The 70940-nt window shown below is 43.9% G+C and overlaps 4 protein-coding genes, 1 long non-coding RNA gene and 1 pseudogene across 6 annotated transcripts; 3 read left to right on the top strand and 3 right to left on the bottom strand.

The window, feature by feature from the left end:
- Nucleotides 1–11012: 11012 nt before the first annotated feature.
- Nucleotides 11013–12065, bottom strand: LOC136551752 (uncharacterized). The gene is made up of 3 exons (XR_010782666.1): nt 11993–12065; nt 11742–11907; nt 11013–11652 (listed from the first exon to the last, which is right to left on the bottom strand). It is a non-coding gene; the product is annotated as an uncharacterized lncRNA (long non-coding RNA).
- A 4511-nt stretch (nt 12066–16576) lies between these two features.
- On the bottom strand, nt 16577–31585 carry LOC136549830 (uncharacterized). Of its 2 annotated transcripts, XM_066541253.1 has the most exons (15): nt 31342–31585; nt 30298–30388; nt 30120–30210; nt 29939–30023; nt 29423–29492; nt 25593–25662; nt 25260–25305; nt 25120–25171; nt 24925–24993; nt 24292–24497; nt 24112–24186; nt 17894–17963; nt 17741–17821; nt 17382–17461; nt 16577–17277 (listed from the first exon to the last, which is right to left on the bottom strand). In XM_066541253.1, the coding sequence occupies exons 1-15, from the start codon at nt 31539–31541 to the stop codon at nt 17166–17168; spliced, it is 1398 nt and encodes a 465-aa protein (XP_066397350.1). In that variant the 5' UTR covers nt 31542–31585; the 3' UTR covers nt 16577–17165. The 2 variants fall into 2 exon arrangements, with proteins under 2 accessions (XP_066397350.1, XP_066397349.1); XM_066541252.1 differs by lacking the exons at nt 29423–29492; nt 29939–30023; nt 30120–30210; nt 30298–30388; nt 31342–31585 and adding exons at nt 27365–27434; nt 27881–27965; nt 28062–28152; nt 28240–28465.
- A 3163-nt stretch (nt 31586–34748) lies between these two features.
- Nucleotides 34749–53337, bottom strand: LOC136549829 (transcription initiation factor TFIID subunit 2-like). Its single transcript, XM_066541251.1, has 25 exons — nt 52916–53337; nt 50799–51315; nt 50560–50711; nt 50399–50465; nt 49974–50173; nt 49710–49863; nt 48968–49052; nt 48778–48869; nt 45472–45597; nt 45342–45392; nt 44764–44820; nt 44195–44292; nt 43761–44096; nt 43600–43687; nt 41703–41828; nt 41568–41624; nt 40795–40874; nt 40638–40680; nt 40167–40253; nt 39869–39958; nt 37384–37442; nt 37203–37293; nt 36940–37105; nt 36686–36869; nt 34749–35995 (listed from the first exon to the last, which is right to left on the bottom strand). The coding sequence occupies exons 1-25, from the start codon at nt 53026–53028 to the stop codon at nt 34957–34959; spliced, it is 4158 nt and encodes a 1385-aa protein (XP_066397348.1). The 5' UTR covers nt 53029–53337; the 3' UTR covers nt 34749–34956.
- A 141-nt stretch (nt 53338–53478) lies between these two features.
- On the top strand, nt 53479–56337 carry LOC136549828 (pentatricopeptide repeat-containing protein At2g37320-like). Its single transcript, XM_066541250.1, has 2 exons — nt 53479–54117; nt 54502–56337. The coding sequence occupies exon 2, from the start codon at nt 54582–54584 to the stop codon at nt 56220–56222; it is 1641 nt and encodes a 546-aa protein (XP_066397347.1). The 5' UTR covers nt 53479–54117; nt 54502–54581; the 3' UTR covers nt 56223–56337.
- Nucleotides 56338–56492: 155 nt separating this feature from the next.
- LOC136548664 (G-type lectin S-receptor-like serine/threonine-protein kinase At2g19130) lies at nt 56493–60160 on the top strand (annotated as a pseudogene).
- Nucleotides 60161–64116: 3956 nt separating this feature from the next.
- Nucleotides 64117–68312, top strand: LOC136551751 (protein CHLORORESPIRATORY REDUCTION 6, chloroplastic-like). Its single transcript, XM_066543289.1, has 4 exons — nt 64117–64485; nt 67299–67433; nt 67525–67733; nt 67820–68312. Exons 1-4 carry the CDS (start codon nt 64245–64247, stop codon nt 68024–68026), a joined length of 792 nt encoding a protein of 263 aa, XP_066399386.1. The 5' UTR covers nt 64117–64244; the 3' UTR covers nt 68027–68312.
- Nucleotides 68313–70940: the final 2628 nt, after the last annotated feature.

Here is a 70940-nt window from a genome sequence, read left to right as displayed (position 1 = left end):
ACGGCACAAAAAATGGCCCATAGTGCTATGCCTAGGCCGAAGACTAGGCCCATGGCCCTAAGAGGCATGGCCCGAGAGGCCCAGCCCGAGAGGCCCAGCGTGCCGTACCGGCCTGACCCCTATCGGGCTATGCTTTCTTGGGCCCGTGCTAGGCTGGGCCGCCCGTTGGCCATCTATACTTGTGGATGCCAGCAAACTGAAACTAGCAATAAACATTCCGCCAATCGAAAATGGCTGCATCTCGTTATTGCCTATCGACCCAAACAATCCCTAGCAAAGACAATGATAACACTATGCGTGGGACGACATTTCCCAACTGTCCGGATAAGCAATTCCTGAGAAGACATCATCACCTCCTGCTCGTGGCCACTCACATCACATGCGTTGTAGTGCAAGCCCAAATTACATGCGGTGCACCTGAACCATCCTGCGTCGACGCTGGCCGAAGTAGAAGTACTGTGTGCACGATCTCGTATGGATCCTCCTCTCTGCATCTGCCACTACCACATACGGGTGCATCCCATCTAACAAGCCCGTGCTCGATCGTGGCCGTCGGTGTGGGCAAAAGAGGCAACAGCGACGCAGACGTGGCAGTGACTTGACAAGCACCTTGGCGCCGTAGATCTTGGCACCATAGATCTTGGTGCCGAGCTTGGCGCCATGGTTATTGGCGCTAAGCTTGGCGCCGTGGTTATTAGCATCGAGAACGGCGCCAAGATCTATGGCGCTGAGGTAGTGTTTTAACCCGACGCCCAACCTTCCTGCCCTAGCCTTCCTCTTCTTTCTCCTTCCTCTGGTTTTTTTCTCTCCCCACTTCGCCCTACCTCATGAATCGGCATATTGGACCTTGTAAACTTTGATTTGATCCGTAGATCTTTGAGAGCAAGGTATCATCGCTCCCTCCTAGTTTTTTTCAAATCGATTCGGTATATATTTGTTAGATTTTTCAACTTAAGAATCATCATTACTTAGGGTTTCATGCAATTTTAATATTTATATTATACAACCGTAGGATGCCAAGGAGTGGAAAAGCTACCAAACCAAGGTAATCTCAGCGCACGTTGTTATGATATGGGTTCATTGTTGTGGATCAAATGGGAAACCCTAGGTGTAAGGTTTAATGTTAATTACTTTCGGTTCTTAGAACAAAAATGGCTAAATTGTAGTTATGGCTGGATGACCAAAAATGCCTTTGACCCATTGTCTCTACCTAGTGGTGTTCCAGTGCCCATGTGATTTTGCGATGATCCTTGCAAGGTAGCCAAGTTTGATGAAGAGGACACGTATAGGTAGAGGTATTGGATGTGTTCCAATTTTGCGTTTGAGCCTACACTTCATCAGCGCCGCATTAACAAGATGGTGAGCAATTGATGTTTGTGTCATATGACATCTTGCATGATTTTTTTTGTTTTGTAACAATTACATTTTTTGTAGACCCCTCCACTGCTCTGTGATTTTGAGCAGTGGATCGATACTGAGATCAAGCCTGAAGACAAGGAATGGATGCATAAATTGTTGCGGTGGGAGGCAGAGGACAAGGAGATGATGGAGAAGAGACGCGGAGAGGAGGCTGCAAAAAAGGAGCACAAGGAAGAGGAGGAAAGGAGGCGTGTTGCTGCGTACAGGGAGGAGAGGGAGAAGAAGCTTGAGCGTGCACGCCGAGCGAAAGCAGCGATGGAGGAGAATTCCGATGCCCTGAGGAAGGGAAAGTGGCCTCGTTCCACTCAGTAGTCTCCATTAGTTGCTAGTTCTATGGTTTATTCATGAACAATGTTATCTACTGTTGGATTTTTTTTATTGTGTTGTCATGTAATGAACTTTAAGTATGGGCATACTTAGGTCATGTACTGCGTTATTTAGTTTGTCAGCACGTACTTCTAGTATTATTGTGTTGTTTAATGTGTCATAGTATTGGACTTTTCATTATGTAGTTGTTTTCATTATTTGTGGTCATAATATTCAGTTTAATATTGTGGATGTAGTGAAATGTGATCATGTGCTGCAAACAAAACCTAACGAAGTAGGGCATTATATAATTCAACACACAAAACACATGAAATGACATGTGAGAACATATATCGAAATAGGGTACAGAGGTCCTGAACTAAACCTAACATGCCTTAGGTAATTGAAGCGAACAACAAGCACAAGAAATGGAATGTGAGAACATGTACCAAACAAGGGTACATAGTTCCTTCGACTAAACTTAAAATGCCTTAGATAATTAAACCAAACAACAAACACATGAATGTGCCATGTGAATAAGATAGGGTCGTCCTAGTAGTGTGGCCACATAGCAAATTGTGTTGCACCTTCTCCACAGTAGCCTCCCATTATTGGTGGTAGTGGTGGTGCGGTGACAGCAGAGTACTTTTGTTCTTGTGATTAGGGCAGGTGCAATATGGATCATTGCAAAGTGCCTCCTATGAACTTGCACCATTGTTGTTGTCGTCGTCTTCGTCTTCCTTATACCTGCTGCTAACTTCCCTTTGTAGATCGAAGATTTGGTCCTACAGGTAGTAGATGTACTGCTGATGCGGATAAATTAGTCGAAGATCGACCCACCTAGTGAACCCATAGTTTTCTTTAGACTCGTAAGACTACAATAAGTATGTCCTGTGAGTTGTAAGGGTATTCGAGAAACATATTTAACAAATGAAATGTAATAGCAATTACCCATGCTCGCGGGTATTTGAAGAAGCGACAACCTCCGTAGATCCCCTCGGTGAATATTTGCACTAAGCAGTCCTCACCATGCATGCATTTTGGCCAATCTTCCTTCCTGTTATCGTATCCTCTGAGAGGGCACTCTTTAGTGAAATCACTCTTGCTCTCAGGGTGGGGAACTGATACACTGGTTCCTCAAAGAAATCAGGCCCAAGAGACCCCTCCCACACAATGGGAGTTCCCTTCGTCCCCCCTTTCCTCTCCCACTCCCGAAACCCTTTCCTCTAGATGACCCTCCAGACATTTCTACTCCAACGAAACCGAATACTAGTTTGGTTTTCCTTTTGATTAGCAATGCATCCTAGAACGCATATATATAGGCATAGGCAGGTTTGCTAGCCGTTGTATTGTGTTGTAAATGCTCCTGAAAAGTCTACTCAGAATCACTGAAAAGCCAACATCATAGGACACTAGAGAGCCTAGATTCTGTAACACCTCTAGTGTTTTAAACACTAAAATATGCCATGTCATCATATGCATTGCACATCATTCTTGTGTTAGTGAAAACTTTGATATGCATTCACTAAAACAAGTTTACTTTTATGATTATATGTGTTGACTTGTATGGATGAATCAAGTTCATAACCTTAGTATTAAATTTGAATTCCAAAACCCTAATTTCCAGCATTTAAATTCTACCCTGGAAAACCTAATTCAAAATCTAAGCACATTTTGGGGTTGAGCCTAAAAGGAAAAGTGTAGAGCTTGTCAATGTGTACAAAGTTGGTTTTTAGAGTTTTCAAAGTTGTTATATAAAATTTGAAGTAATTTGAAAGGGCATAAATTCTTAAAGTGTCCCCTTTTGATTTCAAACTTGCATTTTCAAATCTAGATAGAATTTGGGTATGGTTATTAAAGCAAAGTTGTAGAACTTTGAATTTGGAACAACTTTTATTTTTGGAGATTTTTGAGTTTCCATACAAATTTGAGAGTAATTTGAGAAATGAAGCGAGTGGCAATTAGGTAATTTGCTTGAACAGTGCAAGCAGGCAGCTCTCGCCACCGACCAGCTTCCACCAGTTTCTACGCGCGTCCACGAGTGCCACCTCCTACTTCGACATGTCAACATTGCCGTAACGTGTCGAGTGCACCTTCTTCCGCTGCCCTCCGCTCGCCTGATAACTCTGGAGCGTCGTCCAGTCGCTCTCTCCCTTCCCTCTGTTTTCCGGTAGCACCGCCCAGCTCCGACGAGCTCATGCCGGAGACGTAGAGCCCTCCTAGCCTCAGCCGAGCATGTCACCATGATCGCCATCACCTAGCACCTCCATATCACCCACTTGCGCAGCTTCTACCCCTCTAGTTTGCCCGACGCAACCTTGTCTTCTCCAACCTCGGCGAGGAGCCGCCGTGATCCATTCCACCGTGGACAGGGGAGTTCGGGTGGGCTTCTTTGTTTCATACTTTGTTGTTTCTTGATCTTCATTCTCTCATGATATTCATGAGCTTCATCGTGGATCATTCGGTCGATTGCTTTCCTTAGAACGGAGCTTTACCGTGAGTTCACGCCGTCGCTGTCGTCTCCAACGCCGATGACCTAGCTCCGCCTCGACTTAGCCATCGTTCTCGAGCGCATCAGCTTTGGGGTGAGCCACTGATCATGTTTGTGTGCTCTATTTTACTTCTACCATGCCATGGCCATAGGACCACGGGTCGCTGGCGAGTTTTGCTCCACCGTGCCGCTGCGCGCGTCGCTGCTTGTGCTGTGAAGCATTGTTGGACTGATTAAGTGCTTGGTTAAGTTCGTTAGGAGATGCTGAGTATGTCGGAGACTTTTGTTTCACCAGCGAGGCCGTAGTTTGCCGTCGCCGTCTTGGCAGGACACTACCGTGCCGCCATCGTCGCCGGCGAGGTCACTACAACCGCCTAGATGCTCAACCAGTACCCTTAGTCAAAGCGTAGCACTGAGGGGGTCATGTTGGTTCATTCCTTACCGTCGGAGACCTCACCGATGGTGAGTAATCATCGGTCAGAGGGTCTCGCCGCCGTGGTCAGCGTTGGCTGACCAATGGGGTCACCCTGTCAGTGACTGCTAAAGTGAAAATGATTTTTTCTATTTTTCAGAAATAGTTAAATAGTGTTGTGATTTGTTTATTTTGTATAGAAATAAATAGAGCTCCAAAAATTCTGAAAATTTTTGTGTGACCTCTCTGAGATGTGAACTAATTAGGAAAAATATTAAATGTTACTTTTCAGTACATTTTGAATGTGATAAAAATTGCTCAAATTAATTAATAAATAGGATTCCATGATTTTTCTAGGCTTAAATAATTATCCAAAATTTATGAAAATTGTTTTTCCACTTAGTTATTATGTGATAAGTCTTCACAAAAATTTGGAGCTCATTTGGAAAAGGTTGATTTATTTCATAATTTTGAATTAATTAATTAATTAATTAAAACAGATAGTAAACCTTCATGACTTAGGTTTTGTTTGAATTTAGGATTGAGTGATGACCTCGGGTCATTAGCATAAAATGATCCTTGGCACTTTAAGTAAGTGTTTGAGTTTATGATCAAGTTGTGATTAAGGAATGTTAATCTAAGTAAACCCTAGAGAATGTTTAGTCACTTGTTAGTTTGTAATTATATCACGAAGGAAAGTTGTATTCAAGTTAATAACTTTTGCATCCATAGTCAAGCATCATGTTTCATATCTTGCATCATATTAAACATGGCATTATTACCACATGTAGTGAACGAAAGTGAGAACTTGATAATCAACCAAGTAGTTGAGGAAGTCAACCCACCGGTTGAGGTCGGGTTTGATATCTGTGGAACATCTCCGGAACCTGACTTTTTCGACAATCAAGGCAAGCCCCAAATGCATTTAAACCTACCTTGTGTTTTATAAATTTACATCACTTTTATTATTAAATTTTGCATTAAGTGATTAGGAGTTGAGTGGGAACCTAATTGGTGCATTACCAACCTTATTTTTCCATATCAACCTTGTTACCAGTTTTAATTCTAAAATGCCTAATTATGCTTAGTCATGCTTAGACCAATAAAAATCGGGTGATTACCTGTCACCTACGAGATATAAATGGATTTTTGGTTACGATTGGTTATTTATGTTATCATGAGATATAATCATACGGAGTAATAAATCTAGACAGGGCGGACTCGGTGTATGAGAGCCACAAGACATCAATGTCTTGTGAGCGGGTTCTTTCCGCCTGTGTCACATACTCCGGTAAGCCTAGACTCGGCTATTCCATTACGAGAATGGCTACTCGCGCACTAGGAGTGGAGAGATGGCGAGAGTAGTGTGTACCCACGTGGCAATGGGCTGGATTGGTGGAGTACTGTGCTCTCGAGTGGCGTGGACCCATTCTTGTTTTAGAGAATCTAAGGGTAGGTTGGTATATGTAGGTCTAGGACCTGCATATGTCGTGTGGTTGGGAATCCCCAGCTGGGTTATAATTGGTTTGAATCGTCATTGTTCCTCGGTTATGGAGACTCAACTCACTGTTCATCATCGTAGTTAACAAATGGAACTTGAGTAGGATTTGAGAAAGAGTTGGATATGAAGTTCATGATCTCATTATGGATCATGTTAGCTTTATATATGATCCGTATGAAGATTTAAATGTTGAAAGAAAGAATCTTGTTAGAGAGCTTTTACGCAAAAGAACTTTGATTCTTACTAAAGCCTTACCTTGAATCCTCGTGCCTGCATTCTTGAGTTTTCTCTATTTTTACGTCGGTTTAGTCTTGTTGAGTACTTTTGTACTCAGGGTTCTTTAACCCTTGTTGCAGGTGAGCCTCATTGGTAGGTCTGCCTTGGACCGTGCTGCATGACGGTTGTTCAAATCAAAGATGACGAGTAAATGTGTGGCCCTTGGGCAGGGCACTTTAATTGCATGTTTTGTTTCATGTTACGTAGGCTACTCTACTACTATGGTTTGTAATAATAATCGTACTTAGTTTGTGAAACAACTGTTTTGTAACTAAGTTAATGTAAGACTTCTGCTATTTTACTCTGATGTATATTAATGAATAAACTATTGTAATACTGCAATGACTCTGTGATGGATCCTGCTCGGAAGAAATCGTGGATGATTCGGGTTTCCCGAGGACACCCGATAGGCTTCTTAAGTTACCGAGAACATATGCATAGTAGTCAGAAGTTATTGGACAATGATAGGTGCATGTGAGCCCTATAATTTAGGAGGTTCTACCACAGATTCCATGGCTAAAAAGCCTATTCGATTTTAGACTTCAATCACTATTTCAAAGGACACTGAAAAGTCTATTCGACGGTGACATGACAAATCACTGTAAAGGCTATTTCCCCTAGATTCCATGACTGAAAATCCTATTCGATTTTAGACTTCAATCACTATTTTGAACCAGAAAAACTAATGTCGCTGATTAATACGTACTTTAGGCAGAAAATTTCGCCATAATTTCCCCTATTTTTTTATGCCATCCATACACAAATATAAGATGAATATTTAACCTCAATACAACATGTACGAACATACAAATATATGCCACATTCATCTAAAACCATATACATGAGCATATTAATAGTCCACATAGTCCATAATTATAGTATATAGTAGTTCATATTCGATAATAATAGTCCATACAGTTAACAATAGTTCATAATGAAAGTCCACAAGTCCATAATACTACATAATAACATCTACCACAAACCCTCACTGTCTCCTAGTCTTACCCTTATCCTTGTGACCAAGAGCGTCGGTGCCTAGAGTGTAAGGGTCAAGTGGACGACGTCGTCTAGTGCCCGAAGGCTGTGTAGGCTAAGTCAAGGGAGCGTCCTGGAGCTGAGATAGGCCAAGCTCCTCATGCCTCTGGTCCACCTCGTCCTCATCCTCATCCTCGTACGTGAAAGGTCCTAATATTGCTAGAGGGGGTGAATAGCCTATTTAAAAATCTACAAATCAACTAGAGCAATTTGATTAGTATGACAAATAGCGAAATGCAAACTTGCTCTAGCTCTACAAGGGTTGCAAGCCACCTATCCAACAATTCTAGTTGCAATGATTACTAGGCACACAACTTGCAATGTTACTACTCACTAAGAGCTCTCAATCTTGCTACTTTAAAGAGTTCCACTAGATGAACTTAAAATAACAAAGCAAGCTCTCAATTCTAATTACACTAAAGAGCTTGCCACAACTAGTTTGCAAGAATATAAATGAGTGAGTAGGGTGATTGTATCGCCGTGTAGAGGAGTGAACCAATCACAAGGTGAATATTAAATCAATCACCGGGAGAATACCAAATGGCAAGAGACAACCAATTTTCTCCCGAGGTTCACGTGCTTGCCAACACGCTACGTCCCCATTGTGTCGATCAACACTTGGTGGTTCGGCGGCTAAGAGGTGTTGCACAAACCTCATCCACACAATTTGGACACTGCAAGAACCTACCCACAAGTGAGGTAACTCAATGACACAAGCAATCCACTAGAGTTACCTTTCAGTGCTCTGCCAGGGAAGGTACAAATCCCCTCACAATCACTGAAGATGGACACGAACAATCACCGACTCGTGCCAATCCTCCTCCGCTGCACCAAGCCATCTAGGTGGTGGCAACCACCAAGAGAAACAAGTAAATCCTGCAACAAAACAAGAACACCAAGTGCCTCTAGATACAATCACTCAAGCAATGCACTTGGATTCTCTCCCAATCTCACAATGATGATGAAACAATGATGGAGATGAGTGGGAGGGCTTTGGCTAAGCTCACAAGGTCACTATGTCAATGCAAATGGCCAAAAGAGTGAGCTTGAGCCAGCCATGGGGCTTAAATATAAGCCCCCACGAAATAGAGTCGTTGTACCCCTTCACTGGGCACAACTCGGGGTGACCGGACGCTCCGGTCAGTTCGATCGGACGCAGGACCCTAGCGTCTGGTCGCCTGATGCTGGCCACGTGTCATCTGCTTCAAACGCCGATCGTCCAATCTCAACGGTCAAGTGATGACCAGACACGTCAGTTAGAAAGTGACCGGACGTAGAACCCCAGCGTCCGGTGGTTTCCAGTAAGGTTACAAACATGAAATTTCACGATCGGACGTGTCCGGTCATGCTGGACCGGACTCACCTGGCGTTCGGCCACTCAATGTTTCCTCTATGTGCCTCACATCAGCGTACATCAGCACTGACTGGATGCACCCTACCAGCATCCGGTCACTCTTCGCGCCAGCGTTCGGTCACAAGACCGAGGCACGTGCTCACATCTGCTACTGATCGGACTTAGGACCCAGTGTCCGGTCACTGCGCCACCAGCGTCCGATCACTCTGTGAACCCCTGTCTTTTCTATATAGGGCGCCGATGGCACCATCGGACTATCCGCACTCTATGGGCAGACACTCCGTCGGTGAAGTTTCTAACCCTTGCTCAAATGTGCCAACCACCAAGTGTATCACCTTGTGCACATGTGTTAGCATATTTTCACAAACATTTTTAAGGGTGTTAGCACTCCACTAGATCCTAAATGCATATGCAATGAGTTAAAGTATCTAATGGCACTTTGATAACCGCATTTTAATATGAGTTTCACCCCTCTTAATAGTACGACTATCGATCCTAAATGTGATCACACTCATTAAGTGTCTCGATCACTTAAAACAAAATGGCTCCTACTATTTATACCTTTGCCTTGAGCCTTTTGTTTTTCTCTTTCTTCTTTTCAAGTTCAAGCATTTGATCATCACCATGCCATGACCATCATCATGATCTTTACCATTGCTTCATCACTTGGAGTGGTGCTACCTATCTCATAATCACTTTGATAAACTAGGTTAGCACTTAGGGTTTCATCAATTAACCAAAACCAAACTAGAGCTTTCAGTATGCAATGCCTATGGACCCTGTAGGTGCTTGGTTAGACGAACCTAAGCCACCTCTGCCTACAGAAGGAACGTGCATGTCATGCGTCATTGCTATCCTACAACCACAACGAGTAGCCACATGGTGTAGCCGACATGATAGTCTCTATTGTACAAAATAATGTTAACTAAAAGAATTTAATGTATTAATAATATATTTCAAAGAATATAATAAATCTTACGTCTAGGAAGCTACGCGTGTCGTCGTCCCTGACTCTCGGATGAAAGCGCTAAATGTCTTCAACCGAGCATTTGAGGGTATTGCCCTGCAACAAAGTTCACAGTAAGATTGTGGTGGACATTGAAAAATGAGGACGCTACGACTCAAAGGTGCCACTAACTAAAACAGAGACCTCAAACGCAGAATGTATTGGTATACAACTTAACATGAAAAATAAGGCAATTGACTTACCACTCTGTCCAAGATTGGTCCTGCCTCTACTGGCCTTCCTACACAAGTAGTTTGGTCGTACGCCGTGTCTTCATCGTCGGAGGACTCGATGTTGGCGTAGTCATCTTCTATCCATTGTAGCCTCAGCCTGCAATGTGTCGCACGTTGGTACCAAGCTTGGTAGCGCCTGTACTTACGGTTCGTGTGCGGCTCATTGTTCTCGCCCACGTTGGCATACAATAGCTCCCATTGTTCAATGTAGTATTGGTGGTGCTTCTTCCAATAAAAAATCTTCCTGTTCTTCTGATGATCCAACCTGCACGTCATGTAAGATGTTAGTTTCTGGTAGGTATGAAATTGATGTTGTAAAACGATAGCGCCTAAGCTATATGACACGACTTTTTGATGTAAGCTTCTCAAGAAAGGTATAGAGTGATTGAAGAAATCATACGTAATAGTATCATCATATGTAAGCTTCACTATGGAAAATGTTACTGTGTGGGTTCCAAAGAAAGAAGAGAAAATAGATCACATGGGTTGAACCCATAGTCCTATAACTAGCCATAATGATGAGAACAAGAAACGCACATACACGCACATTCATCTCAATCCATGTACATGTCACCATATTAAAAGTGCACGTATGTCATCATTACTTCATCTTATATAGGAATTAATGGAAATGGAACATCATGAGACAATTGAAATAGCAAAACACTTACTTGTGTAAGTCAACGCCAGTCGAGAATGGAGCCGTTGGCCAAAGCTGTCTCACTCCAAATTGGCGTGCAACTCTATCTGGTAGGTAAAACTTGATAGCATAGAAACATATTAGAGGGCACCTCATCCTGTAGAAGTCGTCGTCACACCCACACATATTGCTCATCTGAAAAGGAAGTGCCCTCTCTCCATCGTACGGCTCCCACGACACCTGCAACATGTCCAAACAAGATGTTAGATGCTATACTAAACTATTTCAAACCAGCATGGAAAATAAAATTTACTTACACTTGACGCCGTGAGTGTGTCTAGCTCGTTCGTGAATTCAATGTACGCCTGCTCTAACCTCGCATGCGGAACCCTAACCTGGTCCCAAAGGTACGCCCACGTCGGCTGCCGACGTGGAGGCTGACCTAAGAACCACTCATGACTAGCCAGAACCTTGGGATGGCCAACTGGTAGATGAGCCCACATCCACAACTAGAGCAGGTACACGCATCCACCAAGTGATAATGAGGACGAAGTCCGACGACACGCCTCGCAAAGCTACCGGTAAAGAAAACCCAACACTACAGAGCCCTAGCTGTACTGACCCACCTGGTCCCAGTTAGTGAGACAGTGGACCCACATCCACGACACAGTGTCACCCATGGCATCAGGGAAGAGAACACACACAAACAAGTGTAGGATCCATGCCCTACAGTAGTACCCAACTGTCTCCTCATCTGCCTCCTCAGGGCACTGTGTGAACTCTTGCCAGAGCCAGGAGATTAGAACTCTAGAACTACGAGCCCCTTGCTCGTCAACCTCATGCCTAAGAAAGGCCTGACCTGCATGGCCCAGTCACTACATTGCCGTGAATCCTCAGACCTAGCATCTTCTGATAGTCCTAGAGCGTGACTATCATCTCTCCAAAAGGCAAGTGAAAGCTATGAGTCTCCAGCCGCCACCTACATTTTAGACAAAGCAAGATTACATGTCAAAAAGGCAAGCGCATAAACAAATGGCCATGAATGGAGGCAATGATTGAAGATAATACCTGTCAACCAACGTAGTTATGGCCGCTGAGTTCAACTTGAGCAACCCACAATGAACCTAAAAAGAGATGACATCTAGGCCAGCTCTTTGTAGGAAAAGAGTGTACCTATTGTCGTACTGCATATCAAGAACCCATTCTGGGTTCTAGGACAAAGGAGTGGAAGGTCCTGCATAGAATAAAATATAGTCTCCTGTTACTTCATGAACACATGTACGCTCACAAAAATTTGAACAAGACGTATAGATTATTACCTGCCCCTCCGCTATGAGACGTCCTCGGTGGGTCTCCTCGTACGCCGGGTTGAGCAGGTGGAATTGCGCCATCGTACAAAAAAGTCAATGAAATAGAAATTCAATATACAATGAAACATAAACTAAGAAATGTACAAGTAATTGGCACAATTACAAGCATAAATTGAGACATGCATAATTAATTGAATGGATATGACAAGTATGAAATAATGAAAACAACCAATAGTCGCACCTCACTAATCTGCCAATGGCAAGTGCGTGAATTTTGGTCTAGTCTACCGCACTTGCCGCACTCGTACTGCTCGAGGTAAGTAAGAAATAGGGTTCCTCTCCCACGCCTCGTTCTTCTAGGTATCTGATCCATAACCATCTTGTGTCTTGTGCTCTTCCTTGATCCATGCTTGTTCCAACGATAAGCTGCATCCACAATGTACTTTGGCCCATCATATGGAGGTCACTCTCCAGGGTCCTGGAAAGGCACGAAGCAGGGGCTCCATGTGTGCACAAGCGTGTCGACACTGAACTCGTGAGGTTTCCTGCTCTTGATATTAAAGTTGTGATGACTGGCTGCTGCCACCAAATGAGAACATAGAAAGTGGTACTGTCTTGGTTTACCACAAGTGCATGTAAAATCTTGGAGGATTACCACATGCATCCTCGACTCTCGGACCTCACCGTCGGACGTTATACCGCTCCTATGCTCAACCTGATAAGTCCCTGTGGTGTGATCAAAACATGTAACCTCATGTGTGCCAGCCCTTTCATTTGTCTTCTCTAGGTGTGCCTTTGATTTTGGAGCCCATATCTCTCCATCACTCTGTAACTTCAATGCATGGGCGTGTCTATCGTTGAATCAGGCAACAAGCTTGTAGAAGGTGAATTGAATGATTGCATTCACGGGCATACCACGTATCCCTAATAGCAACTTATTGAATGACTCCGCTATGTTGGTACACTAAAACTCGTACCTCCATCCACCGGCATCGTGAGCTCTTGTCCATTTCTCTAAATCCCTCATCAAATATGTGAGTCATTGTCTACCTTATGCATTTGATGCGGTTCTGACCTGCTCTAACTTTTTCTGAAAGTACTTGTCCTCAAGCTATCGAGCAACCTTCTGGAACAGATCAAAGTTATCCTTCACACCATCCTTCCGGAGTTGATTCTCGGCAAGGTGTCGAGTACACCAACGATGGTGCAAAGGTGCATACCCCTCTATCTGCTCTCGCACGGCATTAAGTATGCCCTGGTGCCTATCAGATATGACACCAACCTCCCTGCCAGGCCCAACCACATGTATCCGGACTAGCCTCAAGAACCATCCCCAACTGTCATTATTCTCCTTCTTAACCAAAGCAAATGCCAAAGGAACCAACTTGTTGTTCACGTCACAGGATATGGCTATAAGAAGTGTGCCCTGGTATTTACCAATCAATAATGTATCATCAATGGAGAAGACAGGACAACAGTGCCTAAAGGCCTTGACACACTGAGGGAAGAACCAGAAAGCATGGAAGAATATCTGTCTCCTATCCTTCCATGCATTTAGTTTTGGGATGTACTCATAATGCATGCCTGGATTCACCGCTTTGATTGCATTGAAAAGTACTGGCAGCTGCTCACAATGTTTTCCTAAACGGTAAACGGTAGACAGTCGGCGAGGTCTCGTGTAGCGTTTAGACCGTGTACACGGCGTGTACACGGTTTTACACGGATTACTCGTTTTTACTTTATTTGTAAAAATAACTATAATAACATGTGTATATATTCCTATAACATAGATAATATTTGTATATTCAAATAATTTTATTATGAAAGTATATTCCACAACTAATCTAATGGTACTTATTACACATCATAAACATTTGTAATATTTTGAAAATAACATAGATAAATTATTTTCAAAATATTACCCAGTGTTCGCCTACACGGCCGTGTAGACCGATTACACGACCGTTTTTTACCGTTTACACGGCGATTCCGTGTAACCTACCGTTTATGGCCTAAACTGCACGTTCGGCTACCGAGTAGCGATTACACGCCGAGTAATCGGTCTACACGGCCATGTAGGCGAACACTGGCTGCTCATACCCATCCTCCTAGTCCTCATATATCATCTTCCACGCTCGCTGTTTAGCCCTCTAAGCTTTACCATAAGTTATCACATAACCTCCATACAGCGCCTCATCGGTCCTGATAATTGTCCTAACCTTCATGTTGGGTTCTCCCTGTAATATTCCCATCAACCGCTTGGCAATGAGGGTAGATGTCAACTGTCGATGCTTTAGTCTTAGCACATGGTCAGCACAATTGTGTGGCCCAACAACTTTTGTGATCTTCCACTTTTCGATGACCTTTTGCTTCCTTGCACAAACCCTCCATGGGCAGCGTTCCTTGTCACACACAACTATGTAACGACGCTCCGTATATGAATGCAAGACCTTGTAAGGTCTCTTTTCTATCACTGCAAACGCCTACAACCACCTCTTCAATGCAGGGAGATCCTTGAATACCCTACCCTTCTCAATTACCATGTTAGGGCCGGTCTCAAGAGATTCTAGGAGCTCATCATCACGTCCTTCTGCACACGCCTGATCGGAATGAGCAAGATCGCTAAACTCGTGAACTCTTGGATCACGGTGGCCAGGAAAGATACGCCTCAACATCTCAACATCACTCTCTGTCAGCTCTCCAACAGGACGATCATCATCAGAATCAAGAGCCCTTGCCATCTCATATGGCTCTGAATCATTCATAATTTCAACACTATTGGAGTCACAAAATCCATCTCCATAGTGCAATTGCGCAGCAACAGTGGGCACACCCACGTTGTCAGGAATGTCCCTGCAACATAATTAGAAAATAAAGGAAAGAATGAAAAAATGGATGTAAGGAAGGGAGTAAGCTCCCAATAACCATGCGGATAAAACACTTACTCGGATGATTCTGTGTCAAAGGGATCTCATGAGGATGATCTGCCACAACATCATGAGTCTGACAAACATCTTCAACTAGCTCATTGGAGGCAGATTGAGCATCAAAAACCATAGATGCAATCTCCACATCCATATCAGGTTTTGGGACAGGAGGATCGAAGTGTGCCTACTGACCCATTGGTGGAAAAAAAACCATGTGGGATGGGATCAACTAACACCCGACGCACAACCATGTCCAAACTTTGGAACTGGCACCTCATAGCCGATCTCACAGTTCTCCCACTGTTCTGCACACCCAATTGGGATCTTTTTCCTTAGGATGTTGGGAGGGGAACCTAGGTTAAGTACACCCTCCACTACGATGCTATCATCATCATTAGCTTCATGGCAATGTAGCTCCTCCCGAGCCCTTGCAACCAACTCACTAAATGAAGGCTTCTCATTGAATAACATAGGCACGTTTTGCATCTCAACAAACTCAACATATCCATAGCGATCTCTTTCCACAGTGCCTCCATGATATATGCTTACTAGGTTGTCCATCTAGTAGTTCAAACAAAAATTGAAATACATTTCATTTAGTCCAAAGTAGCTGCTATATAGTACCTCTCTAATAGATACTAACCAACTACACCCTAAATAACTATGTCACTAGCTATCTAACTACATTTATCTAACTATATTTATCTCACTAACTAAATCAACTAGCTATCTAATAACTATATCTATGTACCTATGTCACTAGCTATCTAACTATATTTATCTAACTATATCTATCTCACTAACTAAATCAACTACCTACATCATCAAATTTACTAGAAACTATTAAATAATAAAAGTAGCACTACAATTCAAACTAAGTACCTACGTTGCATATTCAAAAAATTTACATGTCCAAGTCAATGCAACGATGCGACGCGAACGCGGACGTCGGGACCGAAGCAGGACGGGGACGCAGAGGACGGGATCGACGGCGAGGTTGCGGCGCGCTGGAAGCAGGGGCCGTGTCACGGCCAGGGTCGCCAGAGGGAGTGCCTATGCGCGTGGCGGACGCGGCGAGCCGGGACGGACGAGGCGGCGCGCGGCTGGCACAACGGGGGCCAACGCGAGCACGGGACGGCCGGCGCTCCGCGCGGTAAGGCGGCACGAGCGAGCTAGGGCTGCGGGCGACCGGCACGACGCGGGCCGGCGCGGGGGCGGGGGACAGCGCGGGCGCGGCGGTGCGGCAGCACTGGCTCAGGAGCGGTAGAGAGAGGAAGAGAGAAAGGAAGGGAGGGCCCATACATAAAACAGGGCTTGACACCAATAACCACAGCGCCAAACTCGATGCCAAGATCTATGACGCCAAGATGCCTGACAAGTCACCACCACGTCTGTGTGGAGCCCAAGACCTAGGCATCAAAATCTACGGCGCCGAGACATGTAAACTTGACGCCACCAACGATGGTGCCGAGCTAAGGGTTCAGATTTTGAAAGCATACCTCCAGCGGCATATGTATGATAAACTTTTAAAAAAAAGGGCTAAAAACAAAAAATTTGGCCAATTCTCGTACTGCAAAGTGATGTTCTGGTTGTGGTGGAGAAAAGGCACATGAGGTCGACAAACGCATATAATAGATGCTCATGCTATCTCATAATTTGACATGACTAGGAGAAAGCTCAATGCTCTTATGCCTTGGAGATAAAATTGATAGAGACATTATTGTTGCAACTGTACAGATGGTAAGCCGTTTACAGGTAGAGAACTCCACTGGAAAAGGTGGTGCCACTGTTGTGTGAATTCATGGATTCATCATAGTTGAACAGTGGGATATTGCCGCTTTGCTGAACTCCAAAGAACATCTAAAACAATCTGAAGCTCCAGTTACACATGTTTGCAAGGTTTCCCATCCAGCTGTTAACCAGAACTCGCTTGGGAACTAATCGAAACTGGCCAGATGTCATATATGGCTAGAGAACAAACTCAGTTATTTAAGTGGTTATTCGCGCTGACCATATATATGAGCAAGAATCCATATACTTCATCTTCCTCTGTGTCATATCACTGCAGATGGATGTGCATCGTGGCTTTTGTTTTTCTTGTGCTGCAATCTGACAATAGGAGACTTTCCTAGCTTCCTTCCAAATTTCATACCAAGAATTTCACAACCGGTCCGTCACTGCCAGGAATCAGGTGTGGGCCATCTTTGCCAACACCAGAAGTAGGTACCCTACAACTACTGTCAACATGTGAACTTTTAAACTGCGTCACATAATGGATTGGCTGACATCACTGCATCATAAACAGATAACCTGCTCTCAACGGTCAATCGGCAAATTGGGCATGACTGACACTTGTTAGAGCAAGGCCTGCAAGGGAAACAAATGGAGAACTTTAGAATTATCATGCATATATAGATGACAAGAATGTATCCAGAATGTACCAAAATATCAGGATGAACATTCAAGCTTACTCGCAGAGAACATGATGGCGGCAGGGAAGCATAACAATGCATATGTCTCTTTCAAAGCAAATTCGACACAAGATCCTTTCCTGCATTGATGCAAATATTCTGGTAGGATTAGTTCAGGCAAAGTTTGTAGTAAAAATTAGTCGGAAACATTTAGTGTGTATTAACCCTTTGATGATAATAGATGAACAATCTCTGTATGCTGTATGACAATGGTACAGCCTTTTGAATAAACTGTTGAAAACTCTAAAAGGCAAATAATGGCATGCAGATGGAGATAGCTGTTTGGAGATCTGTAAGTGAATACATGAAAATTGTGAAGAATGTTTTGGTGTGATGGAAAAGGGGATAGCAGATAGTACATTTCTTAGCCTATCACACTGCTGTTGGCTATGATTTGCCATTTTAGTTTGCTCTTCCAAGGCCAGTTGAAGTCTCTGTACCTAGAAGAGGACAAATGATTTATTAGCTCCATATAAACAAGGATGCTGTTACAAGAAGTATGAAAAAATAACCTCTTTGACAAGAACTTCCTTTGGCATCTCTTTTACCACCTCTGGTGGATAACTGCAAAAAGTACTATAGCTGCAGATAACAAAACAAGAGATTAGTCATTGAAAGTGTTAAGCTACCCGAAAGTATTTAGAATGCATATGAAGTAACTCCCCCCTTCCCTCCCTCTGATGAAGTATCAAACATGGCTTTACACCAATTTGTAACTTCAAAAGTGTCACTATTAGCTCTACTCAATAAAGCAATTAGCATAAGAAATCTTCTTAGTTATCTTTCTACATCTTGGGCCACCTAACCATAGGCGGGATCTCCCATATGTAATTTACATTTATGTATGGGCTTTAAATTATACAGTACATCTTTCAAACAATGATCTTGTCTTCCTTTTCTTTCTTCTCTCTACAAGTAAAAGATCTGTCTCCTTCCCCCATGAGACCATGATGCTCAATCCTAATCCTGCAACCCCCTCTACCCCCTCTCCAAGCAAACAAAAAATAGTGGAACACATACCAATATGCAACCTTATGTTTAAGCTGAGATGGTGAGCTCCACGCACGCAGCATGTCACAACAAAAAATATGTTGTCTACAAATTTATCCATAGACTGCTGTTTTTAATATATTTAGATTGCAATGACGCATGGCATATACAAAAAGTAGCATCATGATTAGGATCCAACTAAAGTGCTCAGTGATTATTGTTAGATATATATGGTGTATAGCATATTTTCCTCTTTGTATAAGGGCTTAGATGCATATATGCCCAACTTATGTACATGTTTGGGCTGTTGCCCCCAGGAATAGAGTGAGCTTCATTCCCTCTAACATGGTATCAGAGCCTAGTGTCTAGGGTTTTACCTCGCTCCCTCGCGCGCTCTTTCCGTTGCGCTTGCCTGGAGCTCCGTCGCCCGTCGGCTCTCTCCCTCGCGTGCTCTTCCCGTTGCACGCTCCGTAGCTGGGCGTGGCCCCGCCGTCGCGTACTCTCCGCGGCCGGGCGCGGTCCCGCCATCGCGCGCCTTCTGCGGCCGGCGCGGCCCCGTCGTCTGCCCCGTCGTCGAACTTCCTCCGTTCCCGCGCGCGCCCTTGCTCCGCTCTTTCCGCGCGCGCGCTTGTTTTCCCGCGCAGCTCGCGCCCCTCTCGCATCCTCTGCTGTTCTGCTCTGCTCTGCTCGACGCGTGCGAGGGCGCGGCTGCCACGGTGGTGTGCTGCGCCGACGAAGCTGCGCGGTGCGCGCGCTGTGACGTCGAGATCCACGCCGCCAACAAGCTCGCCAGCAAGCACCAGCGCCTCCCGCTCGAGGTGCTCTCCGCCAGGCTGCCAGGAGAAAGCGGCGTTCATCTTCTGCGTGGAGGACCGGGTGCTCTTCTGCCGGGACTGCAACGAGCCCATCCACGTCCCAGGCACGCTCTCCGGGAACCACCAGCGCTACCTGGACACCGGCATCCGCGTCGGCTTCGGCTTCGCCTCCGCCTCCTTCTGCTCTGCTCTGCTGCTCTGCTCTGCTAAATCCACCTCTGCTGCTCTGCTCTGCTCTGTCGTCCATTCAGCTGCTGCTGTTTTTCTGCTTTTCTGGAGAAAGAAAGATGGCATCTCCTCCTGTTCCTCCCTCTGGAGGCGCGCAAATCCCGCGTTGTCCAGTGATTTTCGATGGCACCAATTATCATGACTGGGTTCCACATATGCGGTGGCATATGCGTGGTCTCCGACTCTGGGAGTTTCTTAGTGGTGAGCTACCTTGTCCAGCATTGCCTGATCGTCCAGTGCAGCCGGTGATTCCTCCAGAAAATTCTGAAGAGGAACAAAAGAAGTTGCGCGAAGCTTATGATGATGATATGGCCTCTTACATGTCTCATTTTCGGGCTTATCGGACTTGGTTGGATGAAGATGCTCGTGCTGGGGCTGTTCTTGTTGCTAGTATGGAAAAGCATCTGGCAGGAGAGGTTATTCGGCTTGATCATGCTGCTCAGATGTGGGCTGTTCTTCGTCAGCGCTATGAGCCCTCTGGTCAGTCCACTTATATTGCCGCCCTACGTCAAGAACAACTGTTGCAGCAGGGTGACAGTTCAGTTGAGGATTTCTTTCGACAGCTATCTGCAATATGGCGTGAGCTTGACACTCTTAGTCCCCAGTTGTCCCCGGACACTTGTGACTCCTGCAGGAAGCAACAGAGCCACCTCGAGCTTCGTCGCACCTATGATTTCCTGACTCGTCTGCGTGCTGAGTTTGAGCCCCTTCGTGCTCAATTACTTGCTCGTGAGCCGTGCGTGTCTTTGATGGAGGCTCTTGCTGCTGTTCGTAATGAGGAGACTCGCCTTCGTTCTGCTGGTCTACTTCAGTCGACGTCCTCCTCAGTCTTGGCTGCTCGGTCTGGAATTCTTGGTTCTCCTCCCAAAGTGCCTGCTTCAGCAGCCTCTGGTGCCTCGGGGACTCGCAACTCAGGTGGCCTTCATTGTAAGCACTGTGGCAGAGATGGACATGATGAGGATCATTGTTACAAGAAGAAGAGGCAGGCTCAGTCTCAGTCTCGCCGAGGTGGGCGTTCCTCACATGCTCAGTCTCAGCATCCTGATGCACAGCAGGAGATACTCATGTTACTTCGTCGTCTTGCTGTTCCTCCACCTATTCCTCCACCTACTGGAGCCTCTGGTTCTGTCACTACTGGAGCTGCTGGTTCTGTCACTCCTGCCCCAGTACTCTCTGCTGCTACTTCTCAGTCTTTTATTGAGAGACCACCATCCACTTCAGGTATCTTGCCATGGATTCTTGATTCTGGTGCTTCTTTTCATATGACACCTGATAGTACCTCTCTTTCTTCTATTTGCTCTCCTTCCATTCCTCTCACTGTTCAAACTGCTGATGGCTCATCTCTTTCGGTTGTTGGTCGGGGCACTCTTTCTTCTTCTTCATTTCATGTTCCTAATGTTTCTTATGTTCCTGATTTGACCATGCAACTTATTTCTGCTGGTCAGCTCACTGATCATGGTTGTCGTGTTATTTTTGATTCTGACACTTGTTGTGTACAGGATCTCAGCACGGGTCTCCTAGTTGGTACTGGCCCTCGCCGCCGTGATTCTCCGCATCTCTGGGAACTCGATTGGCTTCGTCTTCCTTCCGCTGCCTCTGCCGGTCTTGTGAGCTCTGCTTCTCCTGCATCGGCTTCTTCCTCTTTTGCTCAGTGGCATCATCGCCTGGGACATCTATGTGGTTCCCGCTTATCCGCTCTTGTCCGTCGTGGTGTTCTAGGAAATGTCTCTGGTGATGTTTCTTTAGATCAGTGTCAGGGCTGTAAGCTTGGCAAACAGATCCAGCTTCCATATCCCTCTAGTGGGTCTATGTCACAACGTCCTTTTGATCTTGTTCATTCAGATGTATGGGGTCCTGCACCTTTTGTTTCAAAAGGGGGTCATCAATATTATGTCATATTTATCGATGATTTCTCTCGCTTCACATGGGTGTATTTCATGAAACATCGTAATGAGGTGTTATCCATATATAAAACTTTTGCTCGGATGATTCGCACTCATTTTGATGTTCCTATTCGTGTTTTTCGGGCTGACTCTGCCGGGGAATATCTTTCGGGTGCTCTTCGCCAATTTCTTTCTGAGCAAGGGACTCTCTCACAATTTTCTTGTCCTGGTGCGCACGCTCAGAATGGTGTTGCTGAGCGTAAACATCGTCACCTTCTTGAAACTGCTCGTGCTCTTATGATTGCTTCCTCGGTCCCACCTCATTTCTGGGCTGAAGCAATCTCCACTGCCAGCTATTTAACCAACATTCAACCCTCATCTGCTCTTAAAGGTGGCATCCCATATGAGCGCCTTTTTGGACATCCACCTGATTACTCTAGTCTTCGCCTTTTTGGATGTCTGTGCTATGTTCTTCTTGCTCCTCGTGAACGCACTAAACTCACACATCAATCTGTTGAGTGTGTTTTCTTAGGCTATAGTGCTGAGCACAAGGGCTATCGCTGTTGGGACCCGACTGCTCGTCGTATGCGGATCTCTCGGGATGTTACTTTTGATGAGTCTCGTTCCTTCTATCCTTGGCCCTCCTCTGATGTTTCTCCTCAGGCCGTTGTTGAGCCTCTGTCCTTCTTGACTTTTCCTGATACACCTATCTCCACTGTGCTTCTTCCTCCGTCACCATCTCCACCTCCTAAACCATCTTCACCTCCTCCACCTTCTCCTCCGCTGCCCTCTGAGTCGTCTTCACATGCTCCTCGGTCCATTTATGATTCCAAACCTCCCGTAATTCACACCTACAGTCGTCGGCTCCTGGATTCCTCGCCTCCTGTTGAGTTGCCTTCTGATGTCTCCTCTCCTGCTGAGCCATCTTCGGTTGACGATTCTTTATCTCAGCCCTCCTCTCATTATAATCTTCGCGATCGTAGCTCGCTGAAGCCTCTTGATAGGTATGGTTTTGCTGGCACTGTCTTTTCTGAGCCGGCCACATACCATGATGCCATTTGTCATCCTGAATGGCAACTAGCCATGGCTGAGGAGATTGCTGCTCTTGAGCGCACTGGCACTTGGGACCTTGTCCCTCTTCCTTCTCATGCTCGTCCCATCACGTGCAAGTGGGTTTATAAGATCAAGACTCGCTCTGATGGCTCTCTCGAGCGTTATAAGGCTCGTCTTGTTGCTCGTGGTTTTCAGCAAGAGTATGGTCGTGATTATGATGAGACATTTGCTCCTGTGGCTCACATGACCACTGTTCGCACTCTCCTTGCTGTGGCCTCTGTTCGTGCTTGGTCCATTTCTCAACTTGATGTCAAAAATGCCTTTCTTAATGGTGAACTCCGTGAGGAGGTCTACATGCGACCACCTCCTGGGTATCTTGTTCCTGAGGGCATGGTTTGTCGTCTTCGTCGCTCTCTTTATGGTCTGAAACAAGCTCCTCGTGCTTGGTTTCAGCGCTTTGCCTCTGTGATCATTGCTGCTGGTTTTTCTCCAAGCAATCATGACCCTGCCTTGTTTATTCACACATCCTCTCGTGGTCGCACTCTTCTTCTTCTTTATGTTGATGATATGATTATCACTGGTGATGATTCTGAGTATATTGCCTTTGTCAAGGCACGCCTCAGCGAGCAGTTTCTTATGTCTGATCTTGGTCCTCTTCGTTATTTCCTTGGGATTGAGGTCTCTTCCACCTCTGATGGCATTTACTTATCCCAAGAAAAATACATTCAGGATCTTCTTGCTCGCTCTTGCCTCACTGATCATCGCACTGTTGAGACTCCCATCGAGCTTAATCTTCAGCTCCGTGCTACTGATGGTAAACCTCTCACCGATCCCACTCGGTATCGTCATATTGTTGGGAGTCTTGTCTATCTAGCTGTGACCCGTCCTGATATCTCATATGCTGTGCACATTCTTAGTCAATTTGTTTCTTCTCCCACCCATGTCCATTATAGCCATCTCCTTCGTGTCTTGCGTTATCTTCGTGGGACCATTACTCGTCGTCTGTTCTTCCCGCGTTCTAGCTCTTTTCAACTCCAAGCCTACTCTGATGCTACTTGGGCTAGTGACTCTGACCGTCACTCTCTTTCTGCCTATTGTATTTTTCTTGGTGGCTCTCTCATTGCTTGGAAGACAAAGAAGCAGACCGCGGTCTCTCGTTCGAGTGCAGAGGCCGAGTTGCGAGCTATAGCTCTTGCGACAGCAGAGGTTACTTGGCTTCGATGGTTACTTGAGGATTTCGGTGTTTCAGTTTCTATGCCCACTCCTCTTCTGTCTGACAGTACCAGTGCTATCAATATAGCTCGTGATCCTGTGAAGCATGAGCTCACCAAGCATATTGGAGTTGATGCATATTACACTCGGGCTCAGGTGCAGGATGATGTCATTGCTCTTCGCTATGTGCCCTCCGAGCTCCAGGTGGCTGATTTCTTCACCAAGTCGCAGACGCGAGTTCAACATCGTTTCTTTCTCTCCAAACTCAGTGTTTTGTGATTCACCCTGAGTTTGAGGGGGGGTGTTAGATATATATGGTGTATAGCATATTTTCCTCTTTGTATAAGGGCTTAGATGCATATATGCCCAACTTATGTACATGTTTGGGCTGTTGCCCCCAGGAATAGAGTGAGCTTCATTCCCTCTAACAATTATAACCCTCATCCAAAATATCCACATACATCATGATTTTTTAAGGCAACAACACATGCCATGAATATGTCTAATGTTTATGCTCTAAACGACTAAGCAGAATTCTGAAATGGATACCCAATATTATTTGCATAGCATAAGTGAGCCTGTTCCTCTTTGCTATCTTCATCAATAGACCACCAGTGAAGGAGCCTGATCAGGAATAAAGATTAATAAACTGAGAATTCCAACTACAACCCCTACAGTAGGTATGCAATTTGAACAGAGGTAATAGAGTAATGCTACATAGCAAATAACCTTGAACCATATTGTATCATCATAAATAGCTCATCAACTTTGGAGGACACAGAAATATTTGCTTGACTGATAGTTCCATCTTTAAGTTTAGTAAGAAGCCTGTTGAAGAATCTCCAAACAGCAAAAGATACAGCAGCCACTTGCAGCAAAATTATGGGTAGAAAAATAGCTCGAATTGGGATAAAACGTGCATTAGATGGAGTGCCCTGCAATCAGATACAAATGGTACTCAGACTAGCAATGCACACAAGCAAGAGTTTCATGGATGTACAGTTTAGCATTCGCAGACATGTGCAGCAAGCTTGTACCGAGACATTCAAAACCATATTTGGGTTAAAAAAGAAGTATGATACTTAGTAATTTAGCACACAATCTTCACTGTAATCTGTGTGGCAGTGATGAAAGGCAGCTCCAAGACTTGACTCAAAATGTTTCTTTCACAGAAAAAGGCAGCTGAAATATGCACAAGACAAGGATATGACAGCTCAAAATTCAAAAGGTACAATGTCTATATACACTACACATACAGCAATAGGTGCAAGTTATCAATGTCCAAATAACAACAGAGAAAAGTAGACAGTCTGTATTTATTAAAAGAAAATAATGCATCTGGAAATGGAGCTGAGAACAGACCTCTAAGCGCATACAAAGAAGAACTTGAAAAACTACTATAGGAATTATCAATACAGGACCTCCAATGTCCTGCAGACCACACAGTTAGCCTATGTCAGCATCCTTTTTGGATAAAAATGGAACACTGCTGTTCCGAATGCACTCTGTCCATGTAAGATTGAATTTATTGTTATAAACAATTGAATGTCTACCGACCATTGGATTTGACCATCTTGTGCATGCTAGAAAAGCAAAGCACTGGGAAATCCTGTAAAGATGTCAAGTAATTAATAAGAACTGTCCAAAGGGATTACAAGTATTACAAGCATGATTTGAAATGGAGAAAAAGTATTTACCCAAAATTAATTAATAAATCCCACCACCCCAGAGTAACTGCATCACCTGGTGCATACAGTTTAACTGTCACTTAAGAAGTCAAAACATACCAGTGTACTAGTTAAGTACTATGAGTCTTGCATGGAACGTTTGTTATTTCTAACAGGGCATAAAATAAAATATAAACAAGTGGATCCTCAAGAATTTTCTGTAGTACTCCAGCAAAAGATAATAAGTAAGCTATATAATTTTCAGGCCATTCAGGCAAAAGAGAAAAGAAAGACCAAGTCACATCATTCACTTTGGAACTTCTGAAAAGCAGCTCTGAACTCAATAGTATTCATATAGCTTACCACATAACTTCAGAAGCATGAGTGAAGTAGCCGCAAGTAGAAATACCATGGAAATTGCAACCCAGAAGTACTATGAAAAGATGAAGTTGTTAGTAATAGCTATAGGTTTAGTCTGCATATAAGGCATCTATTCATCTACATTAATTAAAGGTCTCAAGGAATGCATCATTCATATATAGGCATAGCTATTGCTGGTATCCAATATACACATAGTTATATAATTTCATGTTGAATCATGCAGTAAAAAATTATAAAAACAGATCAAATGGCACATTGTTGCAATTTGCAAATGTGCTACCTCTAACAAGTCATGGGTTAAAAAAAATGCTTGGAGAAAGAAAACTGTAGCCTTACATTCAATGGCAGAGCAATAGATAGATTGATTTTTCCCAAAGCTTTGCTATCTAACAATGTATACATCTAATGGTGTCGACAGAATATCGTCGGCAGTCCTCCGAGGGGTATCCCACGAAGGTAGATTGATCGGCAGAGGTGCGTATAATCAAGAACAAGAAGGCAACAGAGACACAAGAGTTAGACAGGTTAGGGTCGTCAGCGCGACGTAATACCCTACTCCTGTGGCCTGTTGGATTGTATTGGCTATGATATGATGTTGCGTGTGTTTTGAGGGGGTCCCTGCCCGCCTTATATAATCTGGGGGGCAGGGTTACAAGTCGGTTAGATATAGGAGATAACCGGAAAGTAATAACAGAATATAGGAATCATGGGATCGAACGTATCCTAACATATCTCGTAATATCTTCAGGATATCTTCCCGGTGTCTTGCGGGGCACGCCGAGCAGCGCCGTGCTCCGCAAGGCTTCGTCTTGTGGGCTGGGCCACCCCTGGGGGCGCACCCATGTAGTCTGTCGTGGGTATCCGGGGTCGTACCCCCCACAAATGGAGTTTGCAAAAACTGAGGGGGGAAGGACATGGGGCGGCATGGCCCATGCTGGCCTCACTGAAGCTCTGCCGCTGCTTACATTCTCCTAAATTCTGTAGTTGTACTGTATGATATCCATTGACACTTTAGTTCTTTCAAGATTCAACTGCTATGTTTGAATACAATAGTCATTTCATAAATATACTTTTTGGAGCCAGACAGCATGGTGGCACTAGCATTGGTAAGATTCACATAACTAACTAGATTCAAGAAAGTCAAAACAAAACAGGACACAAACTGGTCCTTAATATAAAACATCAATCAAAATAATGCTAATATAAAATGAATGGATGATTAGAGCTCCATATTCCAATGCCACTAAGAGAGACAATCGCAATTATTAGATATTAGTATTTCATAAATTTGGTTGCTAGAACTAAAACGGAAAAAAACTGGAGATAGCAACTTCTGTTATGAAGACTCCTGGATAAGACTTAAGTGAATGGTTTTAGCATCAATTGAAGAAAAGCTTGTCCAAGACTAGTCAAATGGTTTGAACATGTCCAATGGAGACCTCCAAAGGCACTGATGCGTAGTGGAATCCTAAGGTGTGGCAATAATGTAAGAAGACGTAAAGAAGCTATTCACATGCCTGATCATGAAGAGCCTTTAGATCCCCTATAATAATATTACTATTACTGATTACTTATATATTATTTTCTTCTTTCTTTTCCCTTTTTGTTGGTGACTCATGTTGGGTTTCAACTCTAGCCTACCCCAACTTGTTTGGGATTAAAAGGCTTTGTTCTTGTTCTTGTTCTTGTTGGAAGAACAGATTACCACAAACTGAACGTTCAGGGGCTACAGGTGCAAGTCTTAAAAATCTTACAGGAAGCCTCTCCCAAATTGCTTCGTCGGTTATAGTTTCTCCATGTCCAGGCATTAAAGCACCACACATCCTAATGAGAACAAAAAAGAGTAAGGAATAGTAAACAAATTGTGCAAATAAGCATGAACTAATAGGTATGTCTTTTACATTATTCTTTGCAGGACCTGTCAAATGACAAACAATCAATGTTCACCTCAAATGCCTGGTTCATTGTTCACACCATAGCAAAATTTTCTGGTAATTACTCTTGTATACAAAAATCCTAGCAACAAATTTGAACTTACTAGTGAAAAATGATCGCTGACTATTACCATGATCCTTATATATTACGAAAAGGCTATATTTCCAGAATATGAAGAATTTCTTACAGATTGGGATGACACTGTATAGGTTAGATTATTGATGTAGAAAAAGTAAAAGGGGAACTATAAAATGATTATATGACAAAAAGTTGTCATGTAATGCTTATTATTGGTATAAGCAATTTGCACCTTTCCACTTGTTTTATGTGATTACCTGAAGTTGTCAACCAGTGTAATGATTTCTAAAGCCAAGAGGGGAAGAAACACAAGCTTTAAATCTATGAAAGGTTCCACATGACCTGAAAAACGAACAATTGAGCCAGCAAGTGAAAAACAATCAACTCAGAATGAAAACAAACAAACAAGTGATAAATCACAGTACATAATGGATTCACCATTGTGGTTGAGGCCTTCCAGATAAACACAGAGAAGCAGCTCAAAAGCAACTAGCAATGGTGTTGCGACAATGGAATGGAATGGAACCCGCTGCACAATTGAATGATCTAATTAACCTGCTTCTAGCCAACTTCAGAAAGAAGGTATTGACTTTGAAAGCAAAAGTAGAAAACACACTTGACAACTTTCAGGTGATGATGGAGCCGGTAACGAGAATAGACATCGAGCAGCAACAGCATGGAACAACCATACAGGGATGAAAAGCACCCTGCAGTGTTGGTACTTATTTTGAGAATTCCAATATTGAGACATGAAAGACTGACATCAAATGTGTGTTGTACCTGTTTCAGTGTTTCTAGCAATTTTATGACATACCCTGCAACATTCATGTCTGCAGATTCTTCATCAAGTTGCACGCACAAGACTAATGGGGTTGGGGGCGCACCCATGTAGTCTGTCGTGGGTATCCGGGGTCGTACCCCCCACAAATGGAGTTTGCAAAAACTGAGGGGGGAAGGACATGGGGCGGCATGGCCCATGCTGGCCTCACTGAAGCTCTGCCGCTGCTTACATTCTCCTAAATTCTGTAGTTGTACTGTATGATATCCATTGACACTTTAGTTCTTTCAAGATTCAACTGCTATGTTTGAATACAATAGTCATTTCATAAATATACTTTTTGGAGCCAGACAGCATGGTGGCACTAGCATTGGTAAGATTCACATAACTAACTAGATTCAAGAAAGTCAAAACAAAACAGGACACAAACTGGTCCTTAATATAAAACATCAATCAAAATAATGCTAATATAAAATGAATGGATGATTAGAGCTCCATATTCCAATGCCACTAAGAGAGACAATCGCAATTATTAGATATTAGTATTTCATAAATTTGGTTGCTAGAACTAAAACGGAAAAAAACTGGAGATAGCAACTTCTGTTATGAAGACTCCTGGATAAGACTTAAGTGAATGGTTTTAGCATCAATTGAAGAAAAGCTTGTCCAAGACTAGTCAAATGGTTTGAACATGTCCAATGGAGACCTCCAAAGGCACTGATGCGTAGTGGAATCCTAAGGTGTGGCAATAATGTAAGAAGACGTAAAGAAGCTATTCACATGCCTGATCATGAAGAGCCTTTAGATCCCCTATAATAATATTACTATTACTGATTACTTATATATTATTTTCTTCTTTCTTTTCCCTTTTTGTTGGTGACTCATGTTGGGTTTCAACTCTAGCCTACCCCAACTTGTTTGGGATTAAAAGGCTTTGTTCTTGTTCTTGTTCTTGTTGGAAGAACAGATTACCACAAACTGAACGTTCAGGGGCTACAGGTGCAAGTCTTAAAAATCTTACAGGAAGCCTCTCCCAAATTGCTTCGTCGGTTATAGTTTCTCCATGTCCAGGCATTAAAGCACCACACATCCTAATGAGAACAAAAAAGAGTAAGGAATAGTAAACAAATTGTGCAAATAAGCATGAACTAATAGGTATGTCTTTTACATTATTCTTTGCAGGACCTGTCAAATGACAAACAATCAATGTTCACCTCAAATGCCTGGTTCATTGTTCACACCATAGCAAAATTTTCTGGTAATTACTCTTGTATACAAAAATCCTAGCAACAAATTTGAACTTACTAGTGAAAAATGATCGCTGACTATTACCATGATCCTTATATATTACGAAAAGGCTATATTTCCAGAATATGAAGAATTTCTTACAGATTGGGATGACACTGTATAGGTTAGATTATTGATGTAGAAAAAGTAAAAGGGGAACTATAAAATGATTATATGACAAAAAGTTGTCATGTAATGCTTATTATTGGTATAAGCAATTTGCACCTTTCCACTTGTTTTATGTGATTACCTGAAGTTGTCAACCAGTGTAATGATTTCTAAAGCCAAGAGGGGAAGAAACACAAGCTTTAAATCTATGAAAGGTTCCACATGACCTGAAAAACGAACAATTGAGCCAGCAAGTGAAAAACAATCAACTCAGAATGAAAACAAACAAACAAGTGATAAATCACAGTACATAATGGATTCACCATTGTGGTTGAGGCCTTCCAGATAAACACAGAGAAGCAGCTCAAAAGCAACTAGCAATGGTGTTGCGACAATGGAATGGAATGGAACCCGCTGCACAATTGAATGATCTAATTAACCTGCTTCTAGCCAACTTCAGAAAGAAGGTATTGACTTTGAAAGCAAAAGTAGAAAACACACTTGACAACTTTCAGGTGATGATGGAGCCGGTAACGAGAATAGACATCGAGCAGCAACAGCATGGAACAACCATACAGGGATGAAAAGCACCCTGCAGTGTTGGTACTTATTTTGAGAATTCCAATATTGAGACATGAAAGACTGACATCAAATGTGTGTTGTACCTGTTTCAGTGTTTCTAGCAATTTTATGACATACCCTGCAACATTCATGTCTGCAGATTCTTCATCAAGTTGCACGCACAAGACTAATGGGGTGTTTGGTTTGAGGGATGGGGTGATCCATAACCTTCTCACCCCTCACGTTTTCTTTTGGTTTGAGGAAAGTAATGAAACTGTGTCTGCCGAAGTTACTGTCACCTAAAATCTCAGCACCTTAATCGTTAAACCAAATGTACAAAGCAATTCTTGGCTGGTAAACAACTAATTGATTGTTTGGTTTGAGCAATCACTCCATCCTAGATGAGGTGGTGCATCATGAGTCCATTCTTTAAATTTGGTGGAATGACTCCATTCCCCGTACCAATACTAATTATTAGCTTGCGAAGAATGAGATGATGATGCATCAACCCATTCCATTTCACAGACCAAACACAAAAAAAGTCAGGAATGAGTAACTCACTCCTCAAACCAAACAGCCTATAAATTTCCAATCATGGAAGGTCTCTTCATACCCTGACTCAAGACAGGATGCAAGAGCCAATTTCCAATTCATTTACCCAGAAGGAATTTCAGAATCACCTCATTCAGTGACTCAGTTGCACGTGAAATTTGTCAAATCACCAACGCATCATTTCCTATGTCGCAAATGGAAAAAGCTGCGTGATAAATTAGGATGCCCGCACCATCCACCTCCCGTGCCATCTCTAAGTTTCACAACCTCCATGGCTACATGAGACTAGATACCCCAAGCGATACACAATTTCTCCGAGCGAACCGGTACGGCCCTCGGCGCAGCGAAACGCGGGTCGCCGCTAACATTTGCGCTAGCAAAGTCCCACATATGGATTGGATTGCTGGGCAGGAGCACATGATTACAGCTTACCACCAGGAGAGCGAGAGGACGCCGTCGAGCTTGAGCGCGAGGAGCGCGGTGAAGCAGAGAAGTAGCGCGTGCGCCGCCGCCCCCTGCCCGGCCCTCCGCACCCGCTGCCACGTTGCAGACTGCGGCGGCGCGGCTGCCCCACTCCCCCGCTCGGCGGCGGCGCTACTTCCCGCGGCGTCGCCGGTTACTCCCCGTGCCATGAACGTGCGGTGTGCGCGTGTGAGGACTGAGGAGTGCGTGTGATCTGACGGTGGGCCGTTGCCTCGTTTCTCCCCACTCGTTTCGGCTTTTCGGGTGATGTGGTGTCCGTTGGGCTCTCTGTCAGACTGGGCCCACGGCTACAAGATCCTACTGCCCTTCTGTTGGCTGTTTGGAACGACTCCTCTTCTCCATATCCTGTCGTAGGTTTTATTTGGCACGAATTCTTCATCGGCTTCAGAGAGGTTGTTTGAAACCATTTTTGTGTTAAACGGGGTAAAATAAAACGGCTTCATCTAGGAAACCCCATAAATCATATTCTCATAGAGGTTTGAGGTGGGATCGAAGCAAAAAAAAAAAAACAATGGCTTTACCCTGCTTCACCTCATCGTGCATTGGTAGTTTTTTTAAAGAACTCTATTTATAGAGTTGTTTTGTTCTATTTTATATAAGAGCATAGGGTGCAGAAGAGACCGAGATGTGAGTAGAAATAAAAAAAAGAATAAAGGCTATGTGTGGCTCCTAGAAAATGGGGTGCCCTCATTTGGGCTCAAAAATTAAAAGTAGTGGAAGCTCTCAAATCCTAAACAGGGCCCTATTTTCCGAAGTTGATCTAAGATGGTCATTTTTTCTGCCCGTTCTCTTGGTTTTTTACCATAATAGCATGCTTCGTATGCTAGGTGCTTAGAGTGTCTCCAAAAGCTTTTTAAAAATCACTTGATAAACAAATGATTGCTTGAATAAAATAAAATTACAGAACTATATTCTTGCCTTCTTCAATACTACTCTGTTCTATTTTTCTGGCGCACACGCATATCAAGATTTAAACTTTAAAACTTTGACCAATAATTAGGCTAATAATTTTTAACTATTATAATATAAACTTTCTATGAATACAAACTTTATATGATTAGATTTGTAATCTAACGCAAATGATTATAAGTTTATAAGCATAAATAATATAATATAACGCAAATGAATGGTCAAAGTGTAATCTAGGAGATCGTGTCATTCTAACTTACGCCAGATAAAATGGAACGGGGGGAGTAGCTTTTAATAGTTAGCTTGCTAAAACTTGAAAATTGGAAGGGGCTAAAACTTGAAAACCGAGTGGAGGGGAAAAAACCATGTAAAAACCACACGAGAGGTGGTGCTTGGACGAATAGCAAGTGCATATCTAAGAAATAGACAGAGAGATTTAACTTATTTAAAAATTTGTTTTTGGACTCCTTTCTTGTTTTGCAAAAAAAAAAGTGAATTAGAGAGTTTTTAAGAAACTTTTGGAGATTCTCTTAGACGTTGATGACCCATCTGTATTCTTCATTTTCTTCTCTCACATCTCAAGGAGCTCCATAAAATAGACTCGTCAAATCCTAGATTATACAAGTGCAGAGGTTGACTAGGGAGTTAAAAAAAATTCTTTATATGATAGCCTGCATTATTTGGTTCAAACCCACCGCCTAGGTTAGCTTGGAGAGGAATTTGTCAATTAATGATCTTTAAAGAGTTCAAAAACAAAACTATTGGATGGTTATCTTTTTACTAGAAAAAAATTAAAGAGTTATTCTAATTCTAATAAGCTCTTGGAGATGCTCTACCTTTTCATGGCATTGCTCTAAATGAAGAAGCCCTCTCGGTTTGAGAGTTTGAGAGCGTCTCCAACAATTTGGTAAACACACTCTTAATCTTGTTTTTTGCATGATTAAAAGAAATCCACTTCAACAATTACTTATCCTAACTCAATTTTTTTTTAGCATGATCCTAACTCAAAATGAAGACATCCACACACAAGATACGTAGACAACCAATACTATTTATTATTTATTGGTGTTGGTGCCCTCTTCTTTCCCCCTTTGCTTCTTTTTTGCTCATCACTCCCCGTCATCTCCAGGTACCACCACTATCGCCGCTTGGAAGTTCGCTGGAATTAGATCTCCAACCACTGTTTTCATATATGATAATACCGAGAGATAGAACACGTATTATGAAGATTCTACTTTGGAGATTCTTGGTGGGTGTGAGTTACGGTAATGGGGATGCGGCCATGCCCTGATGGTCGCCATTGCCTGGAAGGTGTGCCAAAATTGCAGCCACTATTTTTAGATTAAAAATACACTCAAAGATGGAGCTGGTAATAAAGATTTTGTTTTGAAGGTTTTATGTGCGAGATAGGGTGCCAAAGATGGCCAACCTCAGTTGCAAGTTGTGACGGCTCAACATGTACGGAGAAATGGTCCAAATTCAGGTTTTTAGTACTCAACTTTTTAATATGGTAAGATGTTATAACACCGAACAGCCTAAACACCCCAAGTAAAGCCGAAATGACATGGAATCCTATTGGCATTTGGAAAAGCGGTCCTCTTCGCTTGGTTTATAAACCGTACTTTTTCAGCCAATGAACAATATTTTTCTCTCACAACAAATTAGTCAACCGTACTTTCAGCCATGGCTTATCAAACAAGCGAACAGGGCATATGGCCATGTTCGCTTTGCTGAAAAATCATGGCTGAAAGTACCGTTCGCTGATTTGAGAGAAAAAACCATGTTTGTTCGCTGAAATAATACGACTTATAAGACAAGCGAACATGGTCTATTGCAACTTTGTGTGTCGCATTATAGAGGAACAAATGCTCGGTGGATCGAGGAATATACCAGTGCCTTACAAGTCATCGTCAGTAGCTTTCATTATCCTCTAGCTAGATCAATCTAGAATTCAACCCTCATATCTTGTTCTCAGAATATGCAAAGGATTGTACCTTAATCCTCCGATTATAGGGGCAAACAAGGAGCAAGGCTGGCGCGGCTAGCGTCATCAGACAGTTAGTTTTTTGCAGCTGTAAAGTATATCGTGTGATGTGGACGCTGCAACCAGCATTGATCACCTGTTGCAATGCAGAGCAAAGAGAACATAACAGCTGATCAGCACGCACTCAGTAGTGACCTCATCAGCAAAATCTGCGGAAATGACAAAGAACCAGTGTAACAAGCTTAAACATTAGCACTTGCTATGGGATAGAGCACAGCAAAGAGAAAGAATGTTAGCGCAAACTCAGCAGTTAATTCCATCAAGCCTTCTCAAATCTGAAATGAACACATCAACAGCTACAAATTGAGCACAGTGATCCTTCACTTTCAGTTTTAGACCCAGCAAATCGAACAAACACTACGAACCTGTGAGATAACAAGTGCTGAGATGATAAAGCAACAGCAGCACAGAACATGGACTACCCAAGAACTCAGATTTCAATTACCCCAGAAATTACTAGGGCAGAGCAATGTTTTTTTTACGGGATACATCAGCCATTCACGAAAAAACTGGCTACTCATGGTACAACCTACAACATACCCGCATTTTTTTCCTGCTGTACAGTAATCCTTACAAATGGTGGCAGCCTGGCCACAATTCTACAATCTTTTTTAGTTCCCTTCAGGTTTTCTTACCATGGGCTTGACTCTGATCTTTATCCTTGGTTTGGCTGCTGTACGTGCAGCATCTACAGTTGTTTCCTTGCTTGATACCTGAGGTTCAGAGCTCCGAACAGGAGCTGGTTCAGCACTTAGCACTGGAGCTGGTGGCCTTGCAGGCAAAACTTCCTGTGAACCTGAAGGTTTCACTGTTTTCCGCTGTTCAGGGGTAGCTCTTCCTTCACCTTCTAGCTGCTTTCTGGCTAACTCTTTCTCCATTTTCTTCTTCTCCTTCTTAAGTCGCTTTTTCTCTAGATACTCTGCGTCATCTTTCTTATCTCGTTTTTCATCACGTTTCCGCTTTTTATCTTTCTTGTCTTTTTTCTTTCTCTCTTTCGTTTCCACTCCGTTCACAGATTCTGGAGCTTGGTTTCCATCATAGCTGGTGGAGACACCTTCAAGCTGACTGCCAGGCTTGTCTAAAACTTCTGGCGGATTAATGGCAGGAGAGAACTGATCCTTGGGAAGGGCATCCAGCCTTGAATCAGCAGTACACTGTAGCTCCTTGGAAATCTCATGCCTGTCCATTAGCTTAGCATTGCTAACGCTTGCTGACATCCTTGATTCACGGTCATGACATGAGTTCTGTTCCTCAATGTTATGGTTGCTTACATTTAATGGTTCATTTGCTGCCCCAACCATGGGGGCATCCACTGACATTGAACTACATGGACCCAGTTCATTTTCATTTCTTCCACCATGAGAATGGCCTCTGTGGTCAGCATCAGATGCTTTACTGGAAGACACAGTAAGCTTCACCCTAATTTTGACCACATTCCTTCTTTCGCTGCAGTTAGATATATTATCAGCATCTTTAGTGGGTCCGGAGGTAGGTAAGACCTCCCGGACACTAGGAGTGCTAGTGGAAAGTTCCTGAGGCTTTGATGTTTGAGGAATTGAGGAATCAGCTTTAGTGTGCTGATCACTACATATGTCCTTGACCACCGGAGGGGGTGTGACGACCTTTGGAACACCAAATAATGTTGGGGACCTGAATCAAAATGTCAATATGAGAGCAAAATTAGCACAAAATACCAACATTGACTCATGCTTGGCATGGTGGAAGTAAAAAATGGAGAAAATTTATTTTAGTTGGGTCATACGTAACCCAAAATTGAGACTACCTCCGTCTCAAAAAGAATGCAATTCTAGGTGCATTCTTTATTGAAGTATCTAAAGTTTAACCAAATTAGTCAAACTCAAGGTACTTTAACTTGGTAGTGTGCTAGAATTGCATTATTTTCTGGGCGGAGAGAATACTACTGAAATATGTGATTTTCTATCTCCCAAGTACTTTGAATACATGTGTATTGAGGTGGTGGACATTGTCCTTACAGGGTGTATGCTGGAACTGATAAAATCAGTACGAATGTCAAGGATTCAGTTAGCAGAATGATTCCAATCAGGGGGAATGGTTAGCTCAATGGTGGAATACATGTGCTTAAAAATCTTGAGTAGAAAAGCATGCAAGTTCATGTCCCCGTTTTCAAACTGAAATCATTTTTCATTTTGATGTTTGAAATATTTTAATAAAAAGATTGTTAATCATAGCAGTACAATAGTTGAATTAGAAAAAAAAAGCCATGTGTGTGTGTGTGTGTTGATATGCAAAGGTCAATGCAATAACAAGTGATTGATGAAAGAAAATAATGAATACATGTGCAATAACAAATTCGCTAACCTTCCAGCGGCAACTTGCAATATACAGAACACATGATGACGAAGAAATATGTTATTGTATGCTTTTGTGCCAGCAAGCAGATGAAGAAGACCAATTAGAGTTGTCAAATTTATTTGATCATTGGCGTAAGGAACAATACTTGCTTGACATATACGCAAGACATGAACAGCCAACTTTGTTGCTCCTGCAACAGCTTCCATGTCAAAAGATAACAAAGCATACAAAACAAGCTAAAAGTATTCTAGCAATCCAACCTCGCAAAGACTTTTCTTCATCTACATATTTCAAGAACAACAAAAGAGCTGCATCAAGTCCTTTATGGTGTAACTCAAGATCAATAAGAACCCTGCTAGCTTCAATTCGAACTTTCCATGGTTTGTCCATGTCGCGGAAAGGGGCAATCAATTCACAAATGCGGTCCTGCAGTAACGAGAAGTTATGCATGAATGTGATATGCACAATGCAGAGCACAACAGCTTATGGACAAGATGTGGAGAAGAGTGATGGGACTTCTTACAAGACATACAGAAGATGACACCCTCCTTGCTATTCGTGCAAGGGTTCGAATGCAGCTGACAGTCAAGACCCCATTATAACCAGGCATAAAGCTGCACAAAGGTTTTCAGGCCAATTATTACCAACTTTCAGAACAGGATGACATCTAAATAAATAACACATTGTTGGGAAGCTCCACAGACTTGTCAAATTGCAAGAGCCGATCAATTCGCTTGAGAAGGGAGGATAGGAAGCCCATGCCCTGCAGAAAAGCTCGATCTCATTTTGTGTACAATCATAAATGCCTTAAATGAAATTCACGAATGTTAGAGTAACTAGGAATAGTACCACATTGTCTAACCACGTGAGGTGTTAGTCCTATGTACTCTATATAATCAGCCCATGAGGCCCAATGCAATATAACATAATCTCCACCAATTATATTCTCCTTCATGGTATCATTCGCCTAGGTTTAGATCCTAACCCTAGCCGCCGCCGCTTCCGCACCGCGCGCCCCCGGGGAGAAATCGATCTCCGCCGGGGGCAGCGCCACCTCTTTAGGCGCCGGATCCTATTGATCCCGCGCCCTCTTCGTCGTCGTCAAGCGGCAGATCGGGTCTTCTTGCGGCGCGCGCCGCCCTCTCCGCGCTCGCCGTGGAGGATGCTGGGCGTCACCCCATCCCGCGCCGCCGTGGTGGTGGCCCGGGCAGATCGACCCCAACACCGCGCCGCCATGGTGGCGGCCGGCCAATCTGCGTCATCCTCGTGCGACCTCGCGTGACCGCGACCCGCCGTGCGCCCCGCCCCATTCGACTCCGGCAGCTCGTGCCGCGAGCCGGGACGAGCCGCGCTGAGGTGCACTGTTGCCGGGGTACACCTGATCTGTTGCTGCTGTATCTTTTTTGTTTGCCCGATCACTCATCGGGATTGAGTCGCCCATCGCCAGTCGACCTCGTGCATACCTACTCCGGCATCGGAATCGACTTCAATGACATCTACATCTTCGACTGTGCGGCCTGGCCGGGGCAGGCGATGCCGAGGGGACGCCTTCCCGCGTCGCTTCTCGGTCATTCAGTCCGCATGTCTACATCGTCGGTTCGTCATCACCACCATAGATCGGGACGCCTCCGCCGGCTTCTTCCATCGTCACTCCACCTCGCGCGTACTCGGTCCGTACAACCGATTATGCGCGATCCACCTGGCTCCCATGATGTCCATCGCCGAGTACTATGCGCATCGTCTCCGAGCAACAGGGCTGCTGGCTTGCTGCCGTGTCGCCTCGTCGGGCTGCAGCACCGCCGCCCCGTGTGTCCGCTTCGCCGTTGCATCTACATCACCGTCCCCTTGTGCATCGACGACTGTACTGCGCACTCTTTGCTGCGCCATCCGTCTGCACAAGGTCTTCGTCCTGCTGATTGGGTCTTCGTCATCGAGCTGCCGCTACCCGCGCCGTCGCTGAGCCATGCTCGCCGGTCGCACCCCTCGCATCGTCGCTGAGCCCTGCTCGCCGATGCGTCTGCTCTCGCACTGCTTCTTCTTCAGTCCAGCACAACCACGTCGACAACATCACCGTGGTTGGGGCCCTCTACCTTGTACGCCCGGTATTGGCAACACTGACGCGTGCTTTCGTCCCTGATGCGTTGCTGGGACTGGCAAACCCAGCCCACGCCTCGGTGCACAGGTGGCTTGACTGCATCGACTTCGGCATCGACCCTCCCGTTCCTACCCCGTCTGCCTCGACTGCGTCGTCGCCTTTCTTCTACGTCTACGACGGCCTTGACTGCGTTGACTTCGGCATCGCCCCCTTCCACGACGACTGTCTCGACGCGTCTCCGTCATCATCATGGCGCCCCTCGCGCGCCTGCAGCTCTATCGACATGGCAATCCGACCACAACTACGTCGACCTCGGCCATCTTCAACACGGCTTCTTCGACCACGGCTATTGCGCCCTCACGCTCGGCTACCTCGACATCGGCACAAAGGGCTACCGCCTTGCATGAGGACTCATCGGCTTCTTCTCCAGCCACATCATATGCGCCGCATCGACTGTTATGACTGCAGGGGATGTTAGCTTCAGCTTCTTCTCCAATCTCACCATCCGCGGCGCTCCCGCTGTGACTGCGGGGGGATGTTAGAGTAACTAGGAATAGTACCACATTGTCTAACCACGTGAGGTGTTAGTCCTATATACTCTATATAATCAGCCCATGAGGCCTAATGCCATATAACATAATCTCCAGCAATTATATTCTCCTTCAATGAAGAACACTACAAGAGCATCAGGCAGCATAATATCTAAAAGGACATGGGCAGTAAGAACCCAAAAAATATATATGGTTTTATTTACTCCACTTTGACAAGAAGCATTGGGTCAGGACAGGATCCACTCTTATCAGACCAATTGCCTTAACATCATGCAGGCAAGTCACCACTGTAAATTTCCACATTTTGAATGAATAAAGCACTAGCTTTAGACCAGCAAATAGGTGTACAAAACAATTCAGTCTAGTTAACCCCGGAAACTCTATCTTGCACAGACTAGCTTAATTCCATGAAGGCGACCATGTATGTTCATAACTAATCATATCAAATCATTTTGTTCCCACCAAGCATAAACTGATTTGTTGGAATGCATCTAACAATAAATATAGGTCATATTTTACGAGATAATATGCATCCATACAGACCTGCTGGCCAAATTCCAGTTCGCCTATTGCCAGGACCATTGCAGATAGCCAGTACACATCAGAGTAAATATTCCCGTTGTTATCATTGTACTGAAAAAATGGGGCACAAAATATGCAAAACATATTAGCATAAACATTGTAATTTCTGCCTAGGGAATTAGTAAAGCAATGAGCATATACACTTAATGATCATGAATAAAGGAACAATAATTACTCCATAGTCTATAAAAATAAGTAATATGGTTACAGGACCACAGATGACAAGTAAATAAAATGTAAAACAGAAAGCAGCAGCAACCTTCAGTAGCTGAAGAATAAACTCAATGGCTCCTTTTGGGCTATTCTTGTCTGATGATCTAACAAGAGCTACCGCATGGGGGATTGCCTAACAAAAGGAACATACAAAAAAAACTATATCTCATTAGTGCTTGTATGCTACAAACCATAATGCCTTCAGTAACTGAATTACTAGCTCAATCAACTGCAAGACAATCTGGATATGTAAAGGGCTAGTGGTGTCTTGCTAGAAAGTGTAATAACAGCCATTTTATATTTGAATGTCCAAAGAATTCTATAATGGATTATAGAAATGCATTGTAACATTTCCCACCATTCTTATATTACCCAAAAGAGTTGTACATTGTTTTATTCAAATGTGCATATCACAAACTGACACAAACAATTCCTAATACATGAAATGTTGTAATAGTGCTCTATAGATTATTTGGCCATGCGTACTCACATAACAATTCCTACCTCAAAGCATTACCTCAAGAACAAAGTACTCTGGGACATCATGAAAGTCGTTTGGCCTATAAGTAAAACAGAAGGATACTTGAATTGACCTTATTAAGAACAAAAAAAGAGCAATGATACACAACAGCTTGCAACAAGGAAAACAAGTTATGCACGGTGCAGATCTTGACCTGGGCATTCCAATATCTGCATCAAAGCAGCGGCTTTTATAGAACTTAACCAGATGAAGCAACCCAGCTAAATCAGTTGCCTGAATGAAGCAAAATAAACTCATGTAAGATACTTGTGTAAAATAGAATGCATCCAAGCGAGCTAGAAAAGCGGTAAGAAGTAAGATCTACCAAATATCCCACCTTTGTTGTTGAACGGAGTGAAACAAATGCATACAGCACAACATAAAATTTACAAGGCAATGCATGTTAATATGCTTCAGTAATGTCAATCAATGACTTGCTGGAGCAGCAAAAAAAAAAGGTAACAAAATACAAGAACAAGGAGACTTTCCTGACACATTCTTTTCAATTTTATTTATATTGTTATTTTTTTATTATTTCATTTATTCTGTACCACTTCAGATAGAGCTTTTATGTGAAATACTTTCGCATCTGCTTTGTTTCCCTTTGATTTCTGTCACAATACTAAGAATCCACTAGGAAATGCAAAAATTCTTCAAATGAAGGAGGAGCTACTTTGTTGGACAACTCATACCATGAATCTCCTTAAGTAAAACATTTGTCCCAAGCAAGTTCGGTAGGCCCTTTCCGCAAAAGAATAATTCGATACAGAAGATAGTTAACTATTAACAATGCATAAAGTTTTTTTTTATCGAACTAACAATGTGTAAAGTATTGGTTATTCAGATATCTCGAAACCGAAATCTCTCTGAATACATAAAGCAATAAAATATGGCTGACCAAGAGTAGCAAACATTAAAGAAACATACCTCAGATGATGTAACAGCTAGTGCATATGCTGCTTCAATTCTAACTCTCCAGAAGGCCTGATTTAACTAATCAGTTACTGAATAACCTTGAATTATAAGATTTCAATAAGCATTATTTTTGGAAACTTAAAATACCTTTGTGTCATTTAGGAAATTATTGAGGGCATTAATCACAGCAGAAGACAGCTGAGGTAATTTCTCCAGGACAGATATTGCCTGCGATTGAGATATAACATCTTTGTCTTTCTCCAACTGATTGATCTGGCAGTAAACATAAAAAAAAATGAATGAATCAGACAGGGGGGACAAAATGAAGCTGCATTGAGCCCTGTCACACCAAACACCACTGCAGCCCCGCCAACCATGATTTTTTCCTCTCCCCCCCCACCCCAAATCCAATTTGAGGTCTGCCACCAACCCCTTCCAGTGTGAGGAGGGAGAGATGTGCCAATGACTGTCCCTCAGTCAATTTCTTCTCCTTGGTCCCTCCCCTCCCTTTGGCTAGGCTTCAGGGAAGCCTTGCCCCCGCGAGTGTGCCTCATCACCTAGACGATGACTAGGTAACACCTTAAGAACACTGGATGTGATACGAATCAAAGGCTGTACAAGTGACGCATCAACTCTGAATCTCTAATAGTAGTCATGAGACAAGCTCAGGAATGTATCACAATACTTTCCAGAAGTAGGTATTAAGATTAAGATTCAAGTCTCAAAGAGACTGAGTTAGAGGGTGTTTGGGAGTTACCATGGCATCCTAGATGAGGTGGTGCATCATGAGTTCGTTCCATGAATTTTGGTGGATTTCTCCATTCCTCGTGCTTATACTAATAATAACTGCTTATGAGGGTGAGGTCGGTTGTGGATCAACCCATGCTATTCTACAAACCAAACCAAACCAAAAGGTGAAGAGTGGTGGAGCTGAATGAGAGCATCCCTGACAGACATTTATGGAGGCTTTCCTCTTCAGGCCAGTACACAGCAATGAGCGCCTACAACGCCCTGTTTTATGGAGCCATCTCTTTTGAACCCTTTGAGAGAACTTGGAAAACTTGGGCGCCCCCAAAATGCAGATTTTTTATGTGGTTAGTGGCCCATAACAGGTGCTGGACTGCAGACAGGTTAGCAAAGAGGGGCCTCCCTCATCCAGAAATGTGTCCTGTGTGACCAGCTTGAGGAAGATCTTCATCACCTTCTTGTAGGCTGTGTTTTTTCAAGAATATTTTGGTTCTCCTTCCTCTCTCATTTTGGTGCTGCAACCCTTGCTCCAACACCTGCTGATCAGAATTTTGATGATTGGTGGAGAAAGATTGATGGTGCTGTTCAAGGTGATCTAAGAAGGGGTCTGAATTCTCTGGTCATCCTAGGAGCCTGGAGCATTTGGCGACACAGAAATGACTGTCTTTTCAATGGAGCAGTCCCAAATGTTAACTCGGTCCTGTACCTGGCCAAGGAGGAGGCTGCTTGGTGGAGTGTGGCAGGGGCTACGGGGATTTCCCTAATCTCTGCCCGAAACTGCAACTTAGGTTTCTGCAGGGGGTGGGGGGGTTCGTGGTCGTCCTTGTAACTCTTTTCCGGTGATTTAGCTTCTATGGTCTAGTGGGTGTGTGTGGGTGTTTGTGGGTTTCAGTCTCTGTAAGACTATTTCTTTTCTTCTACTAATATAATGATACGCAGCTCTCCTGCAGTGTTCGAGAAAAAAAAACGAGATGGATTAGCCTATTCCTTAAACCAAACACCCCCTCAGTGTTCCTGACGTCTAGAAAATTATTTATATACAAGAACATCTTATAACTGGATCTTCATTACCAAAATTTGGTACATTATCAAAGTAAGTAGAGTAGGGGAGAACTTTTCTCCTGGTCAAACGTCTTAAACCACCAAGACTGACTTAGCAGAAATTATTCAGCATCAACTTACTCCATGTGTCCAACACCATCTTCAGTAATAAGTATCAATTTCATGCAGATGATAACACAGGACTGTTGCCAGTCAATAAAAAATTAGGTTTATATGGTAAGTTGGTAACACCCACCCACATCTGAACTGGCTGGTGAAAATGGATCTCAGCAAGATATTCCATCTCCGGGTCTACTCTAATCCACAACAAAGGTGAATCCACGCTGCACATGTCAGCAATGTAAGTGAGATATAAAATAAATGGTAAAAATGAATAAAAGGCAAGTGGAAATATACCTTGTGCGGTTCTCTTGAGTAGAGGCATCTATGTTGTCATCAGAACCATCAAGTTTTGTGTTCTTTTTTGATTTCCAAACGCGCTTTGCTGCTAGTCTGGAATGACACTGTATTTCCACCACCTGTAAAGCTTCACCAGCCATTGGCAGAACTGGATGATCATACGCCCCATCAGTCTCATGAACGCGTACACTCATCATTCCTGGCCATCCAGCATCGCCTTCTCTAGGGTCACCGTTGGTGTGACTACCAGGATCTGGTGTAGCTTTTGCTGTGCAACCCCTTGAAACGGCTAATTCAATCATATTCCGTTTTTTGCTATATGAGATTCCCAATCTTCCAAGCAGAATGATTATGATATTAAGTACAAGGAGATAATGAATAAAAGAATGTCAAAACTTGGATACATGCAAACAACAAATAATTTCTTTTACCTCATAATTGGACATCCACAAGATTCAACCCACCGTGGAAAGAATTCTTTCAGGAATGGGCGTTCGAGGTTACCGACCTTATTTGCAAGGTGCCTGAACTGAATAAGAGGAAGTAAAACAATAACAATTCTGCATCAATTTTACAGATAATCATATTACATTTGTTTTGTTCAACAGTATAAATAGTTAATATAACAGAGTGCATAAACACCACATTAGTACACAACAATGTAACTGAGGGAAATAAAGGACCCTATATTTCTTAATTGAAGATTATCTATACATAGATTAACACTGTCATAAGTAACACCACATACCACATCCATCAGCATAGGCTAATACTATGCTAGTGCTCAGTACAACTTAAAAGCAGCTCTAGCCCACGATACAAACTCTACCTCGATTACAAATGAAAGTTACTTTATCCCTACAAACATTTTAGGGAAATAGGGAATATAATTGTGGGGGCACTCATCTCATCCTATTCTACCCTTATACTAAATTAATATTCATATAGACTCAAGGCTAACAAAAGGTGGAGGGATGGAAAAGCTGGCAATTTGTTATACCTCTTTCGTACTAAGTGTTCTAGAGGCACGATTTGGAGCCACTATCACCTGCAAAATCTGAAATTGGGAACAATTGAAGCCTATCAGAAGTAATATATATATATAGATAATCTTCAATTACGAAATAACCAGGTACAAAAAACAGCCAATAGGTAGTTTGCTCCTACCTAGATATTATCTAGAATTTTCAACTATGGATATAGATGAAAAAAAGGGATGATTAGTATCTGAAACACAGTAACTCCTTTTTTTCCCTCGAATACGCAGGAGAGCTGCGTACCTTTGTATTAAGAGAGGAAAAAACGGCCCCGTACAAAGATCACCACCTCACTCCGGGCCAAGCCGTGAGGGGTGAGAAAAAACAAGTTAGGGAACTAACTAGAAGAGAGAAAAAAAAATACTCTGAGCCTAGACCGAAAAGGACAAGCAAGAAACACATACACACACACACTGCAGTAACTCCTATCATGAATAGTCCTGTACTTGTACGCATCGATTCAGTTGCTTAGTCAAAGTGTTGCAATGATGTAGATATAAGTTATCTATAGAACAAATAGCTGTATCAAAGATGAAAATACCTTCCGAAAGGAGTCTGGCCCCATCTGCTTCTCCAACATTTGAAGAACAAGCTACCTGTTCAAAATTCAAGAGAAAAAAATGAGAGAAGAATATATATAGACCAGTGTACTTGAAATGCTCAAAACTTACAGCTTTCAACGATCGAACTTTCCCATATGAACCGATTGTTTGAGTTCCATATAAATCACTTGAAGCAGCAGTAGAGCTCAAAGCAGTTGCACCACTAACATCAGACTCACATACTGTGCAGTTAGCCTATTACAAATACAAAAGAATAGTGATATTCAATTCTTATAAAAATAATAATGATATTCAATGATCTAGTTAATGAATGTATATATGCATGGCAGAAGGAATTATTGCTACATGAAAACCACAAATTGATACGCAATCCTCAATAAACCTATGATAAGGTGGTGTTTGGATTCACCATTGGAATGGGATATGGTAGAGTTCTAGCAAATGGACTACTCGAATTGTGATAAGGATATGTATTTGTCGTCCATTCCTTTTGTGTGGATGATCAGTAAGGGATTGGGATGAGTATCTAAAAGACAAAAATACCCCTTTTGGTAAGCAATAAGTAGTACACCCCCATCAAGATCTCAACTACTCTCATCCAAGTTCTCTATACACAAATTAAAACTCACTATCCACCCACAGAAGCAGCACTGGGCCTATGCAGCCTTGAGCATGACTTAATGCAGGCATAAGCGCAGGAGCCAGCAGGCCATGCTGCACGAGCCGCAGCAAGGTCAACTGTGGGAGCGGTGGCAGACAGCATGTGATCAACGGAACCGGACAGTAGCTGCAGCAGGCATTGAAGGAGGGCGATCCTCAATGATACCCAAACCTGGCAGCGGTGGGATCCAATGAAGCAGTGTGCCCAATGATAACCAAACCTTATGGAGATGGGCAGTGTGCTACTTCCTGCACAAGACAAAGTGGGCTGCGTTCTACAACAAGCGCAGGAGCACATCAAGTGGTGGTGTGCAGTGGGTGTCATCATGAGCTCGGGTGGAGGGGTAAGTTCACACCCAGCTCCCATAACCTGCCTCTACAACTGGTTTTAGATAGGTGGGATAAGTCTTATTACCCTATGCTACAGTATATCTCATTCCCAGTAGCAAAACATGGGTTTAGATCATTTGTCATTTAACCCACCCCCTTGTATCCTGTCCCCACCCACCATTTCCCACTATCCAAATGACACCTGAATGTTTTTCCCTTCTGACCAATATGTAATTGAAGAGCACGCATGAAACCTACCTCAAGAACTATCTGGTCCAAATGCTACTTAAATATCAATTATTAACATAACAATGGCATCACAAAGATCATTACCTTCATAGCACCTTTTGCATTATTAAAATATACCCCTCCGTCCCAAAATATAAGGCATGATTTGACTTGGTGTGATCTTAAAGATCACACTTTGACTATTAGTTCTAATTTGTGGCAACAAAAGTATGACCATTAGAAAGTATTTCTAAATACAAATCCAATGTAACCATTTTTGTATTATAAAGTTTTTATGTGATTAGACTAATTGTTGGAAGCGATTATGCAAAACTTAGGCTCCAACCAAATGCAAGGCGTTCTTATGGCTAGCAGGGTGTACCCAGTGCAGAGAGCTCCCGCTCTGTGCGGGGTCTGGGGAAGGGTGTCAGTGGCAAGCCTTACCCTCGCCTGTGCAATGCGAGGAGACCGCGACTCGAACCCGGGACCTTCCGGTCACAGGCGGTAAGACTCTACCGCTTGCACCAGGCCCGCCCTTCTTCTTATGGCTAGCAGTCCAGAACATATGCTGGACTGCAGGTTGCCTAGCGCAAGTGTTGAAATATAAAATGAATTGCCCACATTCCCCATAACTTAAGCTTTTGGGTTAAACTGGTCAGTGCATGAGCAAGAAGTCTCGAGTTCGAATCTTGATTAAATTAAATGAAATAATTGCTGCCTACTCCTATTCCACATAGGGAGCCTCAATGTGAGGGGGTTTCTTGAAATATAAAGTGAATTGCCCACCTTCCCCATCAGCTTAAGCTTTTGGTTTGAACTTGTAACTACATGCAACTCAATAAAAAGAAAACTCAACCTACGGGGGTAAGACAGCCCCCAAACATTGCATTAACAAGAAAACCTTCCCACACAGTGACACCCTAGCCCATGTGAGAACAACCGCGACCGGGGCCAGGCCTTAGACCTATGCTTTGGCGTGGGACAAACGAGGGCATTTTTTTAAGGAAAAAGTCAACATAACCCCCTGACATATTGAGGGTGGTCTACGTAACCCCCTGAACTACAAAACCAGGTATTGTAAACATTAAACTTTGTAAAACTGGACAAATAACCCCCTAGAGTGGTTTTGGCATCCAGTTTTGCCTACGTGGCATTCTAACCTGGCCACCGAAGGACTGCCGCAGCCGCAGCCACCCGCCGCCCCTGAAAGCAGCTGCCGCGCATCGCAGCTGGCTGCCGCCGCAAAGCAAGATGGGCAGCCGCTGGCTGCCGCAAGATGCTCCGCTGCCGCTGGCCTCTCACGGTCCCGCCCAGAAACGAAAAAATTGCGATTTTTTTCCCTCCCGCACGCTGCCAAGAGTCCTAGAGGCCACGTCATCAAAGTAGACAGCGTGGAGCGCTGACATATGCAAAACCACCTAGCAAAACCACTCAGGGGGTTATTTGTCCGGTTTTACAAAGTTTCATGTGTAAAATACCTGGTTTTATAGTTTAGGGGGTTATGTAGACCACCCTCAATACGTCAGGGGGTTATGTAGACTTTTTCCTTTTTTTTAACCCCAGCCTGAAATTCGCTCCCACGAGGAGTTGAACCCACGACCTGAGAAATGCTACTCAAGCCACCTACTAGAGGTCCTTTCGCTGCAATTCAATAAATGGGGACTCCCACATCTAGAGAAGTGTGTTGTCAGATCAAGAAGAGGAAACGGTGCAGCGCATCCTAAATGTTTGTGTATTTGCTTGGCAGTTAGAAAGCTCCAAAAATTATTTGCTAGTCATGTGTAGGGTGACTGGGTGAGGCCTTATTATGATTTAACAAGCGATTATTCTCAAAACTGTATTTTTTTTTTCTTGAATGGCGCAGGAGAGCTGCATGTCATCTCATGCTTATCAACCTCGTTTTACCTCTACATGAGGTTGGGAGGTTGCTTTGTACAGGGGAGGTTGCTTTGTACAGGGCTCTTTCCCCATTCTCTCTCTATAGGACAAAGACACACAGCTCTCCTGCGTGAAAAAAAACTAAAATGATAAACAAATCTAAATGATCCCATTGAATCTCATGCCAAATCGTTATGGTAAATCCAAATGGCCATAGAATAAGTTATTCTATAGACGTGCTATTCAAAATATCCGTATAATTGATCATTCAGCGATAACAAGAATCAGAGTAACATATGCTTTTGGTAAAAGACGAACCTTGAAACGCCTATAACGTGCTTCGTTATTCCCAAGGTAACGCTTGATAAACAACTCAGTTAGAAAACCAGCCAAACCATCCAACAGCCATTCTGTTCATGCAGGAAATTGTTTGGCAACAGTGTTTTACCTATGTAATAATAAGTAATAGTGTAATACCTACATGAATGAACAGCTAGAGATGAATTACCGTCATTGGGCTCCTCTGCACTTGTGTATATTCCAAACCATTGCTTTGCAAGGGCATAAGCCAGTTTGATTCTTGTGCCAATTATCTGAACTATTTTACATGTTAGCCAGTGCAAGTTATGAAGAAAAACATAATTCCTGACTATAATGGAATACAGGTACACAAAGCATTACCAAGAGCCACTAATTAAGGGGATACAAAGAAGCAAGGTTAATGCCTAGTAGAAAGCGTTACCAAGCCACTAGTTAAGGGGATACAAAGAAGCAAGGTAAATGCCTAGTAAGAAAAAGTAAAAGTAATAGCAGATCATGATTCAGGCACATGGATTGCAGATTTTCATGCATTCCTATCCCAAGGATGACAGCAAAAATACAAAATACAAGGCATGCAAACATGCAGAAGTATTTGACATATTCCAAACATATTTACAGTATCTGCTGGAGGTACCAAACTAATTGATCAAGTTAACAAGCATGTAGTGTCATACAGGCATCTACAGCAGAATCTAACTTAGTTAAAACAAAAATACTGGAGTAGAATTACTGATGCTAAATGCTCTCAGTGGGCAAGGGGAGCTCAAAAACAACAGCTAACAAGAAAAATAGTTAAATAGAGAATTACCACAATTGATAAGCACATGCTATAGCAGCGACACATTCGCATCTCGTGAAAAAGTATGGCGTCAAATTTTTTGGTCAACCTCAAAGGGGGCGGGGGAGTAAAGTAAGAGAAACACACGCACCTGATCTATAACCTTCTCATCATGCAAGATATCAGAACTGAAGATGCACGTGGAGGCTCCTAAGCTTGCTGGTAATACAGTCATTTCAGATGGAAGAAAAATCTGCTTGTATAAACCTAAGGGAAATGGTGCAGCAAGATAGTCTTCATAACACCTACAAACAAAACGCAAATTTCAGAAATCAATCAAAAAAAGAAGCTTATTCAGATACTAATAAAACCAACACAAACTAAGCACTTTTCACAAAAAATGATTGATCAGCACCTGTATGCATCGTGGAAACATGCAATAGTGTTCTGAAGCTTTGCCAAAGCAGGGGATAAACAGATGTGTGAGACATTTATGTCATTTTGGTCAGGGAGAACTTCAAGCGGACCAACAACCAAGGATATCCACTGTGCACTAACTGGAGTGTTCAATTTATACACATAAGTTTTTTTTGAAGGATCTTCCTTACTTAAGACCTGCATGATGTAGCACAAGCAGAATGTGAAAGAGAAAGACCTTCCAAGATCAGGAAACAGTACAAAAAGAGAACATCATGTAACATTTACACACAGAAAAACGAACTGTAATACCAAGTGCATTAAAGCTAAAAGAGCCTCCTTGTTACTTCACAAAAGTCAGTTCTTCCAAAACAAGGAATTTAATATTCTCTCTAGACCTCTTGATCAAGATTGAACGCATACCTGGTAAAGCAAGTCACCATTGCTGACAGCGATGAAATCTGTGCTAACTGTAAATTCTAGGTCAAATCTGGGCATAACATGGTATAAAGAGAATTATTAACATGCGAAGGCAAATATTATACCAGGATTTACAAAAGCAGGAAAGAATAAATTTAACTTACGGACAGCGTTGTGTGGAACTATCAACACAAGGAAACCAACAGTGTGCCCGCCTTATCTGACTACTGCTATGCATGACATTGCCAACGAAGTGAATGCCAGTTTCAGCCTTCTCCAAAATATAATCTATGTGAACCAGTTTTATGTTCTTCACCTATAATATGTTAACGAAAGTATCATGTCTGCGCATGTCTAATAATACATAAATAGCTGATAAATTATGTGTACACATTCCTTCTACCTTTTCATTTTCAGACTCATTTCCATTTTCCTTGCTCTTCTCATTTCCATTTTCCTCTTCCTTTTCCTTTTCTTTTTCTTTTCCTTCTTCCACTGCAGAATTTTCTATTCCCTCTTCCACTGCAGAACCATTGCAGCCATTAACAATTTGATCATAGGAAGTTTGAACGGGCTTTCCACCATGTTGTTCAAGCCTTCCACTATTTTCTTCATGCTTTTCACTGTTTTCATCTAACTGCTGCTCAGTCATTGACTTGACTGATCTCTCAGATGACACAATAAGATTTGGTGTAGCTTCTCGATTTAGAGACGAAGTATACGTTGAACATGCAGCATCAGCAGCAGTCTTCAAACATGATATTGAAGACCAATTAGGTTGATCACTTTCATTTTTCCAATGAGGGGAATAGTCAAACTCAACAGTTTCACCATCCACCAGAATGCTCCTGATCGTCATATTGTCAGCATGTAGAGCAAATGTGTCGTTTTCAGCTAGAAGAACTTTTATCTCAGTGTACCTTAATGAATGGACCAAAAACAAGTTGTCAGCCTCCCCCAGTCATATTGTCAGCACATAGAGTAAAGTTCATCCAGACTGGTCTCTAATAATCATTTTAGTGGTCCTATACACTTTGTATTGTTAAAAAAACAGACATCAATGAGTAACACAGCAAAAAGTAACCACATCATCGAACGAAATGCAGAAGGCATGTATATGTTCTCACATGTTGTTACTTTGTACATAGCTTAAATGCAATTCACCAAAAGAACAGGTTGCTTCCAATCCAATTTGTGTAGTTGGCATCCTTTGCCCCATTAACTAAAGAGCATAATGCAATGGAAAAGTGGAAAGTGCATTCAAATGTTGAATCTAGCAGAATAACTTAAACTGCAACTTGCCTGGGAGAATAATGACAACTATAATGACTTGCCAACAGTGTCAAGCTACTATGATACACACAGGCCAACACTTGAAGTTATCAAAGGCTACAACCGCAAACAAAGGTTGCAATTTCCACCAGCTCCTTTACTAAATTCACTAATATTGTCTTAACAAGAACTACAAGGAATTATACTCACTTTTCTGACAAGTGACAAATAATAAATACAAATATGTATATATTTTCAAAAAATTCTACATTAGATTACTCAAATCAAATGAACTAATTTCAAATGGAGAAAGCTAAAGATACCTTCTGTCTGTTTTTTTTTTTTTTTGGGGGGGGAGGAAAACCTACCTTCTGTTAACACAGTGAAAACAAAGCACTACTACTTCAAAAAAAATCTAGCGTTTACAAAAAGGCCTGAATTCACAAGGATTTAGCATACTACAGTGTCTATCAAATGTAGCACAGCAGCAAGTCAAATGCGTCCCAGTCAGGTTTCAAAAAATAATTTAAGGTTTGATTTACAAAAAATGCAGCTCATTGTTTAGCATGATGGCAACAGAGACAGCTCATGGTTTACACAATGATAAATTGGCTCTTTCAGCACAGCATCCCAGTAATTTGCGCCCTCTATTACAGGAATCCAGTAAACATAGGGCAGATCAATTACTAAGGCAGAACCATCATAACACAAAGCATCATAATGTGCATGGTTAAATCAGCTTACAACGAAGCTTCACAGAAATTCAAACCTCGCAGGCAACTAATTGTTGCACAGGTACAAACAGTTAATAATGCAATTAATAGAATTTGAAAATACGATACAGCCCAAAATGAGTTGCCAAGCACAAGTCGACGACCAAAGCTTCACCAGACATTATTAAGTAATCACATTGTACAGCTCACTACTCAGGCAGTAGCATCAACTTCAGTCAGTACCCAGCAATGACATTGCACTATCAAATCCGATAACTGATTAACAGCAAACAAATTGAGTCATATGTCTTACAAATCAGACAAAGCATTTTAACTCCAACACACAAAGCGCAAACGCTCGCAGCATAAACGCCCTGCTCCACCTCGAGCTCCAAACCCTAATCATCGCGCCTCAACCCATCGCCCGCTAAACAGCGCAGAAAAACTGCTAAACCCGCACAAAAGGTCATGGCGCGCGCACCAGGGGAGAGGATCGCAGCTACTTCGGCACAGTTAAAGCTGCGGCGCGGCTCACCCGTAGATCAGCTGGTTCTCCATGTCGATGGAGAGGCAGAGCTTCTGGTGGAGCACGGTGGCGCCTCCGCCTGCACCGCCACCGTCACCCTTCTGCTTCCTCGCCTTCGCCATCCCTGGAGCTCCTCCACGCTCCTCTTCCTCCCGCGCTAGGGTTTGAAAGCTTCTAGAAGGGGTTGGTCGGAGACCTGTGGGGCTGAGTGAGGCGTGGTGGTGTCGCGGTACGCCACGTCATCCCGAGGCTGGGCTCTGCGACGCGAGAGGAGGAGCCGTGGCCAGTTTATAGGACCGGGTGGACGAGCGCTCGCCGGCGCTCTAGCCCGTCGCGGCTGAGATCTTTCGCCGCCCCGGTGAAGGGCGTTAGCATGGACCCGGTGCACGGGTTGCGGTGGGGGACGGGAGCCTCGGCGCGCGTGAATACCTGACTGGTGGGGCTGTGTCTTTGCGGTCTATGGGACTGGGTTTATCGAGGATGCCGTAGGCGGCTATATCCTCCTTTTCCTTTGTCCTTTACGGTGCAATTGTTTGGAGAGCTGGGCTGAGCTGGGCCAAAAGCCCAGCAAAGGGTGGTTATGGGCTTCGAAGTTTGACCCAGACTACTCTTCTTCTCTCCCTGCTCCTCCGCCCGGCCGCTATCCTTCGCGCCGTCGCTCTTGCTCCGCCTCCGCCTCCGCCTCCGGGCCGCCCGCCCCGCCCCTTCTCTTCCTCTCCCTACTCCTCCGTCCCACCGCCCCTCCACCACGCGCCACCGTCGGGTCGTCCTCTGCCGTCGCCGATCTCCTCCCCACGGTCCTCCGCCGCCGGCTCCCTCCGCCCCCATCGGTCCTCCGCCGCCGCCTCCCTCCGCCCCCATCGCGCCTTCACCCCACTAGCTGCTGTGGTAGAAAGCCAACTTTGATTGAACGAGTCCCAGACAGGCCAATGCTGTCAGACGAGACGATGCCGCCCCGTCTTTCTTGATCCCAGCTCCCTCTGAGCGCTGACGTCGCGCTGCGGTGCCGCCGGAGCTGGACTCCGCTGGGCGGTTGCACCGCACGTCCCCATCCTCTACGGCGGCTGCGCAGCTGCAGCGTGGTCGGGCTGTCAGCGCCCCTGCCCAGTGACCAGTGCCTTCTGGCCGCCGCTGCCGCTGCTGCTCTAGTGCTCTGCCTCTTCTCCTGCTGCTGTGCCTCTGCTAAGTGCTACTGCTGCGCTGCGTCTCTGGTGAGTAACCAGTGATGGGAAGTATGAATTTGTGATTCAGCGTATGAATGCCACGTAGAAGTCTCTGGTATCCTACAGGAACTTGCGCTAGTGTGTTCAGGAAAAAAAAAAGGATCTATTTCCTCCACCCTGTCTTTTGCAACTAACTATTCTGTGATTGTAGTAGAGACATAGTATTGTTAAGCTATTTGTATTCAGATCTTATCCAAAGCATTTTGAAATTACATGAAACAATATTGTGCGATGCTCTAATTTTTTGTAGAATACTTGTAATTTTCTAGCCATGGAAGACTGTTTGATACTTTTGCTTTAAACAATTGTAGCCTATCACAATTAGCCTAATTTTTGACAGTTTGACTTAACTTTACTGAATTTATGATGCAGTTATACTATAAAATCAAACTTGTTTGCGCCGGTGGAATGTGCACACCCATGGGAATTTTTCTTGATGGTCCACTGCTGACATGCACAGACATCTCTTCTACCACTGTCATTTCAAATGCCATGCTGTTATGCCAGCGGTGGCTGCAACTATTCATCTAGTTGTGGCAAATTTTGGCACATCCCCAACACTTGAGAGATCAAGAAAGCAAAGGCGTGCCAACCTTCAAAATGCTTTGAGAGTTTTGGACCTTGTACCATCCAAGCATCATCATGACCAAGAGGAAGTTCCGTCGCATCACCGTCTTATCAATGGCTGTATGGGTGACATCTTGGGAGTACAATCAAGACTGCATGCTATGCGTAAGGGTAAAGAGAGCTTTGCTAACTCAAGCTCAAATCAAGCACAGCCTGAACGCAGTAACATTGTCTCAAATAATACCTCAGTTTGCCCCTCCATAACTAGACTCACAAAGGAGGACATGTTTATGCAAATTGTGGAGTTGCATAGGAGGGGACAAATCAGTTCAGATGCATCTATTTTGGCATCTGCACTGAGTTACTGTGCTGATGGGAAAACTCTTACCGCAGGTGTACAGTTCCATGCTCTACTAGTGAAAGTAGGATACGTCTCATCTATCCCCATTGGCAGCTCGCTGATCAGTTTTTATTCAAGATGCAGCCAATTGAAAATTGCTCATCGGGTTTTCCAAAATATGACAGCGAAAAATACTGTGACATGGACTGCATTAATTTCTGGCTATGCCCAGGATAATCAGGTCGAACCATGTCTCCATTTATTTGCACTGATGAGGCGGTCTGTGTGCAAGCCAAATGACATCACATTTGCAACTATCTTCAGTGTCTGCACTAATCACGCATTTCTTGTACTTGGTAAAAGTGTGCAAGCCCTACAGATGAGAATGGGTTTTGATTCCTATGTGCATGTGTCCAATGCACTGATATCAATGTATGCAAAGTGCGGGAGTATTGGTGAAGCACAAACTGTATTTGGGAGCATTACATGCAAGGACCTCGTCTCATGGAACTCCTTGATCTTTGGATATTCACAGCATGGCCTTGCTGAGCATTGCCTAGGCTTGCTTAAAGAAATGGAAGGGCACATAATACCGGATGCAATCTCCTTCCTAGGTGTGCTCTCATCATGCCGGCATGCATGCCTTGTGGCTGAGGGCCGACGCTGCTTCAGGGCAATGATTGAACATGGAGTAATACCAGAGATAGATCACTACTCATGTATGGTCGATCTTTTTGGCCGTGCAGGGCTGCTTGATGAAGCATGGGATCTGATCCAGACAATGCCCATGCCTCCAAATGGTATCATATGGGGCTCCCTGCTAGCTTCCTGTAGGGTGCATGGAAGCATTTCGATCGGCATACAAGCTGCAGAGCACCGTCTAAAGCTGGAACCAAGTTGTGCTGCAACTCATGTCCAGCTAGCGAATTTGTATGGGAGCATTGGCTGCTGGGATGATGTAGCAAGAGTGAGGAAGGTGATGAAGGAGAGAGGGCTGAAAACAAACACCGGGTGCAGTTGGATAGAAGTTGGCAATAAAGTTTATACTTTCACAGCAGAAAACAGATCAAAGAGCCAGGTAAACAATGTCCTGGTTATTCTTGATTGCTTGCAGTCACATATGGATCACAAGTATGATGTACTGATTGATGGTCTGCATTGGGATGATCCTGAGCATATAAGTTAAGTTTAGACACTATATAAATTTAAGGGAAAATAGCGTTCTTGCCCTTGTTCAGTACTCCAATTGTGATTTTGCCCCTCTTTTTTTTAACTTTGTGATTTTACCCTCGCTTTTTTCGAACGAAGCTCCCGTCTACCCCTGCTTTGTAACACCGTCTAAAATGCTTGGATTAAATGGTAGAAAAAAAGAAAAAGAAAAGACACATACATGAAAAGACAACGATACTCCTCAGTCCCTTTCTCCTTTCTCACCTGTTCGCTCGACCCGTTCTCGATGAGAAGTCGCGACTCGCAGAAGGTTTCATGGCCTGGCAGCGGCACAGCTACCGGTGGCGGCGTAGCTCCTCCTCCCTCCTTCCCGCTCCCCTCGGCGTGGCTCATCCTCCCTCCTTCCCGCTCCCCCCCCCCTCGGCGCGTCTCCTCCTCCCTCCGCCACACTCCGGCGGCGCGGCTCGCGTGTTAGGGTTTGGGGAGTACCGGCGGCGGCGCGACTATTGGCGGCGGCGCAGCTCATCCTCACTCCACCCCGCTCCTCCCCAGGCTCACGCCCGCAGTGGCTGGGGCGCCGCGTGGCCTGCGGCGGGCTCCGCCCCGACCCCTCCCCTCGGCTTGCGCCCGTTGCGGCGCGGCTAGGGGCCTCGGTCGCCGCCCCGTCCCCCGCCCACAGGGTCGCGGCTGCACCATCTGCTGCTCCAGTCGGGCACCTCTGGGATAGCGGCATCAGGGTGGGCGGGCGGAGCGTTGGGGCCTCGCGGGTGCGCGTCGCCCACCTTCCTCGTCTTCTTCCTCCTACTGGCCGTCGCTACTTCGACGACGGACACCATCCTCCCCGGCGCGGGCATCTCCAGGAACTAGACACACGTGTCCAAGAACGGCGACTTCGAGCTGGGATTCTTCGCCCCGGGCGCCGGCATCCACCGCTTCCTGGGCGTCCGCTTCAAGAGGATGCCGAGCACTAGCCCCACGTTCTGGGTCGGGGACAGGGTCGGCATCTCCGACCTCTCCGCCGCGGCACTGGAGGTCTTCGTCGGCAGCCTGTGCATCACGGAGGCCGGGTCTACCCGCTGGTGTTCGCCCGTGGCGAGGGCCGGGCCGTCGCCTCCCGCCACGACCGCGGTGCTTCTTGGCGACGGCAACATGGTGGTGAGGGACCAGGCCAACGCCTCACGGGTGCTGTGGCAGAGCTTCGATTCCCCCGGCGACTCACTGCTCCCCGGCACCAGGCTCAAGCTCGCCGGCGACACGGGAGCCAACTTCTCCTTGACGTACAAGAGTTACTCGCACAGCGTTGGCGTCGACCGAAGAAGGAGGAACAGGTTCGTGCTCACCACCGATAGGCATCCCAGCCTTGGGGCCTTCCCGGATGGGATGGTGACATCACAAGACAATGGCAGCTCACTAGTGCTAAATCCTCCGGACAGCCCTAATCTGACCGAGTTCTTGCAGTTCCTCCTGGGGCAAGTCAGCTTGATGCGGTGGTAAGAGGATTCTGCAGCGGCCAATAGCAGTGGTTGGTGAAAGCTCTAGTTTGGTTTTGGTTAATTGATGAAACCCTAAGTGCTAACCTAGTTTATCAAAGTGATTATGAGATAGGTAGCACTACTCCAAGTGATGAAGCAATGACGAAGATCATGACAATGGTGATAGCATGGTGATGATCAAATGCTTGAACTTGGAAAAGAAGAAAGAGAAAAACAAAAGGCTCAAGGCAAAGGTATAAAATGTAGGAGCCATTTTGTTTTAGTGATCAAGACACTTAGTGAGTGTGATCACATTTAGGATAGATAGCCGTACTATTAAGAGGAGTGAAACTCGTATCGGAATGCGGTTATCAAAGTGCCACTAGATGCTCTAACTCTTTGCATATGCATTTAGGATCTAGTGGAGTGCTAACACCCTTGAAAATATTTGTGAAAAAAAAGCTAACACATGTGCGCAAGGTGTTTGCAGGGTTGAGATGGGTTTGGGTCCCTCTCTCTCTCCCGTCGAGCTTGCGAGGCGGGATTCGGCGCTTTTGGGAAAATGAAATATCTATTTTCTATTGCGCCGGATGCAAAATTCTTGGTGGTTGGCACATTTGAGTAAGGGTGAAGTAGTTAGAGTTGAAATGGAGTTGGTCGAAATGATGCTGACGTCGGTCTACTGACCGGACGCTGGGTCACTCAGCGACCGGACGCTGAAGGGCTGCGTCCGGTCGAGCTGTCAGACGGCACAGTCGCTAGGGTTGTGCACCGGACGCTGGTCTGCGTCCGGTCAAGGTGGACCGGACGCGTCCGGTCGAAAAAATATGCCTCGAGGAGCTTACTGGAAACGACCGGACGCTGGGGCTTCAGCGTCCGGTTAGTTTTGACCGGAGCGTCCGGTCAACTTCGTAGCCGTTGAAATCTGACGAACAGCGTTTGAAGCTGGTGACGCGTGGCGTCCATCGGGTGACCGGACGCTGAGGGCCAGCGTCCGGTCAGTATGACCGGAGCGTCCGGTCAGAGCGCGTTTTTGCCCAGTGAAGGGGTATAACGGCTCTATTTGATGGGGGCTCTATTTATAGCCCCATGGCCGGCTCAAAGGATAACTCTTGCACATTTTCATTGACATAGCATCCTTGTGAGCTTAGCCAAAGCCATCCCACTCATCTCCATCATTGATCCATCATCATTGTGAGATTGGGAGAGAATCCAAGTGCATTGCTTGAGTGATTGCATCTAGAGGCACTTGGTATTCGTGTTGCGCTGCGGATTTCGCTTGTTTCTCTTGGTGGTTGCCACCACCTAGACGGTTGGAGCAGCGGTGGAGGATCGGCACGAGTTGGTGATTGTTCGTGGCCGTCTCCGGTGATTGTAAGGGGAGTTGTACCTTCCCCGGCGGAGTGCCGAAAGGTAACTCTAGTAAATTGCTCGTGTCATTGAGTTACCTCACTTGTGGGTCGGTTCTTGCGGTGTCCAATCGTGTGGACGAGGTTTGTGAAACACCTCTTAGCCGCCGAACCACCAAGTGTTGGTCGACACAACGGGGACGTAGCGTGTTGGCAAGCACGTGAACCTCGGGAGAAAATCGATTGTCTCTCTTCTTTGGCATTCTCTCGGTGATTGGCTATATATTCATCTTGTGATTGGTTCATCCCCTACACGTCGGTATAATCACTCTACTCACTCAATTACATTCTTGCAAACTAGTTGATACAAGCTCTTTAGTGTAATTAGAATTGAGAGCTTGCTTTATTATTTACATTCATCTAGTTGAGCTCTTTAGAGTAGCAAGGTTGAGAGCTCTTAGTGAGCAATTACATAGCAAGTTTGTGTGCCTAAGTATTCATTGCAACTAGAATTGTTGGATAGGTGGCTTGCAACCCTTGTAGAGCTAGAGCAAGTTTGCATTACGCTATTTGTCATACTAATCAAATTGCTCTAATTGATTTGTAGATTTTTAAATAGGCTATTCACCCCCCCCCCTCTAGCCATATTAGGACCTTTCAGTTGGGTACCTCGTTTGACCTTCCCTTCAGATTGCAAAAATTGTGGCTTCTTCTGTGGCAATTTCGGTGCTTGCACAAGCAATGGCAAATGCGATTGCGTCGATGGATTTGAGCCTTCCTATCTAGCTGAGTGGAACCTCGGATCCTTTGCTACTGGTTGCTCGAGATCGAGATCTCTTCCATTGAGCTACGAGACGAACGGCACATGACGACTCTTTTATCCTGCTGGACAAGCTGCACGGCTCCCTTATGATTCTCAGAATGGTTTAGCAAGAAGTGATGAGGATTGTAAGCAAGCCTGTCTCAGCAAATGCTATTGTGTCGCATATGTGTATGACTCCGGATGCAAGCTGTGGTATTACAACCTGTACAACCTGAGTTTTGCTTCTAGAACTCCATACAGCAAGGTTTATGTTCGTTGGAGCTCCAAACTCAGGGCCAAAAATATAGCAAAGGTGTTGCCAAAAATTTGAATATTTATCAATATTAAATCTAAGTTCAAATAATTGCAAGTTGTGCCAAATATGTTTGACCAAATTTAATCAATTGTCAGCATACAATAAAAAAGTCTAATTCCAAATCAGGGTAAAATCACAATTAGGCATAACAAACAGAGGCAAAATCGCATGGGCATTCATGTCCTTTTATACAAAGTTTAACACCGTTAGGGGTGGATGACGGAGCAGAGGCAAACTGGTGCTTCGTGAATGGCACAGTAGGGGTAAATTCACAAAGTCAAAAAAACAGGAGCAAAACCACAATTTCGATACAAAACAAGGGTACAAACGCAAGAGCCCCTAAGTTTAAAGATCATTGCTTGTCATGTTCAACTTCATTTGAAGAGGAGACACTCAATAGAAATTGTCATGTGTCACTCACATCTCAAATATCTGCAACCTCGACGTAACATGTAAGTATAACACCTGTGCTTGAGCATTTGAAAAGATTTTATTTGCTCAGTTTACTTTCTTCTGAACTACTGCTGATATCCATTTCATTTTATGTTAAATATATTTTTACAATTGAAACCTCTGTATATAAGAATGCATGTTCAATCTTAGGTGGCGTTTGGATACTCATATGGTATGGGATAGGGAGATGGATGGGCATTAGGTGGGTTATATTCAAGTCGGTCCAACTCCACATGGTTATAGTGTGAGGAAGTCTCAATAGATGTTAATTTCTTAATTTTTACTATATATTTAAAGGAACGACACTATTGTTCTTTTTTGATACAGCTCTATATGCGTTTGGTACAGCTCTACAAATTTGTAGAGCTAGAGCTAGTCATCTCTAGCTCTAGAAATCTGTAGAGCTGGAGTTGTGGGCTGAACGAGAGTATTTTACTTAGCCACCTTGCTCCTTTTTTAGATTAAAATTAGAAGTTTAAGATATTTTATTTTATTAAACAAACACCAGATTCTGCATAGAGCTGTGAGCTAGAGCTCTGCCAAACGGGCCCATACCACTAATCTAATAGTTTGACATCCAAATGAATCCACTCTGTCTCCATTTATTGCAATTGGATGTACAGCTTATTTTACGCCAGCATGGTAGACTTGCTGCTTGAAGATTTATTCAATGATAGCGTCATATATTCATCTTGAATTTAAATTATGTAACGTACGTGGACACGCACTACTCTAGCTCGTATAGGCATGAGAGGCTTGCATATTCTGTCCAATAATAGTGTCGGTCATTCCAATTTGTCCTAGATGAGGCTAACTGCCATATTTGGACACTCTCCTCTAACGTGCACGATCATAGGGAAACGAGACAGACAAAGTTTGAACATATGTCCTCTAATCGTGTGTGCTTTTCTTTTACTCATCACCTTGTATGAGTCGACTAACTCTATTTATTCTCCATGCTGTAATAATGGGTGGAGATTGCATGACACATACGTTGGCGACAAAACATTGGCATCGGTTGGTAAGGGGTTATAGCGACCGATGGCTTATAGCGACTCATAGTGAAATAAATGCATGCTAGTATAGATGATGTGGCACGCATGAATAGATATATGCCAAGTGCCATAATTGCATGCGCTAATGGGCTGTTGATGTAGATACTATGTATATGGAGATAGAATTCAGTGAGGTTTAGGATTATAAGATAGATGTAGATGTAGATATAGATTAAAACTCAAGGTATATGCAATCCTTTCTATCTTATCTATCTAATGGAGGCAGTGGTGACGTTTACGGTGATTCTACACTGATAGTCTCCGTATGGACTCGCTCAACTATCGCGGGCTGACTCAACAGAACTTGTTCCAACGGGTTGAGTTGGTTTGTTGGGCTGGACGCACCAACGGGTTGAGTTGGTTTTTAGGCTGTAATATTGTGCTGCCCATTGTCACGAATGTGAAAGAAATTGGGCCACTCTAGTATTAATGCGCCTAGCTTTTACTTTCTGGGCCATCCGAGGAATACCTCCAACAATCATGGCCCATCCCGCCTCACAGAACCGGCCGCTCTGCTAAAACCAACAGGATAATAAAAAGAGAGAGATAAACGGATAGGACAAGCGTGGACGCCACCCCGCAGTTCTCGACCGTTGCGCCGCCGCCGCAGCAACTCACCTCGCCGGCAGCAGCGCGCCCACCGACAATGGCCGCACCCGCCGCCGCCCACCACCTGCCTGTTGTGCCGCACCGCTGCCGCCCACCACCTGCCCGTTGTGCCGCACCGCCATAATTTCGATATAAAACAAGGGTACAAATGCAAGAGCCCCTAAATTTAAAGATCATTGCTTGTCATGTTCAACTTCATTTGAAGAGGAGACACTCAATAGAAATTGTCATGTGTCACTCACATCTCAAATATCTGCAACCTCGATGTAACATGTAAGTATAACACATGTGCTTGAGCATTTGAAAAGATTTGATTTGCTCAGTTTACTTTCTTCTGAACTACTGCTGATATCCATTTCATTTTGTGTTAAATATATTTTTACAATTGAAACCTTTGTATACAAGAATGCATGTTCAATCTTAGGTGGCGTTTGGATACTCATGTGGTATGGGATAGGGAGATGGATGGGCATTAGGTGGGTTATATTTAAGTCGGTCCAACTCCACATGGTTATAGTGTGAGGGAGGCCCAATAGATGTTAATTTCTTAATTTTCACTACATATTTAACGGAATGACACTATTGTTCTTTTTTTGGTACAGCTCTATATGCGTTTGGTACAGCTCTACAAATTTGTAGAGCTAAAGCTAGTCATCTCTAGCTCTAGAAATCTGTAGAGCTGGAGTTGTGGGCTGATCGAGAGTGTTTTGCTTAGTCACCTTGTTCCTTTTTTAGATTAAAATTAGAAGTTTAAGATATTTTATTTTATTAAACTAACACCAGATTCTGCATAGAGCTGTGAGCCAAAGCTCTGCCAAACATGCCCATACCACTAATCTAATAGTTTGACATCCAAATGAATCCACTCTGTCTCCATTTATTGCAATTGGATGTACAGCTTATTTTACGCCAGCACGGTAGATTTGCTGCTTGAAGATTTATTCAATGATAGCGTCATACATTCATCTTGAATTTAAATTATGTAACGTGCGTGGACACGCACTTCTCTAGCTCATATAGGCATGAGAGGCTTGCATATTTTGTCCAATAATAGTGTCGGTCATTCCAATTTGTCCTAGGATGAGGCCGACTGCCATATTTGGATACTCTCCTCTAACTTGCATGATCATAGGGAAACGAGACAGACAAAGTTCGAACATATGTCCACTAATTGTGTGTGCTTTTCTTTTACTCATCACCTTGTATGAGTCGACTAACTTTATTTATTCTCCATGCTGTAATAATGGGTGACGATTGCATGACACATACATTGGCGACAAAACATTGGCATCGGTTGGTAAGGGGTTATAGCGACCGATGGCTTATAGCGACTCGTAGTGAAATAAATGCATGTTAGTATAGATGATGTGGCACGCACGAATAGATAGATGCCAAGTGCCATAATTGCATGCACTAATGGGCTGTTGATGTAGATACTATGTATATGGAGATAGAATTCAGTGAGGTTTAGGATTATAAGATAGATGTAGATGTAGATGTAGATTAAAACTCAAGGTATATGCAATCCTTTCTATCTTATCTATCTAATGGAGGCAGTGGTGACGTTTACGGTGATTCCACACTAATAGTCTCCGTATGGACTCGCTCAACTATCGCGGGCTGACTTAACAGAACTTGTTCCAATGGGTTGAGTTGGTTTGTTGGGCTGGACGTGCCAACGGGTTAAGTTGGTTTCTAGGCCGTAATATGGTGCTGCCTATTGTCACGCATATGAAAGAAATTATGCCACTCTAGTATTAATGCGCCCAGCTTTTACTTTCTGGACCATCTGAGTAATAATACCAACAATCATGGCCCATCCCGCCTCACAGAACCGGCCGCTGCTCTGCTAAAATCAACAGGATAATAAAAAGAGAGAGAGATAAACGGATAGGACAAGCGTGGACGCCACCCCGCAGTTCTCGACCGTTGCGCCGCCGCCGCAGCAACTCGCCTCGCCGGCGGCAGCGCGCCCACCGACAATGGCAGCAACCGCCGCCGCCCACCACCTGCCCGTTGTGCCGCACCGCCTTGCCCCGATGCGGCAAATCAGCAGCAGCCCGCCGCCGCCGCATCCGGCCTCCCGCTGCTCCGCCACGGGGAAGCTGCCCATCCAGCTCCATGCGGCGCCGGCGAGGGCAGAGCGGGCGTCTGGGTTCGCCGCACGCATCGCGTTCAACCCCTCCGGCAGCTACGACCTCTCCCTCTCCATGGGCCAAGACGGTGATTTTTTTTCCCTTTTCCACTCCCACTAATCAATCAACGGCCAACTGATCCTCTCTGAATGTACTACTAGTACTGAACAAAGTGATGCCGTCAGGTAAAAAAAATTCAACTAATCAATCGTCTGAAGTGAACTGAGAACAGAAGTAGATGATGCTTTCTCCTGATTCACCCGTTTCAGTGCATCTGAAATCGACTGAATGCTGAAAGGGCTAACTAGTAGGAGTAGCAATTTTGTTCAGATTTCCGTGTTCAGTTACGTTTATGTAGGTCATGCTCGTACCCCTCTGACAGCCATTCTGCCCAGAAGCAAGAGCAGCCATTCTTGAACTTCTTAATTGGCGTGTGGGTTTACCGGTGTCTCTCTCTCTCTCTCCTCTGCCTTACAGTTGGCTGCTTCGGACTAAGTACTAACTAGAAAGACTGGCTGTGGAGGGCAAGCAGCCAGCTCACGAAATACAAATATACCAAGGATGCCCGTTGAGATGGGGTCACGGGAGCCATCAAGGCCCTGGAAACCTGCAAGCTACTGTTGTTAAATTGCTAGAACCGGTTCTGGCTGCTGAAATTGTAGGTGCGATAGTCATTTGTATAACTTAAATCTTTAGCACAATAAGAAGTTTTATTGTACTATCATAACATAGGAGATCTGGGGGTACACTACATGTGCGTCATTACATTCAAGGGGAGGGAAGGATTGTTTCAGAAGCTAAATTTGCAATTGATATTCCTTTTTAAAGAATATTCAGTTGCAGACCAAACGCCACATACTATATTAGAACAGATCACATGTAGCATTGCTGGAGCAGAAGCTCAATTTCCTATCACAAAACAGATCACCTTGACAGTAACTAAATACTGTCTGCAACACAGTGCATAATGTTGGCCCAAGGTCTATACTACAAATTTTAATAAATAGAAGTCACCAGGTCGCGGGTTCGAAGCAGCCTCTCCTCAGATTTTGCGGGGGGAAGGCTTGCCTCGTTTTTTCCCTTCCCCAGACCCCACTCATGTGGGAGCCTCCGGCACTGGGTCTGCCCCCCTTTTTTTTCCAGAACAACTTCACTTTTGATTTTTGTTAAAAAAAAAAGATTGTAGTAAAGGGCGTACCCAGTGCAGAGAGCTCCCGCTCTGTGCGGGGTCTGGGGAAGGGTGTCAGTGGCAAGCCTTACCCTCGCCTTGTCTTTTTTTCAATCATAGTATTATTTCTCTCTAGAGCTCAGGGAGATCAAAGACATCAGGCACATCAATATGCATTATATATAATTAAACTTTCCAGAACTTCTCCAACTAGGACTGCAGACTCATCAAGAGTTTTGCTGTTCTCTAGTATCCTTCCATGATTCCATCGTGGATAAGTTTCATGTCATTATTAGTTTTTGGGCCTATTTCTTTATCTATCAACATAGATGAAAAAATACTAGTGGTATCAACAGCTCAACACAGATACATGATGTAGGATTGAAATACGGCAGTAGCTAGACAAAACAATAGTATTCATAGGATGTTGAAATCCCCCTGAAATATGGTTAATTATGTTATTTGACTTAGCTTAGAAAGCATGCTCTGATGCTGTTGCATTAAAAAGTCATTCTTCCCTTTTAGTACTCTTTAGCTAATACAATCTAGAGCTTGTTGTCACCTCTGAATTCTTTCCCAGTTCCAACCTACTATAGTTTATCATCACTGAAAGTAAACAAGTGCTCATTTGCACAAAATCAATCTCATAATATTTGCTTGTTGAATTGCCAGACAAATATGGTAGAAAATGGTTATGCTGCCAAATAGATTTGTCTTTTCTATTGCTGGTACTTTCATGTGAGTATGTGTTGTAATCACTGGTCAAGCACAAAACTATTGGTCTTTCTAGCATGAGAGATACTAAAACATTGTGCAAACTTGACATAAGAGCAATAGGATCATGCATTAGCTTAGCAGAACTGAGCAGTTGCTCCAAACATACAACCAATGTTTTCAAGTCGTCCGATTAATCGCGATTAATCGTCCTAATCGGTCCCTGCTGACTGATTAGGGGTACCGTCGACTTGTACAAGTCATCCGATTAATCGCGATTAATCGTGATTAATCGTCCTAGTCGGTCCCATGGCGACTAGGTTCGACTGGACGACTTGAAAACATTGCATACAACTATGATCCTCATAAATTTTAAAGCAACATAAGTCTCACTCCATTCATTAGAGTTTGGTCTGATGTGTTTTCAATAATACTTAATGATGGACTAAGCTTGCCAAGTGGTTTCTTGATTACATGTCTTTTAAGCAAGCAGCTAGTACGATTATCTCAACTTCTGATTCTTCACTTGCATCAGACTGCCGTAGCATCTCTAAAATGGCTTTGTCAGCCTTTAATTTCCTTCCACAGGATTAAGATCACCATGAACTTTGGCAATCTCTGTGTAGTAATTTACTATCAAATGAATTGTAATACGACCTGCGTAATACCGACGAGCGATAGGTTACTACATAAACTATATTTTGAGTAAAAACAATACTTGACAGAAGTAGACTTGGTCCATTGTTCTATAGGCTATTATTAGTACGCAATGTTGCAGCGGGACGTCCACCATTTTGCTCTGAAACCAATTGTTTTATGTTTCAACTATGGCAGGAATTTCAATTTACTTGTAGGTCCAGGTGATAGGTCTCACCTGCTTGTTAGTTAGTGATAATCTTTAGCATTGTGTTTGTGGAATTGTGGCCAGCCATAGCACCACTCCAAATCATGGCACCATAGTAGTTTTGAGCCTTGGCATTTGCACTTGTATGTAACCATTTGGGTTGTGTTTTCTGCAGAGACCCCACAGGTCCAACCTCCGCCACCACCTACCGAAGGGCGTTTTGAGATCATTATCAACAATGACACCATCCGAACACTCGACCTATCACCGGTTCAAGAAGCACTTGGTGACTTGAGTTCCTTAACAGCAGGTTCACAATCATATCTAGAGCACCATACCATTAGATTCAACCGGCATTCACGAGTTTGTGATCTGACAAGAACTTTATGTGTATCGTTCAGCTGATTCAAGAACCCTGTTGGATCGAACCGTTGGGTTTACCATTAATTACGAGAGAGAGGATGAGTACGACACGCGCGAGCTGTCAGAGTTCCCCGACATACGGCTGTGGTTCGTGAGGCTTGACGCTGCTTACCCTTGGTTCCCGGTTGTACTTGACTGGAGAGCTGGCGAGCTTGCCAGATACACTGCAATGCTTGTCCCTCACCAGGTAATTTCAGAGAAAAGAAGTGGTTTTATGCACACTTTAAAAAATTTACGGTGTACAAAAAAGTTTTGTGGATGGATGATCTGCAGATGAGCATGCGAATGGGTGTGGTCTTCAACCCGGAGGCGCTGGAGCTGTTCGTGATGAAGGAAGTGTTTGCTGTGGAGACTTGGCTGAAGCAGCAAAACCATCCGAAGCCGAGGTTGAAGACTGCAGACATGGCCAGGATGCTCGGTTTCGGTGTTGGAGACGAGCTGTTCGAGTTGATCGAGAAGTACCCTGTCCATCGTTCGTGATGAAATATACAAAGCTGAAAATGGGGATCCGATCCCACGCAGAATCAGTTACAGAATTGTACAGAAGGCACGTTTGCATTCTTCCAGGAGCTTGATGCTGTTGTTGCTCATGGCCTTTTCGCTCTGTTGTACTCAGTTTCAGCAAACGAGGGCCGGTGCCCCTGCTCCTGCGACCTAGCTTGTCTCTGCTTTAGAAAATAATAACTGTCTTCTACAGTGGGACGATTTTTACAAGTCTATGGATGGTAAAACGAAATTGGGTAAAATGGTCTACCCAGCAAACGAATTACTTTATGTCATCTTTTGGTGTAGAATGAATTTGCTTTTGCAGAAATAAAACATACGATTCGGAAAGGAAATCGTTTACTGGAAAAAGAATAAAGAAAATCGTTCCCCAGCGGACGACTTTGAAATGTGGTTCCTCCAGGTGCACGATTTCTGGATTGTCTTTCTTCAGGGATAGGGAGGACGACTTTATGTTGTCCAGCGTGACTTTTCAATTGTGTTTGACCAAAAAGCGAAATTTGTGTTAGGAAAAAAGAGAAATGTATTTCATTGTCCTTCAAAATTATTTAGTTGTTACCTCTCTATTCCAAATTACAAGTCATTTTGATTTTTTCTAGATACATAATCTTTATTATGCACCTAGATATACTCTATGGCTCGATACACAGCAAAAACTATAAATCTTAAAAAGCTAAAACGACTTATATTTTGGAATGGAGGGAGTATTTAGCAATATTACATTCACACAGATAGTTTTGTTGCCAGACCCAAAAAAAAAAAGTTTTGTTGCCAGACCTCTACCACTGAAAGAATAATGTCGTTAAAATCTTGAATAAATCTAGAAAAACACAAGCACCCATGTTTAGTTGAGCATGTAGGAACCATGATGCCTAAGAGAGGACCTAAGAGAGGGTGGATTGAATTAGGCTTTCTAAAAAGTACTTGGCCCCTGTTTCTACTTAACAAAATTTATGCAAGATTTCTATCTAAACACTGGACTACAATTTTGTCAGGTGTTGTTATCTCCATCGTAAAAAAGTTTTGCACCATAGGTTTCAGTCCTATAACTAACCTAGCAAGCTCGATTAGGAATATAAAGCACACAACCTAGGTAAGCAATGTAACTGCGGAAGCTTAACAGGTAGATGTAAGGAAAATAGACCCTTGGCCCATTTACTTTGTATCTTGGTGTTTGATGATCAACACAACCAAATTAGGATTAATGAATTTGCAAGTGATTGTTTTGTAGTTCAATAGGATGCAAGACGAGACTTGGACGAAGGCAACGTGATGATCCGATGATCAACACCATAAGCAAGACCCTAGAAGCACAAGAGAAGACCCAAGATATCAAGCAAAGTTCAAGCACTGAAGATAGGAACCAAGCCGTACGCAAGATCACGAAGAAATGAGCTCACAGAGGGGACCGGACGCTGGAGGAAAGTGACCGGACGCTCCGATCTAGAGGCTCGGCAACAGGCGCAATCGGACGCTGGCGGCAGATCGACCGGACGCAGGACAACAGAGTTCGGTCGAGTATAGAGAGGTTCTAGAGCGGCAAAAATGCGACCAGACGCGTCCGGTGGCATGTGACCGGATGCTGGCAGCGTCCGATCAGTGGATCGCGGCTCCAACGGTCGGGACGACTGGACATGTCCGACCAGGACGTGATCAGCGTCCGGTCAGTAGCAGAAAAGCGGGATTTCATCCCCAACGGTTACTTTCTCAGTGGGGCTTATAAATAGACCCCCCAACCGGCCATTTGAGGAGTGTGGAGCTGAGGAAATATACCAAGGGTGTTGATACACCATTTTAGTGATCTCCACTTACATAGTGCTTAGTGATTCATTAGGTGATTAGCGTAGGTGCTTTGCGAAGTGCTTAGGTTGATTAGACCACCGCTTATGCGTTTGCTCTAGGTTTAGGCCTAGTGTTTAGTGAGGTTTGCATACCTCTTACCACTCGGTGCTTGCAAGCATCATTGTTGTACATTGGAGTGGCTTGTAGTCTTGTGAGATCACACCAACCGCATTTATGGTGTAGCTGCCACTGTGTATTAGAGGGAACAAGGCCCTCGGCGTTTCGGCTGGAAGCTTAATAGTGAAGACGGCGGGGAGCATCCGGAAGAGGCTTGCCGGAAGGCACGTCGGAGACCCACTTGCGCATGGGGAAGGCCCGAGGCTATCCACGGAGTTACCCGACCAGGAGCTTGGCCCTTGCGAGGGATTCCTTGCGAGGGGCTCCAACAAAGACTAGGGGGAAGCTTGCACGCTTCTCGATATCTCGGTAAAAATACCAGAGTCGTCAATGAGAGTTTGCATATCTCTACCTTGCTCTTTAGCTTTCTCATTTACATTAATTATATTACTCCTTTTTGCAGTAGAGATAGCAACACACTAGCAAAACCGTAGTTGCACATTTAGATAGTTTACCTTTTGCATAGGTTTTTGCTAGGGTTAGAAAAAGGGGCCATAGTTTAGAGTTAGTTTTTTAAGTTGCCTAATTTACCCTCCGCTTAGGCATCACGGTCCCTTCAATTGATATCAGAGCAGGTTGACTCAATTTGGACCTTTGGCTTAACCGCCATTGAGTCGACGCTATTTAGAGTGGTTGGGATGGATACCTCTAGGCCTTCACACTTTGATGGCACTAACTTCCCCTATTATAAAGCTAGAATGGCTTGCTACCTTGAGGCGGTTGATTTGGGAGTTTGGAGAGTCACTCATGACTGGATGAAACCCATTAAGAATCCCGATAAACCCACAAAGAGTGAAGAAAAGGAAATACATTTCAATGCTAGAGCTAAGGATTGCTTGTTTGAATCTTTTAGCATGGATGTGTTTAACCAAGTGTTCACTTTAAATACGGCACATGAAATTTTGTTAAAACTTCAAGAGCTCCATGATGG

Source organism: Miscanthus floridulus, chromosome 4 (genome assembly GCF_019320115.1).
Source record: "Miscanthus floridulus cultivar M001 chromosome 4, ASM1932011v1, whole genome shotgun sequence".
Taxonomy (NCBI): Eukaryota; Viridiplantae; Streptophyta; class Magnoliopsida; order Poales; family Poaceae; genus Miscanthus; species Miscanthus floridulus.
This window is presented reverse-complemented; position numbering and strand designations above follow the sequence as displayed.

What these genes read in the sequence shown, in the direction of transcription:
- LOC136549828 (XM_066541250.1), top strand. Translation starts at nt 54,582, where the DNA reads ATGCACAGACATCTCTTCTACCACTGTCATTTCAAATGCCATGCTGTT.
- LOC136549829 (XM_066541251.1), bottom strand. Translation starts at nt 53,028, where the DNA reads ATGGCGAAGGCGAGGAAGCAGAAGGGTGACGGTGGCGGTGCAGGCGGA. An exon ending in GAACACTTAGTACGAAAGAG is followed by an intron (nt 44,293 to 44,763) that starts GTATAACAAATT and finishes CCTCTTATTCAG; the next exon opens with TTCAGGCACCTTGCAAATAA. An exon ending in TTGCAAGTTGCCGCTGGAAG is followed by an intron (nt 35,996 to 36,685) that starts GTTAGCGAATTT and finishes ATTTTGATTCAG; the next exon opens with GTCCCCAACATTATTTGGTG.
- LOC136549830 (XM_066541253.1), bottom strand. Translation starts at nt 31,541, where the DNA reads ATGGCACGGGGAGTAACCGGCGACGCCGCGGGAAGTAGCGCCGCCGCC. An exon ending in ACACTGGTTGACAACTTCAG is followed by an intron (nt 29,493 to 29,938) that starts GTAATCACATAA and finishes TGTTCTCATTAG; the next exon opens with GATGTGTGGTGCTTTAATGC. An exon ending in ATGATACAATATGGTTCAAG is followed by an intron (nt 24,187 to 24,291) that starts GTTATTTGCTAT and finishes ATTCCTGATCAG; the next exon opens with GCTCCTTCACTGGTGGTCTA.
- LOC136551751 (XM_066543289.1), top strand. Translation starts at nt 64,245, where the DNA reads ATGGCAGCAACCGCCGCCGCCCACCACCTGCCCGTTGTGCCGCACCGC. An exon ending in CTTGAGTTCCTTAACAGCAG is followed by an intron (nt 67,434 to 67,524) that starts GTTCACAATCAT and finishes TGTATCGTTCAG; the next exon opens with CTGATTCAAGAACCCTGTTG. An exon ending in CAATGCTTGTCCCTCACCAG is followed by an intron (nt 67,734 to 67,819) that starts GTAATTTCAGAG and finishes GATGATCTGCAG; the next exon opens with ATGAGCATGCGAATGGGTGT.